Source organism: Mus musculus, chromosome 1 (genome assembly GCF_000001635.26).
Source record: "Mus musculus strain C57BL/6J chromosome 1, GRCm38.p6 C57BL/6J".
Lineage (NCBI taxonomy): Eukaryota > Metazoa > Chordata > Mammalia > Rodentia > Muridae > Mus > Mus musculus.
This window is the reverse complement of record NC_000067.6, coordinates 182,307,858-182,379,946: the sequence shown is the minus strand read 5'-3', so window position 1 is coordinate 182,379,946 and position 72,089 is coordinate 182,307,858. Positions and strand designations below refer to the sequence as shown.

The following is a 72,089-nucleotide window of genomic DNA, read 5'->3' as shown; positions in this document are numbered from 1 at the left end:
CACAATAAGAGAAGGCAAACTCCTGTGTTTTAAGAGAGGGGGTAAGATAGACAACCAATGCTAAATCCAAACTTACATTGTGTGAGTGATGTGTGTGAGTGTGAGTGTGTGTGTGTGTGTGTGTGTGTGTGTTCGTGTAAGTGCACATTTATGGTTTTGGTGTATCAAACTCAATTATTGCTCTTAAGAAGTAATGTTTTTGAGACAAAACCTCTGGCCTGAAGCTTGTTAGTTATAATAGACTGGTTGGTTATCTACTAAGCCCCAGGAATCCATCCGTCTCTAACTAGCAGCACTGGGATTGCAAGTGTGTACCATTATGCCTGACTTGCTTGTTCATTTGTTACATGGGACTCGGAGATCAAGCTTGGGTCCTGGACTTCCGCAGCAAGGACTTTAGTGACTAAGCCATCTCAACAGCCAACGCTATCCCCTCCTAACTTAAGCTTCTTTTTTCCCCAACTTAAACTTCTTAATAGATGAAACATTCGGTCTTAAATGGAGACTCCTTTACTGGTGAAAAACCAATTTAACAGCATGCGGAAAATTGAGCAAGATACTAAAGTTCTAAACCTGAGAGCAGTACTGAAGTGATTCTCATCTGGGAATTGTTCTAAGGTCTCCTGTAGAGCATTTAGTCTCAAGCAAAGGTCCCAGAGCATCTGTGAGCGTCACTTAGAAGAAACGTTTGCGTCTGCTGCCAAAATGACCTTGAAAACTGACCATTTCTTCCAAATCTGAACATCTACCTGCCCGACAATGGAGCGACCCACATGGTATGTACACAATAGCAATGCAAATATACATTCACAAAAGCCATATGCAGGAACATTTCCAGCTATACTATTTATAGTCAAAAACTGGAAAGAACCCAAACTCCCAGCAATGACACGATGAAAGGGAAAAGCTAGAACATAGGAATGAGCAAGGCCTCCTGCTGCACACCTTACATAACGTTGAGAGTAAAGTCAAAAGGGGCAGACCTAATCCAAGCCACGGAGGTGGGGTCATGGTCATTCCTGTTGGGCAGGAAGAGTCAGAAGTATCCAAAGTGAAGGGGCTTCAGAGACCCGTGACTCTTTTATTCTGTATATGCACGTGCATTTATGTGAAGTGTGTGTGTGTGTGTGTGTGTGTGTGTGTGTGTATGTATGCAGATGTATGTGCTCTTGTGAGGGTGAGGGGCAGCAGCCAACACTGAGTGTCATCCTCACTCAGCCCTCTGATCTCTCTCAATGGCCCGGCGCTCACTGGTTAGGTAGCTGGACAGGCAGGCAAGCCCAGGAGTCCCCCAATATGGGGAGACTCCCTGATCTCGTGAGTCCAGAGCCAGTTCCAGCAACTTACCAGTGGTTACATCACCGAAGAAACCATTTCTTTCTCACCCCCAACAACCATTTCTACTTCCTCTTCCCAGAATCTTGTCAGGGTCCTGTTTACTGGGGATCATTCTACAGTTATTTAATCTCAGCGCTGTGGCCGAGTCTCAGCCTCTGCACATACCTCTGTCCGCTACAGAAAGCCTGTCCGCAGCTCTGACTATGAGCTCAAACATCAACACTTGCAGGGCAAATGGACGGGTACATCGGGTCCCTTTAGCAATATAACACCAACAGTTTCCTGCTAGGGCTGGTGACCTCCCTGAGCACAGGCCGTTGACAGGATTTAGAGTATCAGATGGGAATCCTTGCTGTGGAGTGGACTTCAAATCCAGTCAGGATGTTACCCTGTGGTTACCTTAAAGAAAGGAAACTGGGAGGCTAACGTGGGGCATTAACTTAACCTTCAGTTTTACTCTTTTATACTTCTTAAACCTCGCTACCTGCTTTGAAATAATTATTTCCGTTTTTTGTTTTGTTTTGTTTTGTTTTTGTTTTCTCGAGACTGTCCGGCAATTATTTACTTTTAAAATAGCTGCTCCAGAAGAAAAATGCAACTTAAGGTTTTAAGTAGACATTTTTAAAATTAAAAAAAATAAGGATGAAAAATATAACTTAGCATGTCATAAAAGCTGCTAAAAGCCAGGCAGTGGTGGCGCACGCCTTCAATCCCAGCACTTTGGAGGCAGAGGCAGGCAGATTTCTGAGTTCAAGACCAGCCTGGTCTACAGAGTGAGTTCCAGGACAGCCAGGGCTACACAGAGAAACCCTGTTGGGGGTCGGGGGAAGCTGCTAAAAGCTGGTGCTCTGATTGGTACCCAGTGTGAGCCAGCTTTCTGTCACTCTAAGCTGCAGTAAATACCTAGGTAGCCAAAGAAAAGAGAGAAGGGAAATCTGGCCCTCAAGCGTGGAGGCTTCCGTTACTGGTGGGCTGTGCTGCCTTTGGACTAGCAGAGACATAAGTACGTGATAGTGGGCAAACTGTGGTAGAGAAAGCAACTCTCCTCATAGCCAGAATGCAGGAGAGAGGAAGAGAAAGAGGCTGCAGGTTCACAGTCCCTTAGAAGATGTGCCGCTTCCTCCTCCATAATCGATATCCTGCCTCTGTGCAGGTTTGTACTTCTACAGAAATACATTAAAATATAATCTGAAAATACAAGCTGCCCTCCTGGGAGGAACAAGTTCACATACGGAATCATTTTACAGGAAAAAGCAAGCAGGAGGGAAGAAATAGAAGACTTCATTGCGGGGTGGAGATCAGCAAAACATAGGGCTGCAGACATAAGGAAAGGGTCAGAGTGATGCTCGATAGTCTGCATGCTAAGCAAAAGAGAATCAATTTAAAACAAAAAGAAAAAGTGTTGGCTTGAGGAACACTTTCCGGGGCAGGAGATCCCACGCCGACAGCTGCAGGGAGATCCCACACCGACGGCGTCTTTGTTACTACATTTTACTGTGGGAGCAGGGGCCATGGCTCAGGTGTGGTCAGAGGACAACTTGCAGGAGTCTGTTCTCCCTATCCATCTTGTGGCTCCTGGGAAATGAACTCAGGTCATCAGGCTTGGTGGTGATGCCTTTGCCAGCTAAGCTAGCCAGCCAGCCCCCAACAGCTCCCTCAATCGAGGTTTAGAGCTTCCAGGCAAAGGTGCTGATCAAAAAGCATTTTGATAACAGGCATGTAAGACAGGAACTATGAAATCATTCTTTGACCCTCTAATTTTCCTTTGAAATACAATGTTCTTATTGGTGCTCTTTACAGACCCAGCATAACATGAAGTACATTGAAACATTATTTTCTAAAATAAAGCTGTACTGACTGTGGTAATTCTAACATGAGGTGTAACATTCTATTTCAACCAGAACATTAAGTATTAGACGTATCGCAGCTTTATAATCTACTCAAGAGAGCTTATTGAAGGCAGAAAATGAACCTGAGCAGTAGCGCTTATATTCAGCCCTCATTAGGTTTGTGCAAACGGTTGTTTAAATTCCCAACGGGAAGTCTGTCCATCTGGCAGGCATGATAGCGTAGCGAGGAGGACCAGATGGGCTCTGAAATGGGTCGTTCCTGGCAGAGTGAAGAATACTTACGGTAGGATTGATTTTTGATGCACCACCTGAGGTGCCCAGGACAGACCATCCAAGTCCCCAATGGACTTGTCCCCCTGTGCAAAACTTAAAAGCATTAAAGGCCACCTAGTGGCTAAATGGGAAAACGACATGTCAGATGATTCTGTGGCTTCGTGTATGGACTATAAACAGGCTCTTTAATTTGGTCAGCTCCTCTTGCACACAAAAGCATCTTAAGTGGCCCTGGGTTGGCCATAAATATCTCCTACAAACTCTGTTACTTCCCCATCATCATTGCCAGGGTCCTCGGTCAGGCTGTCTTTCGCCATCAATATAATTTCTCTCTATAGCTCCCTGAAAATGTTATGTGCAGAATATGGCATTACTGTATGTGAGTAAATGATCAATATTTGTCGCTTAGAGAGAGGATAGGGGAGCGTTCTCTGGGTACAATGCTTTCTTCACAGCATGAAGACCTGAGTTCAAAACCGAAGCTGACTGTGGTGGTGTGTGCCTGAAATCCCAGCATCAGGAGACAGAGACAGGAAGAATCTTGGCGCTCTTTGTCGTCAGCCAGTCTAGCCAATCGGTGAGCTCCTGTCCACTGAAGGGCATGTCTCAGAAAATAGTATACAATGATAGAAGAGGATGCTCTTTGGCCGTGGCCTCCACAGATGCACTCATGGACATGCACACCTATACACGCTCACATGTGCATGCACACACATCTCTATTTCACACCAAACAGCTTTGGTCATTAGTGAGAATCATCCCCTCGCTCCAGTACCTTCTCAAATTCTTTTGCAAAAATACAGCAATATGCTACACTATTAAACAGTGGCAATGAGCTGTTCAGCACAAAGGCAAATGCGCAGTACGTTTCATTGGCGAGAAGTTCATTCCAGAACACCGCTCACCCGCGAGTCTTCTTGATTAGCCTTCGGAATGGTTTGGATGATTAAATAGCAGCATTTAAATTCAGATATATTTTTTCCCCACAGAATTGTAATTGGGGTCTCCCATGGAGAGACCTATCAGACCTATCAGACTTCCATGTGACAAGTCCCAGTGTGACATTAACAAGACATTCAAAAGAGTAGGGAAGTCTCTCTGAGAAAGAACTTCTGGGTGACAATGCCGCTCACCCTTGCCTGATTTTGCTTTCGATTCTGACTCCCCTTTCCGCTGACTCGGAGGACCATCCTTCAGCTATCTGTCATTAAAATAAGCAGTTTGTAGCAAGAGTTCAGAGATGTGGTTTTCTTCTTTTGCCATTCATTTAGACCAGCATGTCTGTGTAAAGTAACATCGAAAGTAACAGTTTGTCCAGATAGATTGTAGGATGCAAACTGGGGAATGGTTTCCAGGAAGGTCCAATGTTTGGGTCGATCTACAACCTTGGAAAGTCCCGGGATGGAACTCACCTTCTCCCTCTCTGTGCTCCATAGTATCTGCTAACTAAGCACTGGGCAACCCATCGGTCCTTAGTCTTTCTCCAAGCTTGCCCATCTGGACCTAACTAGGAACCACTGTAGGACCCTCTTTCCCTAGATCCACTTGCCACGGTGCTACACAGGGTCACTTTCTCTAAACTAGTTGAAACTTGTAAAGCATACATAAAAGGACAGTTAGAAAGTGGCATTCCACCCCACACCCCTCCACGCCCCCACAAAAATATCTCCAGAAAAAGAAATCCTCCTAACTGGTTCCTGACACGTTGTAATTCTTTACTTCTGTGTTTCTTCCTCTGCTTGTCAGTGATGAAGCATCAGAAAATTGTAAAATCCCCAGGAATGGGAAAAACCGACAGCGAGTCTCATCAGGAAGTATACACCAGGACTCAATGTTCCAGTAAAGAAACATGCCACTTCCGAATATGCATCAGGATCCTGATGGGGTGGTGCGCACCTGTGACCTGAGCACTCTGTGATGACCAGAGTTCCAGAGCACCCTGGCTATATAGCAAGACCTTGTCTCAAAAAAAAAAAAAAAAAAAAAAAGAAAGAAAAATTAAAATCAGATCTTCCACATCTATCTTCTATAGATTTATTTTATGTACATGAGAAAAAGACAACTGGCTCTGATGTCAGTTGTAGCTTTAAAGAAAGTCTCTGTACAGTGGGTGTGTACACACATCATGATGTGGGGAGGTCAAAAGACAACCCCTTGTCAGTCCTTGCCTTCCACTTCCCAGGAGGGCTTCTTCGTCATCATTGCCCATTCAGGCTAACTAGAACACAGGCTTAAAGGGAATTCTCTTGTCTCCACCTCCCATCTCAGCATTTGAATACTGAGATCACAGGTATACTCACTGATATGTGGCTTGTTTCAGCTCATAGTTCCAGGTTACAGTCCATCATAGCAGGGAGGACACAGAGGCAGGAACTTGAAGGAGGTGTTTATAGCACATCCATGATCAGGAACAGAGGCAGAGGAGGGGTGTATGCTGGTGCCCAGCAGCCATGGTCAGGGACAGACAGAGGAGGGAGGCATGCTGTGTGCCCAGCAGCCATGCTCAGGGACAGAGGCAGCAGAGGGATGTATGCTGTGTGCCCAGCAGCCATGGTCAGGGACAGAGGCAGAGGAGGGGTGTATGCTGGTGCCCAGCAACATGGTCAGGGACAGAGGCAGAGGAGGGTGTATGCTGGTGCCCAGCATCCATGGTCAGGGACAGAGGCAGAGGAGGGAGGCATGCTGTGTGCCCAGCAGCCATGGTCAGGGACAGACAGAGGAGGGGTGTATGCTGGTGCCCAGCATCCATGGTCAGGGACAGAGGCAGCAGAGGGATGCATGCTGTGTGCCCAGCAGCCATGGTCAGGGACAGAGGCAGCAGAGGGATGCATGCTGTGTGCCCAGCAGCCATGGTCAGGGACAGAGGCAGCAGAGGGATGCATGCTGTGTGCCCAGCAGCCATGCTCAGGGACAGAGGCAGAGGAGGGATGCATGCTGTGTGTTGAAAAGCCATGGTCAGTGTACTGGCTGGTTTTATGTGTCAACTTGACACAGGCTGGGGTTATCACAGAGAAAGGAGCTTCAGTTGGGGAAATGCCTCCATGAGATCCAGCTGTGGGGTGTTTTCTCAATTAGTGATCAAGGGGGAAAGGCCCCTTGTGGGTGGGACCATCTCTGGGCTGGGAGTCTTGGGTTTATAAGAGAGCAGGCTGAGCAAGCCAGGAGAAGCAAGCCAGTAAGGAACATACCTCCATGGCCTCTGCATCAGCTCCTGCTTCCTGACCTGCTTGAGTTCCAGTCCTGACTTCCTTGGTGATGAACAGCAGTATGGAAATGTAAGCCGAATAAACCCTTTCCTCCCCAACTTGTTTCTTGGGCATGATGTTTGTGCAGGAATAGAAACCCTGACTGAGACAGTCAGGGACAGAGGCAGAGGAGAGATGCATGCTGGCGCTTACCTCATTCTTTTTTTTTAATTCAGCTCAGGGCTCAGTCTATGAAATCATGACACCCATGTTCACGGTGTGTCTTTCTGCTTCATTTAGCCCAATTTAAAAAACCCTTCACAGGAATGCCCAAAGTCCAACACAATCTAGAAATTTCCTCCCCGAGACTCTCTTCCAGCTCAAGTCAACGATTAAAACTAATGCCAATTTTCACTTGAACTTTTTTAAATAGTTCATTTTATTTTGATTTTAGGACATTGAAGTTTTGTCTGCATGTATGTCTGTGTGCGGGTGTTGGATTCCCTGGAACTGGAGCTACAGACAGTTGAAACTGCCACGTGGGCGTTGGGAATTGAACCCAGGTTCTCTGGAAGAGCCAATGCACGGAACTACGGAGCCATCTCTCCAGCCCTCCACTTGAATTTTAACAAATATTTGCAAAACATCTATTACATAATAGGTTTGCAGAAAAGACCAAATATGAAGACGAAATTTTGTTTTAGGCAGGTTCCATATAGCACAGGTTGGCCTTGAACTCATCATATAGAGAAGGATGGATTTGAACTCGTGTTCTTCCTGTCTGCCACTCCCAAGTGCAGGCACCACAATGCTCAGGTGGAAAATGGCAAATTCACTTATAAGACGAAGTGGGAACTGGAACTGAGGAGGAGACCTCATGTGAATCAGGGATGTGAAAGAGTAGAAAGCTCAGCACACCACGCACACACGGACAACCGAGGGCAGACCAAATCAGCAAAGCCTGCTACGCTGGAAATTCTGAGCAATCATTTTAAAGAGTCACTCTGCGAAGAGTTTGTTGGGTAACTGGCGAAGCAAAGGTACGGCTGAAAGGAGGAAGAGACAAAGGGATGAATCAAGGATCCTTGCTGCATGGATAAATCTATCAGGGCTGAATCGGACCCAGGCAGGGGAGGAGCTTTTCCTGGGCACCTTCCTGTGTTATCTAAGGCCTTCCTTTTTTATCTAATCTCTGTGAACCAAGCCTCTGACTCAGGAGACAGGTCCATTGCCATTCATAGCTAATTTATGAGCTGCGAGGACTGCATTCCTTAGCTGTTACATGGCGTTATATGAAGCTTACAAACGTCGCTCAGTTATGAGAAATAGGAAATTAAATCTTTTGTTTTTGAGACAAGAATCTCATCGCAGGCCACATCACCATGCCAGCCTGTAACTCATCATGTAGCCTGGGCTGGCCTTGAACTCACAGCGATCTTCCTGCCTCATTTTCTTGAGTGCTAGCTACATCGTAGGTCTGAACGACACCTAGCCTAATGTTTGTTTAAATTTTACTCTATTTCATTTTTTATCATTGTGTGTGAGAGAGCCAGCAGAGAACTCTCAGGGCTGGGCCTACTCCTTCCTCAATGAACTCAAGGGATGGAACTTAGGTGGCCAGGCCTGTGTGGCAGGAGCTTTCACCCACTGAATTATCTTGGTGGCCCTCTTTTTTTTTTTTTTTTTAAGAAGGCAGATTTAAGCTGAAAAGGTAAGGTTTGTTTTGTGGTTTAGTTCAGGTTTTTGCAAGTATTGTAGTCATAGGATGGTGGTACTTTAACTGGGGGAGCAGGGGAGGCAGAGGACCCCAAATTTCAAACCCCAATTGTTATTAAGCACTCCCCGCTATGGAGGAACTTAGGAAAAAGGTTGAGGAAATGAGCGGTGAGTTCCAGTTTGACGTAGGTTTGGATAACGAACAGAGGAGGCTGGTATCTCTCTTGCAGCCGCCCAGCAGATGCTGAGTAGAGTCACTAAGATGACGGGGGACGGCTGCCATGCTTGGTTTATGAGAGCATGCTAGACACATCTGAGGCCAGCACCCACGGAGCCTGTCTGATGTTCTGAGTAGTAAGTTATGACGCTAACAACAAACACAGGGCGGGGCTTCTTTAGGGCCGATATAATGTGCTGGGCAGACTCGAACTCAGACAAAGAGATTAGTGAACCTTGACGCATACAGTGCAAAATGGGAGTGGCTGAAAAAGCCCACTGATGAGGACATGAGACAGAACCAGTGTGCCAGGTGTGGCGGCTCAGACCTATAATCCCAGTACCTGGGTGGCTGAGGCAGGAGCATTGCAGCATGTTTAAGTCCAGCCTGAGTTACAAAAATCAAAGCAAAGAAAGAGGAAGGAGAGAGGACACCGAGTGCCTTCTGCCAGAACTCACGGTGACAACTAATTGTGAGTGTGTTGTCGCTGTTCAGGTGGCCCCGACATGCCACACACACACATGCCACACACACACACACACACACACACACACACACCCCAGCAGGTTCCTGAGGGCTGGGTGAGAAAAGAAGCTGCATCCTGAGCAAATTGCTGAACCCCTCCCCACCCCCACGCAGGCAGCAGATAAAGGATTCCTCCACAGTCTTTCAGGACTTCCAATCCTCCCTGGCCTCTGCCAGAAGATAGTTTTTCTTCAGTCCTCAAGGAGCAGCAGCAAGTCTATACTGGAGTAGGCATGCTCAGACCTTCCTGGCTTCATGAGTTCAGTTCCTGCTCCCCTTGTTATGAACTGCACGAGGCACACAGTAATATAAGTTCAGATCAGTCTGGGACAGCACAGGAGATGCTGGCTTTGAAAATGTCCCTGGTGGCTTGGGAACCTGCTGTATTTTCATTCATGTATTCATCCATCCATCCATCCATCCATCCATCCACCCATCCGTCTGTCCATCTATCCATCCATCTATCCTCCCACACTCACCTCTATCAAATGCAGAGCTAGGCAAGTGCTCTAGCTACCACCAAGGTACATCCCAGCTTATGCAAAACTGTCTACTAGCCTTTTCCCTAGAGAAAATGTTGGGTATAATTCATACAGCTACACATGGTACAGACCCCTTCTGACATCACCATTACATCATCTTGAAGTACGAACCAAAGAGACGCAGTCAGTTTTAGAGGAGTTTTCTTGTTTGTTTGTTTTTACCTAATGTCTTTTGAATTCAGGTATGAACCTCCTGCAATTGCCTGTGTCAGGCCCTATAGCTCGCCACCAGCTTCACAGGTCAGATTCTGAGCATGTGGATTAAAGGAAAGGCTGTGGGTGCTCCGGGAACTCTTCTCTGCCCACAAAAACCACAACCTGGATACATCTTTACCGGGAGAGGAAATATCAGCTTTTTCTGAAAAGCAGCATGACCTAATAGAGAGCTCTCTGCCTCCAGCTTCCTCTGTAATTGCCAAACACAGCCTTCCACGTCTCCTAGAATTGGCTTTAGAACTGCATGACCAGCTGGCACAGAGATGCATACCTGCAAGCCCAGCTTTGGAGGCAGGAGGATTGCTTGACCCAGGGTTTGAGGCCAGCCTGAACAACAAATTGATCCCCTACTTCCCAATAGTGTACTTCTGATCTGAAGATGAGGCCAACAGAAAGTGTGACTGGTGTGTTTTCCTGCGGAATACATAAAACCACAAGGGCTCTCGGGGTCACTGCTGTTTCTCAATTCTTCCTAGAAGGAAGTAGGACGAGCATACCAGAAACCCGATTTCTAAGTGCTTGCCTATGGCACTGGCTTGGTAGGACTTCTTCTACAGGCATCTCCAAGAAAAGCAGTTCAGGGGTTAGAGGTACAGCTCAGTAGAAGAGCATTTGTCTAAGATGCAGAAAGCCCTGTGTCCAATCTCCAATAACGGAGACCGCGTGAGAGAGAGGCAGACAGACAAACAGAGAGACAGACAGACAAAGACAGAGATTTTAAAAGTCAATTTCTGAGCTAGTTCAGACTCTAAGAGAGGCTGTGACTCAGAAGAGTGAAGTTAAATACCCTTTTAAAAATTTTCCCAACCATGCTTTTAGACGGGTCCCTTACCTATTTCCTCCTTTCTCATTTCAGAGACATCCGGGAAGACTCCGGGGATACGGTTATTATACTCAAGCCCTGCCAAGAAACAATTGTAAGAAAAGGAGCTATTTTGACTGGGTCAAGAGGAATAATTATGCTGCCTAAAAATACACCGAGTCTGAGGGAAGAAAATGAGAAGCTTTATGAAGAAGGTGAGCAGCACTTCCTCTCTGGCCACCTTTCAGCGCTGTGTGGTTTACTCTAATAGCAGCCTGTCGTTTCAAGCCAGATGATTCAGTGGCCAGGCCACAGCTCACAGAGCATTTCATCTGCGGACATCCGTCCTGCCTGTGAAGAAATGGGCATTTAGTCATGCAAAGGAAAACGATACCCTCCTGACCAGTGTCCAGCCAGAAGACACTGGTCGTCTGCTTTTACTTGCAAGCAGATGAAAGGGAGCCGGTGGGGCTGGACCTGGTCATTAGAGAGCCTGGCTTCTTTCTGATGGTCCAACAGGACAGGTTGTTTCAACTTTTACACATCAAGACCTGAAACTGAAGCGTGAGAATCTACTATCGTAACTGCCCTCTTCCTATGCCTCCACTGAACTGCCTTCCCCGCAGGAGTGTAAGGGGATGGATGAACTGGTGTTTGGGGCAGGAGAATCGTGAATTATGAGGTCACCACACTGCATTTTCCTGCTTAATTGAGAGGAAGTGCAGCATTCTTTCAGACCTATTTTCTGACTAAGTCAGCAGACCCCACCTAGAATCTGACCTCTTCTCTGAACAGATAACCACAGAGTCAAATGATTTCCAGACTCATAGCCATGTGCTGCTAGATGTCTGGACCTGGCTGCTTGGATCAGAACTTTTTGCCTGTGGCTTCTCTACAATACCTGGCTCAGTCTCAAGCTCCAGCAGCAGCGCATGCCTGGACCTTTGCTGTGCACGTACACGGCTCGCCTTCTGCTCAATTATTACCTTCACTTTTAGACTCCTGGATCAGGCCAGTCCTTACAATGTGGAGACAATGGAGACATTGTCAGTTTGAAAGAGCCAGACCCAGAGTTCATGATTAAAGAGGAGAGACAGCCCAAGGTTCAGTGAGCATGCTTACCAAGGACGTAAGGCTTCCTGTAAGCCTTACATGTCCTCATTACATATGTGCGCTTCATCAATTGTAGGTGCCATTTGGACTCTAAAAGGTGATCATCTCAGGACTTACATGTAGAGCACATTCCTTAAAAAAGTGTGCTTACTCCCAAGGCAGGATTATATAGTTACCTGTTGCTGTGCCAACAGTACCACGTAAGCCACAAGGACAATAAGCTCACTGTTCCTCTAAGACCCGAGTGCTTAGAAGCTACAAGAAGGGCATAAATTCTAGGAAACACCCAGAATGCGCAATTGCATGCGTCTCCATGGTCTGTGTTCTGGTTCTAGGTGTTCAAATGTGTTAGGTGTCTGAGATAAGAAGGGCATTTTGGACAATAAAAAGTTACCAGTATGGACCAAAAGGAATGTTCCACTGGGATCAGAAGGTTTGGTTGGAGGACTTCCCTGGGCACTGATTGGATGGCTTCTGATTTCTCTCTAAAATGAGGGAAAGTGCTTCTAGATCCTACTCAGAGCCAGAAAATAGCTTAGAAGTTACTTCATTCAACCACTAACCTTCCAGGGACAGGGGGAGCTTTCTAGTTACCAACCCATACCCTTTCCAGATGGATCGTAGTAGGAGAAAGGTTTTTGAGTTTTCAGCAGACACCCTCTCCTCTCTGCACTATCCAAATTCTAGCCTTTCACATGGCATCACCCAAACTCACTCCTTCAACCCAGGTGACTTTCTGTGTTCTCCTCCTGTAGTGTGTGTCATAACCCAGGTCCGACATTCCTCATCTGATGTTTTCAGCCTCTTCTCTGCCCGTTCACTCTTTTCCATTTCTGTCATAAGCTCTCATCATTCGCGACAAAGAGCAGGGCAGAGGAGGCCACAGAGTTCACTGACAAACACCAAGAATAGGGATCATTCTTTCCAAACACATCTCCTGTCCTGAGCGTTATGCTCCTATTAATGTAGCCCACATCACATTTTTACCATTTGAAGAATGATCAGATCATATCATTGAATCATTCTGATCTTATGCTTCCCCCCCCCATATGGAGATTAAGCAATACTTCTCTAATCCTATGTCTTTTAATTGCTGGCTTTTTTTTTTCTTTCTTTCTGAATGTAGAATTTTGCACCTTGCCTCTGTTGGATTTCATCTTGTTAGTGTTGAAAGATCCCATAGGACGAGTTCAAGGCTAAGAGAATTGAACAATGACCTTCGAGGAAGAAGAAAGAGTAGTTCCAGAAAAGCAGATGGCCCTTGTTTATTTTCCATTGTTGTGAAAACAACACTGGCCAAAAGCAACTCCGGGAGGGGAGGGTCTATTTCAGCTTACAGGTTACAGTCCAGGCAGAAATTCAAGACGGGCTTGACGCAGAAGCCGTGGAGGACTCCATCACTCACAGTCAGCTACATTTCTCATACAGTCTAGGCCCCCCCTGCTAGGGATGGATTGCTCAGTGGGCTGGGCTCTCCTATATTGATCAGCAATCAATAAAACGCACAACCTATGCTCACAGGTCGCACTAAGGGCGGTAGATACTCAACAAAGGCTCCCTTTTCCAACCTATGTCAGGCTGACAACAAAGATTAGCCACCACACAGGGTTAGCTAGGAAGCCTAAATGGAGGGAATATTAAGAGGGCAGACTGAACCTTTGTGTTTAGTTTTCCTTCTTTCTATTGCCATGTGGTGTTTTGCCTTGTTTTGTTTTGCTTTGTTCTAAGGGACAGATTTACAAAACTGAGATTGGCAAAGCTGTGACTGGAAAACTGGGATCAGCAAAAATTTTAGAATTTCGAAGGCTGATAGGTGAAGAGAACCAGCTCAGCTCATCTGAGAACGTTAGTCCTTAAGCGGACAGTGGGGAACCAATACAGAGTCTCACATGCTCCCCAAAAAGAAGAATCAGTAGTATGAGGTAAGCTGAAAACAGACCCAGTACATGAAGCTGCATGTAAGATTAGTAGGAGCTGGAGGGATGGTGCAGTGGTTAAGAGTATGAACTGCCCTTGCAGAGGACCTGGGTTCGATTCCCACGTGGGATAGCTCCCATCACCAGCTCCAGGGATGAGGATCCAATGCCTCTGGTCTCTGTGGGCACCTACACTCACATGCTTATACCCATAGACGGACACATATATGCAATTAAATAATCAAATAATTTTTTAAACCAATATTAGTTGATCCCTGGAAGGGTTTAGAGATCAAGTCCAGGAAGGAACTCAGGGCAGTCGCTTGCAGCCCAAGCGGGCTCACTTGGCAGAGGGGATGCTATGCGGGCAGAGAGGAACCACTGAAGGTTAGAGGGATGGTTTGGGGAAAGAAAATGGGATTTTATCCCAGTGCCTTTCCTAACAAGCACCATCGATGATCTTCTATAGAAGTTAAGCAATTCAGGGCAAAAGATTCACACTTTAAAATGTTCCTCAAAAACAGAGGAAAGCCAGAGCTGTTAAACTGACTGCAAGGCTGTCTTCTGTAAAAATATGTGCAGATCTAAGGCGAGGCAGACAACCGATGTGGATCTCCAGCATATGAGAGGGATGGGGGGGTGGGGAGGGGAGAGACAGACAGACAGACAGACAGAGACAGAGACAGAGACAGAGGTAGACAGACATGTCACCACAACACTACAGTTAGCATCTCAGAAAGCCAAGAGCATACATTCACCTGATGAGAGAGTTTAGAGACCATTGGCAGCCGTGAAGACCTCAGTGAGAGACTTAGGAAACCAAGTGAAGAAATTACTCAGAAAGCAAAGGAAAATAACAAAGAAAGCATAAGATTGTGGAGATGAGAAAATTAAAAAAAAAAAAGATATTCAGGAACATCTAACACCTTAACAAGGAAAATGCTTTAAAAGTCAACAGAAGAAAGAAATAAAAATAAAAAAAAAAGAGAGAGAGAAATAGTCCCAGAGGATTTCTCAGAACAGATATTTTTATGTTATCAAATGGAAAGGACCCATATAATGCCCAGCCCAAATAGCTTAAAAAAAAAAAAAGAGCTTCATTCAACATCCGTCTCACCAACATGTCTACCTAAATAGGAGCTGAACAAGGACAACGCTAGACAAGCATTTCCAAAGTGCACAGGGGAAGGACCAGGTGGCCTCAACCCTGCACAAAGAGCGGCAGGCAACTCTTCCCCGGGGAAGAGCAAGCACACTGATTGGTTATTCAACACGTGGGGAAATCAAAGGTAGCATTCCCCGGCAGGAAGAAGCAGGAAGTCGATGCTTTAGGTCATATCGGACCTCACTGGACAGGGACCTATGGTATACAACGAGTCAGACGTGAATTAAAACAACTAGTACTGGTTTAAAAAAAAAAAGGCCACAGAAAAACACATATGCGTGACACTAAAAGAGATAAAGCCAAGATTGTAAAAGCTTTCAGAGTAGAGAGCAGGCCACATGTAAAGAAACAGAAGATAAAATGCTTAGAAATTGGGGTGGAGATTTCTGAAGTCTGAGAGAAGATTATTTACGGCTCAAAATTCTACCTTGAACATCAACTCAGTGCCCAGCCAGGAGGCTGGAGGCATGGTGTAGTGGTTAAGAGTGCTTACTGCAGGCCGGGCGCGGTGGTGCACACCTATAATCCCAGCACTCGGGAGGCAGAGGCAGGCGGACTTCTCAGTTCGAGGCCAGCCTGGTCTACAGAGTGAGTTCCAGAACAGCCAGGGCCACACAGAGAAACCCTGTCTTGAAAAAACAAAACAAAAGAGTGCTTATTGCTCTTCAGAGGACCCAAGTTTGATTCCTAGCACCCACACCAGCAGCTCACAACTGCCCGTAACTCAGTTCCAAGGAACTTAGCACCCTCTGTTCTCTCAGAGCCACTGTACACACATGGTGCACATAAACTCACACAGGCATGCACACATACATACAAACAAAAATGTTAAATGATTTTCAATTATAAAGAATGAGGACGTTTCCTGTTTTCAGACATGAATTGTCTGAACTCACATCCTGGGCCTAGTTTCTCAGGAAGTTGGTGTAGGACACAGCAAGACAAAGAGGGAACAGAAGAAGACGGAGAAATACATATCAACTCCAAACAGGCAGTTTCGCTGGAATCATATTGAAGATTCGTTGGGGGTAAGAGAGCCATCAGGAGCCCGGGAGAATGAGTCAGGTCAGAGCAAGTGGGAGGAAAGCACAGGAAAGGCTTCTCTAAGATGAAAATGATAGATTAAGGCTGAGTCTGAGCCAATGGGGCTAGGATTTCAACAACCCCGGAGAGCTTGTGGTTAAATTAATTATACTTCAGCAGACATTAAAGGAAGGAGAACACAGCAGTTATTGACCTCAGAGAAAATACAACGCCTTATGTGAAAGGGCAAGTGAGTGGTGAGCCACGTGGCTCGGCTGTGAGGGCTGTTTTCAGAGTTCTGAGAAAAACATGAAAATCTTGCCCCAACCAGAATGGGACGGGAGTGGTCCAGCTTCGCTGGGGTGAGAACAAGGGGAAATGCAGATGTGTAGGGCAGTGTCCTGACGGTGGTGCAGTGGTGAAACGCAATTAAATGTTTCTCTTCCAAGGTAGGAAGTCAGGAGATAATGTGCAAAAATGGAAATACTATGAAGAAGCAGGAGATAGAATTTAGAAATTGGGACACTGGGCTGGGAACAGTTCAATGGCAAAGTAAACCCTTAGTGTGATTGAGGCCTGAGAGGGAGGGAGACAAAACCATCGAAGGGGGAAAGAAAGATTTTTCAGACTGTCTCTGGCTGGAGAGCGATGTTTAGTAGCAAGCTGTGTAGATCATTTGACTCTTTACTTGCGCCGTAGCTACAATAAAAATTTTAAACTAAGTTTTGGTTTGTTTGTTCTTTGACATAAGGTCTCAATCTGTAAGCCACTCTAGACTTCAATTTAGGGCTGTCCTTCTGCCCCAGCCTCTCAAGTGCCAGCACTGTAGATATCAATCACTATGCCTAGCACAAAGAAACAAAAACAAAAACCCTAATTTGAAACAAGAATGAAAAAGTGGATGAGGAAACCAAGACAGTCATCTAATTAAAAGCAATTGATTAAGTATGCCAACATGAACAAACAGATAGCTGGTGAGGAAAAGGTCTATAATGTTGAATAGAGAGAGGAAATGAACTAGCCCGCTTCATGTCTGAGAGGGTCAGAAATGAAGCCTGGAGTAAAGACTCATGTTTAAGTACATAACTAGCCGTGATGGTTGATATATGCTCAGCCAGTGGCACTATTAGAAGGTGTGGCCCTGTTCAAGTGGGTGTGGCCTTTTTGGAGTAGGTGTGGCTCTGTGGGTGTGAGCTTCAAGATGCTCAGCTCATGGTAGCTGTCACAAAGCCAGTATTCTGCTGGCAGCCTTCAGATGAAGATGTAGAAATCTCAGCTTCTCCTGCACCGTGCCCGCTTGAATGCTGCCATGTTTCTGCTTTGATGATACTGGACCGAACTCTGAACCTGAAAGCCAACTCAATTAAATGTTGTCTTTACAAGACTTGCCTTGGTCATGCTGTCTGTTCACAGCAGTAAACTAAGACACTAGATCAGCAGTAAGGAGGAATCAGGGCCAATCACCACATACTAAGCTGCCTTCCAGATATTTCTTGATTTTATGCACTTTGTTCTAACTCCATCTTGTTCTGTCTTAGCTGAAGCCAGCAGCATCGATGTCCTACATAGCTAGAAATGTCCCCTGCTTCTAGAGTCATACTCATTCCAATGCATGCTGAGTTGAATTCCCCTTCAAAAATAGAAATCCAGGTTTGCAATCCTCCAGATCATGTATGTTAATGGCTTCTCATTACCTCCACGTGAGACAGTGATCACAGAGAGATGAAAATCCATGAATGGTTTCTCTCTTCCCTCCACTACTTCATCACGCAAAGACAAAGCCATTCCTCAGTTTGACCTTGTTCCCTCTCCGCACTTGCTCCATAACCTGCCTAGTTCCTATGCATCTTTCAGGAGGTGGGTCTATAATCCATTCTTTGACCTCTGGATCTAGAGCTCTGTAGCCCCTGTCAGAGTGTTTAGAGCTTGACTCCAGTTTCTAGGACTCATCCAATGAGCAACAGCTTTATACAAGCCCAGATGGCATCTGTCTGAGCCTCTTAGCTGTGAGTCACAATGCCTTCTCTCCACCTCAGAGAAGCTCACTATGAGAACTCATCGACTCATCCAGGAGTGTGGTCCATCTCACCATGCCAGAATGAGGGCGAGCCACCCTCTGCTTCCTACCCACTCTGTCCTACCGAGTAGGCCTTACTCTCTCCATCATTTCTTCCCCCTCCCCTTTCCTTTCTCCCTCTTGCTCCGGCCCCGCTCTTTCCAGGCTTGCTCGCTCTGGTCCATAGGTTATTTGCTTCTCATTATGACTGGTTGTGAGCCACCATGTGGTTGCTGGGATTTCAACTCAATGACCTCTGGAAGAGCATTTGGTGCTCTTAACCGTTGAGCCATCTCACCAACCCTCCCTTCATCATTTCTTATTCTTCCAGATCATTCTTATCTGTAGGATTGGAGAATTAAAAAACCACATGGCCTTCCTTTCTGACTCCCGCAGAAGACTCCTGAGAAGGACTTGTTTACTTTGCTGGAGGCTACCCCAGCACCTGAACAAAAGAGTGAGGATATAGGCCAGCCTCGGGTTACCATTGATGGGACAATCCTATTGGTCAGGTCTGGATCTATTGCCAGAAAAAGGATGATGGTGTTCTTGAGACACACTTTGCCATACTCACTATGTCCCTTGCCCAGCAAGCAAATGTTCTATGTCTAGTGAATAGACCTGCAGGTGTGCCCACCAGTGCCTGCCACTATGTCTGTTCTGTTTGCTGAGGAAAAAATAGCAAAATCAAGAGTTTTGTTTTTTTTTTCAGGTGTGGCGGCACACACACATAATATCAGCTACTGGGAAAGCTGAGGCAGGGGGATTGGATTGCAGGAGACCTAGTGGGACCAGTTCAAAAGAAAGTCCCTCTAAAAAAGAAGAAAAAGATGGGAGGTTACTCAGAGGTTAAAGCACTTGCCACACAAGCAAAGGGACTAGAGTTTGGATCCCCAGGACCTGTGTATGTGCCATGTGGATACGGCAGCTTGTCTCTACCTGTAATCCCAGCCTCAGGAGGTTCCCCAGACAAGGGATCCCCAGAGCAAGATGCTAGTGACTTAGCCGTATCTACAAGCTCTGGGCTTGACTGAGAAACCCTGCCCCACAAGAATAAGGTGGAAGAATGATCAAGGAAGATGTCGCTCATCAAACTTTGGCCATTTGTGCATTAACACCCACCCCCAGGCACTTAAGAGCATACATACACACACACACACACACACACAGAGAGAGAGAGAGAGAGAGAGAGAGAGAGAGACCTCACGTGTGCAAGCACATAAAGAGGACAAAAAAGGAAGAGGTATGAGGATGTTAGCCCAGTGGTTAGCTTGCCTAACATACACAGGATTCTGGGTTCACTCTCCTTAAATCTCTTCCTCCCGCAAAAGAAAGGAAAAATAAAAGGGAGGTGGTGTGTTGTGCTGCTACAATCAACTAGTCAAAGTAAAACCGACGGTATCCAATGTTTATGTAACTCTTGAGGCATGATGCCAAGCGCTTCTCGTACACTCCATTCATCTTCAGAATAACTCGATGCCCCAGAGTCTATCCATGTTGTTGGAATTGAAAGCGTATCCAAGTTAACGGACCTGGAGAGGCCAGTGGCAGATATGTCTGAGTAGTCCGGAGGTTGTGGAGGCGGGAGGAGCAAGTAGCTGTGAACCCCAGAGGACCGATCTAGCTTTATCCAGAAGATATTGCAAGGACTCACCAGTGGCTGGAGAGACTCTAAGGGACCACTCGCCAGGGCGTGGACACGCCATAGCAGGCTCTTTTCACAGAAACCAAGTCATCATCGCACAGAAAAGGCTTCCCTGAATTATTCTTCTGTGTGTATGTGTGCACATTTATGTGCCCACAGGTGCAGGCTCGGGGGATGTCCGTGAACACATGTCCACTCATGTAAGGAGGCCATCGGTGACGTTAATGTTGGGTGACATCCCTTAGGTGTCATCCTGACTTTTTCCATGTTTTCATTAACACAGGGTCTCTTATTGGCCTGGAATTTGTCAAGTAGGCTAGGCTGGCTACTCAGCGAGCCCCAGGGAGCAACCCCTCTCATGTTGCAAAGCAACTCTACCAACTGAGCTATCCTTCCAGTCCTGAAGGTATTTTTTTTTCTAATGTATGGTACCTCAAACTATGTATCTGAGAATGAGCTTGAATTCCTGACCTTCTGTCTCCACCTCTCAAGTGTTAGGAGTTCAGGCACTCACCATCATGCCAAGCTAAAAACGTTATCCATTATAATTATTATTATTATTATTAATTATTTTACTCCCCTCTCCTTGCCTTGGCAAACACTTTATTCTAGGTTGCAGTAAGCCACAAGCAAGGGTCCCTCGAAGCAAATTGCCCTCTCCCCTTCTAACCAAGTCACAGAAAAGATGAAGACTGACAAACAGGATGGAAGACTGTAGACAGCAACTGAAAACAGATCAGACTACACTGACGTCTCGTTATGGCCAAGGCAAATCCTTTGTGGTTATGCAGTCATTCAGTAAAGGTCTAGTCAACTCCAACCAGGCACAGACACTAGTGACACAGCGGTATCTCGCTAGCTCCCCATCTCCCTGGGTCCCCTCTGTCCGTCCACTTCATGCTATAGGTCTTCAAGATGTGGCTATTTCTTAAAAGAGAAACAGGGAGGGAGGCAGGCATAAGATAGGACGTCAGAATGAGTACTCTATTGGTTGACCTAAAACTCCACTGAACTTTCCTCCGGACGGTACTTCGCCTCACCTGACCTAGATTCAGGTATGTTGCCTCATCCACTTTAAGCGGTGCTCGGCACCTCAGCGACACGGCTTAGCACAGAACAGGAGACAAGTGAGCCAAAGAGCAGCCCAAACCGTAATCCCAAGAAATCTTAATTCTGCAACATTTGGAGAGTCCCTGGTCATGCTGAAGGAGTACAACTGTCTACGCCAAGAGCCGAAGTTCTTGTGAGTTATGGCTCCATGGCTCTTGACTTACTCAGCCACAGAAAGATGGCATGCTCCTGTGCTTGTGCGTTTCTGTGGATGAATCAGGAATGTTCACCCTGGAGCCATAATTAGTTTGCTTTCTGTTTGTCTAAGACTTGTCTTTTTCAAAAAAAAAACCCAAAACAAACAAACAAACAAACAAACAAACAAACAAACAAAAACCACTTAAGGTAGAACTCGACTATAACATCTTTACGGAGAGACTGAATTATCTGGGTGGTGTTCTCTAGCCTTCAAAAAAAGGGATTTGGGGGCTGGCGAGATGGCTCAGTGGTTAAGAGCGCCTACTGCTCTTCCGAAGGTCCAGAGTTCAAATCCCAGCAACCACATGGTGGCTCACAACCATCCATAACGAAATCTGATGCCCTCTTCTGGAGTGTCTGAAGACAGCTACAGTGTAACTATATGTAAATATATGTAAATAAATAGTTTTTTAAAGGGATTTGTACAAAGAAGAAAGGGGAGGGGGAGCAGGAGGAGGTGGTGGAAGAGGGAGGAAGGGTGAAAGAGGAAGAGAAGGAGGAGGAAGGAAGGAAGGAAGGAAGGAAGGAAGGAAGGAAGGAAGGAAGGAAGGTAGGAAGGAAGGAAGGAAGAGAAAAGGAACATACATACCTAAGTGGCATTTGCAGTTCTCTGCGTCAAAAGAATAGCATTCAAAATATGCACAGTGAGGCCAGTGTTTTGCAGAGGAAAGTATACTGTGTGCTATGTAAACACACAGTATACTTAAGAGGAAGTGGGTTTCTTTTCAAGCTATAAAGATGAAGGTGATATTGTCAGACCCAGTGCTGTGATGAGAGGGTGTGTCAAGCATTGTGAGAGGAACCATTTCCTGCAAGAGTTTAGAATGTGGCCTGAAAATAAGCTACTTACAATAAACTACTCACCAACAACTGGTTCTACATATGGCTAAAAACATCATTTTTCATTTAATGGCTTCTTAGTCTAAGCTTATCACAAATTTCCTTTACATTAAAGACATTTCTGGCATCTGTCACTTGGACTCCCTAGGGAGAACATTTCACTGGGGGAGTGTGTGTGTGTGTGTGTGTGTGTGTGTGATTGGTATACAGGAAACAAGCCCGAGAGGACAAAGCCACTTTTCCTGGGTCAGTGCAATAAGAAGCAGCTAGAAGCCCTGTTCTCGGATGACAACAGACCTTCATTGCCTCTTCAAAGTTCAAGCTTGAATGACATTTAGGTGTTGGGATTATTTAAATGTAAATGGGAAGAAAACTGGGTTTTAGCATTCCTAAAGCTTGAAACCAACTTTCTGGATTCTAATGGAAATTTCAATTTAGGTTTTCCATATTTGGATCTTGTTCAAAGATATTCCTACTAACCATGAGTGCGAATAGGCTTTGGTGGTTAATAAGCAGCCATCCACCAACTTGTCTGGTAGAAATGGACCTGCTGCTATGAATGTTTAGAGAGCAACAGCTGAGTGGTGCCACCTTCGGTGACAGCATCTCCAGGACTGATGCTCAGGAGCTGCCAGGCTAATGGGGAAATAAAATGAAATGAGTGGAGAACTGGGCACCAGTGGGCATATGTGAAGCACAACAGAATTCAAGGCTTGGCTTGACCTATGACCTATGAACTATGGCCTGAAGCACATTGCTTCACCTCCCTCTGCCTCAGTTGCTTAATGTGTAAAGAGACAAGGGGATGTTGGGGCAGTTTACTTCCTATTGTCAGGGAAAAGGAAAAAAAAATAAACTCAAAACATTCTGATGAGTACAAAAATCCAAAATAACATTTATTCCTTCTTCTCTCTCAAACAGTAAAGCTGTAAGTATTTTCTATAAACTCTTTTAACAATCTTTTGGGTTGCCACTGTGTTGGTCTCTGAACATGTCACAGTTCTTTAGAGTTATTGTGAATTTGGAGGCTTTTGTTTTGTTTTGTTTTTCCTGTGTGTTTGTTTGTTTTGTCTTTTGCTTTTTTGTTTGTTTGTTTTGACAGAGTCTCAAACTCTCTTCAGAACCAAATGTTCTTGAGCCTTGAGCTCAAGAATCTCCCACCTCCGTTTCCTAAGTGCTGGACTTTTTCTGTAGAGACAGAATGTATCTGCCTGCTGGTACAATTGCATCTGCTTTTCATAACGGAATGATTGGACGTTATGACTAACCTTGACTCCAAGCACTAACCTTGTCTATTTCCTGAAGGTCAAGTTGAAAGCTCTAAACCTGTAATCAGTCACACCGTTGGTCTTTCTAGTATAGTACCCCAGACTCTGAAACTGTATAGACCTGAAATGAGTCAGTCCCTTAGTTAACACAGATGCTGTTGAGCCTACTCACTGTGACTACAAACTTACTTCCTAACTCAGAGAATCCCAAGGAGGCAGTAGTCATCTCTTAAGAACAAGAAGACCAAATATTTTATTTCAAAACTTTATGTTACCAAACTCTGTGAGTGTTGTCTTGATAGCAGAATCCCCTTCATGCTGGTTCTGATGAACAAGGTACTAAAGGAAGCCTCAGGTAACACACGCAAGAACTCAGCAACCCCATGAGTTGAGTTAAGTTGGAAGTGGCTCTTCCACAGTTTAACCTTCAGCTGAGGCTCATTCTAATCTTGTGAGATTCCGGAACAGAAGGTCCAGCTTAGAGCCCTTCCCAGATCTCTGGCTCTCGCTAACTATGGGATTTTTGTTTTTAATTACATCTTTAAATTTTATGTGTTACAGTGTTTTGCCAGCATGTATGTCTGTGCACTGTGTGTGCAATACCCAGAGAAGCCAAAAGAGGGCACTGGGGCTCCTGGAACTGGGATTACAGACAGTTGGGTGCTGGGAGTTGAACTCAGGTCCTCTGCAAGAGCAGCCAGTGTTCTTAATTGATGCTGAGCCATGCCTCCTACTCTTTACATTATATTTTTGTCCCAAAATTTTGGAGGTAATTTCCCATGCAGTAATATGCATAACTAATACACTAGCTATATCTTGACCAAAAGCCAGTGACGTCTTAAACACAAAGAACCTACACTGGAAACACTTAGCGGTGATTCCTAACATCTAGCAATGTTTACCTTAAACTGCACCCCACACACAGTTCTATGTGCTTAATGCTTTTTATCTAATTTACACTTGATTTTAGCCAAAAGGCTGAGAAGCGATTATCTAATTTAATATGATAAAAAATTGTTACTTTTATTACCGCAGACAAGGAAACTGAGGCACAAATTAAATACCATATGAAAGATTTGATTGGTTTTGGGTTTTGTGGTTGTGGCTGTTTTAGCTTGATTTTTTTTTTTCAGATAAAGTCTTACTATGTTGCCCTGGCATTAGGAAAGATTTAAACTTGTCATTAGCCAGAATTCAGAGTGGGTGCATTAAAAACACTACAATAAACTACTCCAATAAAAAGTTGGATTATAGTAAATTACCTGTTCATTAATCAGGCCCCAGAATTCCTATTAAAATATATAGCTCTTCCTTTAAATTCGTTCTTTATTTACATGTAATTGTTTACAAAGACCGTGTAATACATCAGAGTCCTTCCACAATAACCCATAATGATAAAAATAAGTGGGTCCATCAGAATGAGGAGGATATAAAGTTTGAAGAGCACAACGAAGCCAGGAACAAAATGAAAGCTGTAACATCTTATTCACAGGGCAGCCATAAAGCTGGACTCTAAGATGAGTGTTAACAATTCCAGGACAAAGGAAAAGTATGTGATCAATTCTACAGGACCCATTGTGCTTTCAAAGATGAAAGCCATTAATGAGTTTCGGAGGGAAAAAATGTATTCCTGGTTGAAACCAAAGGAAAACTCCCTGTAAACTCTATATTATGAGACATTTTATCAACTCCCTTCTGTCAGGAGGGATCTTGTAACAAAGTCACCATTACAAAAGCGTATATAGGAGGTTTGAAACAGTGTATCGGCTTCAGGATGCTTACTCAATGCCTGTGCAGTTCGTACAGTAACCAGAGTATCTTTTCTCCTTTTCTTTTTATTTCTCAATCTGAAAAAAAAAAATAATCGCCCTTCTCTTGCCATCTGCTGCTTGTTAGTTTGTGCATGGAGTGAGGAGCTGTGAGTCTAAAGCTGAAAGAGAAGAGGAAGTTTGAAACCACCATTGGAACAGGCTCTTACACAGAACAAAGATGAGGGGCCAAGAAGGCGAGTAAAGCAGCTGCTGTGCACGCTGAGGGAGGACATGTGTGTGAGGATCAAGGGCATTGAGCATCTGTAACCCCGGCGCCAGGGAGGCGGAGGCAGGTGCATCGCTGATGCTCACCGGCCAGCTAAGTAGGGCCCCAGACTCAGGAAGGACCTAGTGGAAAGTAATTGAAGAAGAGACCTGACATTGACCTCTGACCTCCTGCACACATACACATGAACACATACATACTACACAGGAGAGGGAGAAGGAAAAGAGGATGTTGTTCCCTGAAGAAATAAACTTCTTCATTTAGATTAAGCTTCCCCTCTGTTTGTGTGCATGTAGCTGTATGCCGTATGTGTATGTATTATGTGTGTATGTGTCTGTGCACATTGTGTGTGTGTGTGTGTGTGTGTGTGTGTGTGTGTGTATGCGCACATGTGCATGCACGGTGATCTCACTAGTCAAATTGTAAATGTCTCTATTAAGGCACACTAGATTCCAACACTTCTCTTTCTGTGTCTGCAACATGATTATTTTTAAATCTCTGCTGTGAAATTTAAATTTTCCATTGCCAACTTCAACAGCCCGGCTGGGAACCGTCCTGCCCCACACAGCTATTTGAAGTCACTGGCTAGCCTATATAAATGGTCATTATTTCCTGGAACCCAGTGACCTTTTAGAAAAGAAGCTGTTATATGGTTATGGAGGAGCTATTAAAAATAATATCGGGAAGCCAAGGGATGTAAAACAAAGACATGAGCAATTGCTTTGGTTTGGGGTTGTTAAATACTTGGTACCCATCAAAGATGAGCACTTAAGGAGGGGTGGGGCGAGGGAACGCTACTCCACATCTTTTCAGAACATCCTTTAAGTAGGTCAGTGTCTTTGGTTAGCATGAGATCATTAGAATGGCCCAGTGATTCTCAAAGGTGGCAGTGGCGTGAACTCATGTTATAATGGTACAATGCCATTCATATTGGAAGAAGGGAAATGCAGAAAGATTGACTCTGAAGGTCATAAGAGAGTACCGACCAATGGGGTCATGCACAGTCTCTCAGGACAAGACCTGAGATTCCTATCCATATCCAAAAAGGACAAAGACTTCAAAGCTAAAACCTGTGAGCAAGGAGACATAGGGGCACCGGCCTGTAAGACCAGTGTTCACTAGATAGAGACCGGAGAACCTCAAGAGAAAGGTCAGCCTGGGCTACACAGTGAGAACCTGCCTCAGAAAACAAAAACAAAACAAAAGACACGTTCTAGGGATGAGGGTAGTGATAGAATACTTGCCTCAGATACAAAAGACCTTGGGCTCTATCTAGTCCCAGGACTGAAAAAAAAAAAAAAAAAAAAAAGGTGAAGACTGTATGGTATTTAATTCGTCTGTTTTCCAAGTGTTTATAATTCTAATTATGCAAAATTCTAGGACAGCCAGGCATAATGTCTCACACCTGTATTCCCAGCACTTGGGCCGCTAAGGTAGGATTGACATATGTCTGAGACCAGCCTAGGCTATCTAACAAGTACCAAGCCAGTCCCAGCTATAGAGTGAGTCCCTGTCTCAAACAAACAAACAAACAAAGCTTTAGAACAATTACAGAATGAATAGGACCATCACTGGTTGCTTGTGACAAGAGGAGAAGAAATGGAAATGAACTCCAAGGGGCACAAAGCTTTGGGTGTGATATAATTCTCAGTTGTGAGTTGTTATGTATATGCACACACATACCCATAGCTGTTAAGATGAGTGTCTTTACACAGTCTTTGGTTCTGCTCTGAAGAACTCTAACTTTCACTTGGCCCCTTCTTTGTTAGTCAGCTCACAGCCTAACCTTACTTTCCTCATTACCGACCATGTCTCTGGTATTCCACATATCATGGGCTCTGCCATTGCTACCTAAGATTGCCTTGCCTCTGCATCTATAGGGTCACCCACTGTTTCTTTTGCTCCACTCTGAGCTCCATAGGACTTTTTCTTTTTTGTGCCTCATAGCATCTTGATTGGAACTGCATGACACCACAGAGTTGCCACACAAGTACAAGAAACGCATTTTAAATATAAAGGTTGGAGGTGATGAATTGCTGAAGGTTTATGAGCATTTTAAGAACGAGACTAGTTACCCAATTTCTATCAGCGATGAAGTATAGCATGCTCCAATATTAATCATCCTACATTTAGGATATTAAGACTCCTTGACTTATTAATATTGTTCCTGAAAGATTATTCAAAAATGATTCCCCAATGCTGCAAAAAGCTCTATGTAGAGGTTATAGATATAAGCTATTACATCATTTACAATGCCAACAAAACCTTAAATGATAGCAAAAGTATTCAACACTCCATAAACGGACAGAGTAGTTATAGATATATAGTGTTGTAATGATTGATTGCTAGTGTCTGAATATTTGTGTTCTCCTAAAATGCATACATCAAAAATCTAATCACCAACATGATCATACTGAAAGGTGGGGAAAGACTTGGAAATGACTCCATCAGCAAACTGCTTCCTGTGTGAGCAAAAGGCTCTCCAGCATCCACGAAAGAAACCGAGTGTGGTGGAGCACACCAGTAACTCCTGTGCTGGGAAGCTGGAGACAAGATAATCCCTAGGGCCTGCTGGCAAGTCAGTCTAACTGAATCAGCCAGCTCCAGGTTTAGTGAGAGACCCTGTCTCAAGCAATAAGGTTGGTAGCGCAAAGGTTAAAGGGATTTGCTGCCAAGCCTGTGAACCAACTCTTTGTTGTTTGTTTGTTATTTGGTTTTTGGAGACAGGGTTTCTCTGTGTAGCCCTGGCTGCCCTGAAACTCACTCTATAGACCAGATTGGCTTTGAGCTCAGAGATCTACCTGGTTGTACCTCCTGATTGCTGGAATTAAAGTCATGCGCTACCACCAGCTGGCTGAGAACCGACTCTTTGAATGCCGTGTCCATGCCATGGTAACAAATGTGTGTGCATGTGTGCACAAGTGAGTGCATACACACTCATACATGCACACGCAGAATAAAAATAAATGTAATTTTAGAAATTAAAAAAAATAAGGGATAGGCATAGTAGTGCACCCCTTTAATCCCAATTTTCAGGACACAGAGGCAGGAGGATTTCTGCGAGTTCGAGACCAGTCCGCTCTACACAATGAGTTCCAGTGCAGCCAAGGATACATAGAGAGACTCTGTATCAAAAACAAAGCAAACGTTAACAACAACAACAACAATATATAAGAAGAAAAGTTGACAGACATTGAGAAAGACAATTAACATCAAACTTCTGAACTTCACATACACACGTATGCATGAGTATACACACGTGAACATGTACACACACACACACAAATGAGTGTAGAGTCCTCATGAACAGGATTAGTGCTTTATCAAGGGGGCCCAAGAAAGCCAAAACTGGTGGTATATTTCTTTAATCCCACTACTTGGAAGGCAGAAGGAAGCAGATCTGTTAGACACCAGATGTCTGTTAGGCACCAGCCTGGCTTACATAGCAAGTTCCAGACTAGCCAACGCTAGACAGGGAGCCCTTGTCTCAGACGATAAGTGAAACACAAAACAACAACAACCAAAAGATGCCCAAGGAAGTTTGTTTTCCCTTTCTACGGAGGTCACATGAGAGGGCATCATTCATGAACTGGAGTGGGCTGTCCGCAGACACTGAGTCTGCTGCCCCCTGGGCTTCTACTCCTCAGCCACCAGGACTGTAAGAAACACACTTCTCCTGCCAGTGAATGACCCAGTTTATAATACTTTTATTACAGCAATCTGAGTAAGCCACCAACTTTATGTGACATCAAAGGAAAGGTCTCCCTGATGTTTAATGTAAAGGACACAGAGGCTAGGGATGTAGCTTGGTTGGTTGAGTGCTTGCTCATCAATTCACAGAGGCTCGGTTTCTGTCCCCAGCATCCCACCTTGGCATGGTGGGGTGCACTTCAGAAACACAGGGTCAGCCTCTGCTATACAGCAAGCTCAAGGCTATACAGCAAGTTTAAGGCCAGACTCTTTTCCTAAAAAAAAAAAAAAAAAAAAAGAGAAAAGAAAAGATCACCACCAGAATCTTTATTTGTATCGTTTTGTCTTTATAGATACATGTGAATACAGTTATAAGGAATTATGGAAAAGTGAAACTAATACTGTAGAGTGGTAGAACATAAGTAGACTACACTTAAAATGTTTCCTTTAGTGTTTGAGTCGATACATTTTCATAAGAAATGAAAAAAAAGCCAAATAAAAGTGCGTACTCAGCTCCCGAGGATACCACTGCTCAGCAATGTGTTCCTAAAGACAGAATCTCCCAAACTTGCTGAGACCCAAATCTTCCTTCTAGCTCAATACAGGTTCCCAGGACCCAGATCAGCCAGATCCACTGAACCTTAATCTCCAAGGGAGAAAACCAGGACGCTAATAAGCACTGACGACTTGGTAACCACTAATTTAGGGCCCCAAATGACGTCACTGTGACTGGAAAGAGTCAATATAATCTTCAGTCCACCAGTTGATTTTCCCCACTAAGTACACGTTTCTCATTCTCCTGCGTTCCCTCTTATTAAAGAACCACAACCTGGCTCTTCCAGGAGCTCAAGAGGTAGAGATGTTCTCCAGTAATACGCAGTAACAGGAGAGGAACCTGAGCTTGCCTTGGGTTACTTGGTTGAATTACAGATGCAGACCAAAATAGTGTTTAAGGCATCTGAAGGCAGAGAGAGAAGGGGAAAAAAACCTACTTGTTTCCTTAAATGGGGTTAGAAAGATGGCGTTGGTGGAAGGAGACGAGGGCCTGATGAAATACGAACGCAGAATTTAACTTCCGGTGAAGAGGAGAGTCCGTCTGCCTTACCTCCTCCACATCCTCAACCCAAGACCAGCTTGCGTGGCCAACTGACCGAAGCCTGCGCAGCAACTCCCTTCCTCAAATGTTACTAAGCTGAATTCGATTGCCTGTCAAGTGAACTATGAGAGGCTGTAAATGTAGATCAGTGCGCACACGGCTCTGGGCCTGGTCTCCCGCATGGAAACGGGGAGGAGCTGTGTAATATACAAGAGTCCAGAGAAAGAGCAGAGTACAGAACAGGTCAGGAGTTCAGTGGTTAGGACCTTGAAGGCAGCATTCCCTCCCTTCTCAGAGAATGAACATACGGATGATAAGGGTGACAAATTGCTTGGTGTCTTTTGCAGTCGTGCACCAGACCTTGCTGTTTCTTTTATCTCGCTGGTCCAGCTGGTGAAATTAGAGCCCTTCCTGCCCTGGTTGCTGCTTGCTGCACACCCACATTCAGCGCTTTTCTCATCAGCCCCTCACCTCCTGCTCTGTGCAGTGATTGATTGATTGATTGATTGATTGATTATTATGTTTTATTTGAGAATTCCATACTTGCATAAAATGTACTTTCATATTCACCTCTCCTCCTGCCTCGAACTCCTTTCATATCTATCCCTAACCCCTTCCTAACTCTACCTCCTCTATTACTTTTCTACCCCGCTGAGTCCAACCTGTATTACCCATATACCCATGGATTAGCACCATCCACTGGAGCATGATGATGTAGTAGAGGCCACACCCTTAAAGAAAAGTGATCCTCCCTCCTCCAAAAGCTACGGGACTGTTAATAGTTCCTCAGATTGGGATGGGGCCCGTGAGACTCTCTCCAGTCCATTTTGGAATGTTGACTGGCTTGTTCTTGTGCGGGTCTTGTGCAGGCAGTCACAGCAGCTATGAGTTCATGAGTGCTGTGGTCCTGTCACGTCCTCCCACACTGGATGGCTCCGTTCCTCCCGGACTTCTGACGATTACCACTCCTGCTTTGATGATCTTTGCACTTTTCTTTTGGGTAGGGAGAGTGATAATGTTCTATTTGTGGTTGAGCATTCTTGGTGGCGACTTCTTAAACTATCAATCGGACAAACCACTGGGTAAAATGTCCTGTGAGAACAGTAACAAGGCTAAGCTTGTGAATCAACATTACCATATAGGATTGCCCGACACTCCATCCTAATGGCTTTTCCACAGGGTTACAGCTAGTGCCCTTCTCCCTGCCTTTAGCATGCCTTTAGTCAGCATAAAAGATGACTGATATGCTAACGCCACTTGATGCCACTCAGCATGTGAGCCCCGTCCATGCACCTAGCACTTTGTAGCAGTGTCATACATAAAAATACCTTTTGAAGGGTAATGATTGATTACTCTTTCAGAACAAACAATGCTTTAAGCATCTTAGAATCTGGTCAGGAAAGGAGGCATCTAGCTCTTTAAAAGACTCTCATGGCCTCTGTTTCTAAGATACATTCACACCCAAACCATAACTATTACTTCAGACCTCATCAGCCAAATCAAGAAATATTTCAGGGCCTGCAAAATGGCTCAGTGAGTAAAGGGGCTTGCCACCAGTGCTGGCATCCTGAGTTCAAATCCTAGGATCCACCCGTTAGGAGGAGAGAACTGACTCTTGCAAGATGCCTCTGACTTCTTTACATACGCATAGTGTGTGCCTGCCTATATGTGCATGAATACATACACACACTAAGTGAAGGTGATTTATTTAATTTTAAAAAATGAAATAGTTCAGACACCTCTAACTCTGGTTTTTCCTATCACTTCTCTTATTCCGTGCCACCCACTCTGCACCCCACCTTTCTCAGCTCTTGGCTATTTCTCTCCTGATGCTTGGTGGACTCACTTGGCTTGATCTGCTCTCTCATGTATTCATGTTGCACATTTTTTTTAACTTTATTAACTTTCATATCATGTTCATTAGTGTTTTGCCTGCTTATATGTCTGTACAATAGTGTCAGATGCTCTGGGACTGGAGAGCTGGAGTTACAGACAGTTGGGAGCTGCCATGGTGGTACTAGGAATTGAACTCGGGTCCTCTGGAAGAGCAGTCAGTGCTCTTAATTGCTGAGCTATCTCTCCAGCCCCTATTGCCCCTACTTTTGATACTGAAGTAAAAAATAAGTCCCCATCAGTGGTACAAGACAGTGAACAGAAGACATTAGAGACACTGCTGTAGGGATTATTTTCCATTTAAAACTGTAGAGTCATCTCAGTTGCTAAACCATTATTTGTGGCTTAGCATCCCAAACAATGATGTCACATTTGGGAAAAAAATGAAAGCAGTTAATGATACATGTCACCTCGGGGACCATAATTTTTGTCAAAGTTTCAGTAGACAGCAGTTTTTAGTTCATCTTAAATCAGAAGCACTGTGACCCTGAACCTGTGTTGCTCATGATTTGGATTGGAGAATAATGTCCTCTGGCTATCAATCATTTGTGGTTCTTACTGCCGACTGCCACTTTACCATTGCTCAAGCCTTGAAAATGGTAGACCACTGTGCTGAGCCTTCCACTGTTAGACAGCAGGCACTCCGTCTCCTCTCTAGACCAATGGCTAATATCATTTAATCAACAAATCCAAAGATATTGAAAAGGTGTGCATGTGTGTGCATGCATGTGAATGTGTGTCTGTTTATGTGTGTGCTTATGTGCACCTGTGTATGTGTCTATGTGTTTGTAGATTTATATTTCTGTGTGCATGTGTGTGTACACGTGTGTCTGTGTGCCAGTGTGTGTGCATGTGTGTCTGTGTGTGTGTGTGTGTGTGTGTGTGTGTCTGTGTGTGTGTGTCTGTGTATATGTTGTGTATATTTTCATACTAGAGTGTGCAAGTAGGGATCAACTTTTCAGGGGCTGGTTCTCATCTTGTTCTGAGGCAGGCTCTCTCTTGTTTCTGATACTATGTTGTAGGAAGGAACTGCCTCTAAGCTGGGAGTGCTGAGATTTACCCACACATCACTCCATCCCACTTTGGTTTTCCTCACATGGGTTTGGGGCTCAAAGTCAGGTCATCAGGATTATACAGCAAGTGCTTTTACAAACTGAGTCATCTGCCCATGCGATACTTGCAAGCACCTGCTATGCCAGCACTTCATGCCACATACCTGAGCATTCAGAGGCAAATGAGACACAGTTCTGAGAAGAATTACAAATCCATACAGGGGAACAGTAAACACTTAAACAACAACAACAACAACAAAAGTCAGATTTCTTCCTTCCCTGGAGCTTTATGAAGGCTAAAGTAGGTGCCACTGCCTGAGAACAGAAAGGAAATGGCAAAAAAGAAGAAATATTCTTAGCTAACTGCTCAGCAAATTGGAGCTCTGTAGGACTGTGAACTTGACTGGGCAATTATACAACCTAAAAATAGCAGCTCTCACTGATGGTGGGAGGCAAACACACAAACAGAAAGTTGGACTCGGTAATCTGCTGCTGAAACAGGCGTGGGCTTGTGTGGGAGGAAGGCACTCGGGGGAATATCAAAGGCCTCAGTTTCTGGCGCTGTAGATCTTGAGCAAGGCCTGGGGACCTGCATTTAAAGTGAATGCTTCAGATGCTTCTGGTGCTCATTTCTGGCCACAGTTTTGAGTACTACTCATCCTTAACAAGAGGACACGGGGACAAATTGTGACTAGTTGGTCTGGAGTTAAATTGAGATACTGAGATTCAAATATCAATTTATAATTCCTTACTTTTGCCCGTGAAAATGCTCATAGAACTAAGAAATGACTTTCTATTCTTTGTAATTTACCCTGATTTTATTTATGTACCACCACAAGCCTAAATCCACAGGACCAACTAAGCATGCAGAGACCTCAGAGACCGTGAGTCAAAACAAACTGTCCCTCTTCCCAAGCTGATTGTTTCAGGAATTTTGTTACAGTGACAAAAAAGATGGTGCCTCCATCCCTTGAGGCCCAGGGAATTTATAACCTCCTTGTGAAGTTTTCTCTGATCTCTCAGATCAGAAATAGCCTCTTCTATTTGCATGTTCTCTGTGATTTGTGTTTGCACACCTTTCTAAAGGCAGGGAAACGCTGTTAGCTGAATCACTTTCTGAATATATAACTTCAGAAAGGGTTCTCTTAGAGGAGATGTCAGTCCAGCTAGCCAAGTCGGCAAGATTAACTCATCTGTTCCATATGGAGATGATATTGCAGCCAGACTCCTAGCATCCCTCATTGCAAGACACATTATTTCTACCTTAGCATCTTCCTAGTGCTTCATCCTTCTAGCAACCAGGAACATTTCCTGAATTGAAAGTTTTATGGATTCCTTTCTCTGGAGTCAAAACTTTAATTTTTAAAAAAATGTATCCAATAATACAATTTTGGATATTAGCAAAGATAGGAAATGTCAAATCTACTCAAAAGATTGGGGGAGCGTGTTGTGTGTGCACACCCACACATGTGCATGCACAAATGTAAATGTATGTAGTGAGTGACCAGGGTGTCACTGTTGGTTGTCTTTCTCAATTGCTTTCTATCTTTTTTTGTTTTTCTTTTTGATCCAATACCTCTCACTGGTCCTGTAAGCCAGCAAGCCCCAGGAGTTCTGCCTCCCCCTTGCTAGGACGCTGCAGTACCTGGCTTACTATGTAGGCCCTGGGGGGTCAAAACTCAAGCTCTTGTGCTTGCTTGGCAAAACTCAGTTTACAAACTGAGCTGTCTCCTCACTCCCAAAAAGATGAATCTTTAAAAATATAGGTGGGGCTGGAGAGATGACTCAGCAGTTAAGAGCACTGGCTGCTCTTCCAGAAATCCCAAATACAACTCCTAGTGCCTGCATGGCAGACATTGGATGAACATGGTACACAATTATATATTGTCAAAACACTCACACATAAAATAAAATAAATAAATCTGTTTTTTAAATGTAGGTGATAAAGAAATCCCAAAAACTTAAAGCCTCTTATTATTCAGGATAAGAGGCCACTTATTCCTTCTAAATACGAGTCTGTTAACATGTAGCAGGAAAAAAGTATATAGTTACAGCTTTCTCTTTTATACAAAAACACAACTCCTTCTGGAAGTATTGTTGAACACGTCAAATCTCCTCTCCCCATATCAGCTAGACCTGGCCTTAGCACATCTCCTAACACACACCGTGACCAGAAAGACAGAAAGATGGGTAAGTGGTGGGGAGAATAACACACAGCATCAGCAACACAGTGAACTGACTTTAATGCTTTGGATCAGAAGAATACAAGACCTCGTCCATAGCTGTGCATGGTGATGCGAGTCAGGGTCCTAGCACACCAGAGGGATGCAAGCTTCAGGCCAGCAAATCCCTATCTCACAAAGCAAAGCAAATAAACAAATAAACAGACAAACAAACAAATATGGCTGGTGTCTTAGTCAGGGTTTCTATTCCTGGACAAAACATCATGACCAAGAAGCAAGTTGGGGAGGAAAGGGTTTATTCAGCTTACACTTCCATACTGCTGTTCATCACCAAAGGAAGTCAGGACTGGAACTCAAGCAGGTCAGGAAGCAGGAGCTGATGCAGAGGCCATGGAGGGATGTTCCTTACTGGCTTGCTTCCCCTGGCTTGCTCAGAACCAAGACTACCAGCCCAGAGATGGCACCACCCACAAGGGGCCTTTCTCCCTTGATCACTAATTGAGAAAATGCCTTACAGTTGGATCTCATGGAGGCGTTTCCTCAACTGAAGCTCCTTTCTCTGTGATAGCTCCAGCTGTGTCAAGTTGACACAAAACTAGCCAGGACAGCCGGAAAGGTAGCTTAGTGGTGGCATGCGAGCCTATCATATGGAAGTCCCTGGATCCCGAGTCCCTGTCTCCAAACAAGTGACTACGCACATAAGTAAACTGAAGGTGCCACTCACTTCCTGCCTCAGTTTATCCTAATATCAGCTCTAAAGGAAGATCTCATTCTCTTTCACATCTCCCAAGCACGAAACTAGACACAGGTGAATCTTGAGAAGTGTGTGTCCATCCCCTACTGGAAACTGCTGTCTTGTAAAGCACTCCTGATATCTGGCTGGCATGAAACTACATTTGGAATTCAGAATTTCTCCTCAGAGTGCACCTGTTCGTTTTGGTCGGTAACTCTATCCAAAATAAAGGCCGACTTTAAAAATTAAAACCAGACTACCATTTGCTTTGAAATTCTCTTTGTGAACACTTTTAGGGGCTGTGGCTATAACTGGATGGTGGAGTATGTGACTAGCACACACAGGGCCATGAGTTCAATTCCAAGTGCTTCCAATAACAATATTATCCTCAAACAAGCATGGGGAATGTAACGGTTGGAATCTCATGTATATAAAGAGAGAAAAATTGGAATGAGCTGAGTGGCAGGAACTGCTTAAAATTAGTCCCAAACTTGTATTCTGTGGTTCAGACCAAAAGATCTGAGCATTAATCGGTGGTCCTTATACGGAGAGTTATGGGGAAAGGATTGCAGTTTGTAGGATCCATTCACACAGCAGCTGTGTGTAAGGAGTGGATTGACAAACCACAAGAGCTGACTGAGGGGATGATGGTCCACTTTTACAGGATGCTCTGTAAGCTCTTTTTCATGTGAGAGTTTCTATAATGTACTTAACTCGTCTCCTCTTATAGAAATTCTATTTCAACTTAACCCATCAAGAAAGCTTCTAACTTTAATAAGTCTAGGTAGAAAATCATTTCCATTTAGACTAAATTGAAATTGGTTCTCTGAAGAGGTAGCAACGCCCTAAGCACAAAAGTAAAATTACAGTCTATTAGTAGGGAGAAAATCAACGCATTATGAATATGCAAACGTCTGGAAAACAGTTAGACATAAAATACATATTGAATACTAACCAGCCCTCTGTGATGTGCGTGTGGTTTGAATGTGCTCGAGACGGCTCATGCACCGGAACTTTGGTTATCCTGGATGAAACCTAAGAACTGGAATCATGGGAGTCAAAGACAGAATCAGTACAGGTTCAAGTCTGTACGTTAGTCACTTTTCTGTCACCGTGATAAAATACCAGGACGAAGGCAAGTTACAGAAGAAAGAGTCCATCATGGCGAGGAGACACAGCATGAAGTGGCAAGCATGGCGGGAGGAGCTGGAAGCTGAGAGACCACATCTTCACCCTCCAGCACAAACCACCAGAGAGCAAACTGGAAGTTGAGTGGGACTATAAGCAATCACTGTCTACTAGTGACACGCCTCCTTCAGCTAGGCCCCACCTCCCAAAGAAACCCCAAAGCGCAAGGCCAACTCAGAACTGAGTGTTCAAATATCTGAACTTGTAGGAAACAATCTTACCCAAACCACCACCAAGTCCAACCTGACTTTGTTTACTTCAGATGCAGAGTGTGTATTTTTATGCATGAAATAATACTACATTATGCTGGGTCACCTATGGGGCGTCCTAGTAAGAGGCACGTGATGATCTTTCCTCCCACAACTTGTGGTGGTACTCCTAATCATGTGATTATAAGCCTGTTCCCTGAATTTCTGTATCATACCTTTCTTATTTTGTGATTAATGCATTACATGAGAAGTGGGTTATTTTGAGACTACGTGCTACACCTTACCACAGGCTTGTCTTCTGGTTTTAGCATCTTTTCATTGGTTCTCACCTAAATTGATTCACAGAGAATAAAAGTCTTTTTTTTTTTTTTTTTTTTAAGCACACAATTCAGGTACTGGAGAGATGGCTTAGAGGTTAAGAGCACTGGCTATTCCTCCAGTGAGAAACAATGCACCCATTAACTGTCTGTTGTCTTCCACACTTCCCTTATTCCCAACTTCCACCAACCACGAATCCACTCTGTTTCAGTTAAGCAGTTGTAAACCAGCCAGTTGTTGGTGCTGGAAACCAAAGGCCAGTGTTGGTGCTGGAAACCAAAGGCCAGTGTTAGTGCTGGAAACCAAACTCGGGTCTTCTGGAAGTGCACCAAGTGTTGTAAGCTCGCTTGTGCTCTCTCTCTCTCTCTCTCTCTCTCGCCCCTGACTCTATGGACCTGCCTACATAGGGCATTTCACATAAAAGTAGTCGTATGGTGTGTGACTCTGTGTTTTTATTTCATTAATGTGCTTTCAGGGTTTACCTGTTGTCTTGTAGTTTTAAACTAGCGGTGTTTTATTCCTTTTTATATGCTGCAATTATCACTGTGACTCTTGGGAGATGCTGATCTAAATACAAATTTCCGTCTAAACTTATGAAGGTGATATGGTTTTTATCATCCTTTGGCGAGTTGCTTTTAAAGAAAACTGCTCCATTGTCGTTCCTTTTATCAGATGAAAGGGACTATGACGACCGCCTTTCTTAGGGTTTGCGGAATCCTTGCTCGTTTCCACTCTAACAAGGCAGTCTCCGATTTTAAAGAGCTACAACGACCACCTCTCTTGAAGTGTGCACTATCTTCCCTCCTTTCCGATGGACGCACCGAAAGCTCGCCTCTCTTTCCAGCTGTCATCCCACGAGCTCCTCCCTCTCCTTAAGCTCCCCCCCCCCCAGGAGGAGGAAGTGACGCACAGGAAGTGTCCCGATCCCCTTACATTGGAGGAAGGAATCAAACTCCCAAGATGGCGGCGGCGTCTGAGGAGCGGATGGCTGAGGAAGGAGGCGGCGGCCACGGCGACGGCGGCTCCTGTTCGGCTGCCGGCTCCGCTCAGCGACAGCCCCCGGCGCCCCCGTCGCAGGCCCCGCCGCCCGGGTCCCAGGCACCCGCCGCGCCCGCGCTGGCACCGGACCACCTGCCCCAAAACAACACACTGGTGGCGCTGCCCATCGTAGCCATCGAGAACATCCTCAGCTTTATGTCCTACGACGAAATTAGCCAGCTCCGCCTGGTGAGGGCCGAGGCCTGGGGAGGACCGGCGAGGGCGGCGCGTTCCTGGGGAGGGAGCCCCGCCGGCTCGGGACACGGAGCGCGCGCGTCCCCGGCAGCCGGGAAGTGGCGCTGGCGACGGCCGGCGGGGTGCTTGCTGCTGCCGCGCTGGCATCGCGACCGCCGGGCGGGCGAGGCTCCGCTCTGCGCCTCGCCCCGCCCCGAGGGTCTCCTCGCCCCTAGCCCGGGACGCGCCCGCCTGCGAGAAGTAACGGAGCGGGGCTTGGTGCCCTCCGCCCGGCTGGACCGGCGACAGGGACTCCCGAAGGGGCAGGCGCCTGCCTCGACTGCCCGCTCGGGCTCTGGAGTTCACTCCCAAGTGGGCAGAGGATCCCAGCCAGGCTTGGGTTGTGTTGCAAGAATAGTGTGTATTGTCCCTCCAACCCAGGCTTTCTGCTTGAAAAGGATGAAGGGGGTTTGGCTGTCCCCCCCCCACCCCCCCCCGCTCCCCCTTGAGCCCCAGTTGCGGTTCTAAGATTGCAGTTGTGTTGTGCGTTTAAAACCCCAGAGCCTTAGTTGCTCACTAAAGTAGAGCCCTGGGAGATGATGACCTGACTGGCTTTGCCTCCCTGACACTCCTTACTATAGCGAAGCAACTTGTCCCCTTGTCAAGCTATTACCCCCTCCCGCTTGTTTGCTTTTTTTTTTCAAATGTGCTTCAAGCCCACCCTCCTGCAGTCGGAGTGGTTTACTTATTATACCCTAAAAATAACACATTGTCCTAGCCAAAATTTAAAAAGAAAAAAAATTGCCATTGGAATTTTACTACATCCCTGAGGTTTGACCGAAGATTTGATGAATTACTTGGTTCAGGAAGATATCTCACTTCCTACCGGGGTATTTCCCCTTAGGTGGTTAGGAAATTGGAGGAGGTGGACATTTTGAAGTGGTTGTGAGCTGGTTTGATGTAGTCACTTAAATGTGCTCGGGATTGTTGATAAAAGGACAAAGACATCTTTCTGAATGTGCTGTGTGTGGCGGTTACTTATTCATCGCTATGCCATATTTTAGCCCTATTCTTCCATCTCTAAATTGACCAGTATTGTGTTTCAAAGGAAATCATCTTTAAAAACAGCTTGCAGTCATTCATTCAAACTCCGGGGCAGGTTTTGTGTGTGTTTCCCCACACTCTGTGGAATGGAAAATTTCTTCTGTTTAGAGTAGGTATTTCAGAATACAGTTGTCCTAGATTTTCAAAGCATCATCCTAGGATTTCGTGTAGAGTGGTAAATATTTCCTTTATATTTTATAAAGCTTGGTACTTGACCAAAATGTATGCTGTATATACAATTGCGTTTGGCAATTGGGCATAACATTTGATTGAATTCAGCCAGCCAGCCAGACAATGGCTTTGAAAAGCTTGGAATGTTCACAGGTTTTTTGTTGTTGTTGTTAAGTGTTGAGAAAAACGGGGTTTTATTGGTTTGTTGGTCGTTTTTCCTTCTTTTCATTCATTGTTGTTTTGTTTTGTGTGTTACTGTTTGGCCACCAATCTGGAGTTCAGCCTTGATTCTACTAGATAAATGCTCTGTCAGCTTTAACTCTCATTTTTCCTTTTCTTTAAACAAACAAACAAACAAAAGTGTGAAGAGGAGAAAATAGACTGCTTGGAGACCTGAGGTGAAATGGGCCTCACAATTATTAATAATCATCATCTCTTTCATGTGAAATGTATAGCTGCATATTGTATCCTAAGCCTTTTCCTGGCTTGATTTGTAATTGAAAGCATTTTTCTTAAGGAGTCCCTATGGCACCCCTCCCTCCCCGCTCCCAGCCAGGTTTATACAAACCAGCGTGGTTTTAGAAACAGAAGGCGAGGTCCTTTCTTAATCTGATGTCACTGGGTTTTTATGGAAATTAAGGTTTTAGATTCATTGGTTTCAGAAAATACAATTCAGGTGACATACAGATGTACTTTCTTGTCACTAGGTGTCAGCATTAATTTAATTACGCTCTTTTTTGTGAAATAATAGAAAAGAGACATTGCCTCATTAGGCTCTTTGTACAGATCTTTTTAATTGAAGTGGTTATTTTTACCTAAATCATTTGCCAAAAATTCAAGAGACTTAAGTGTGTGTTGGCATCTGCTGTATGTATTACCTAAGTTCTTTTTAATTGTGTTTTCTTGAGTAAGCCCTAAGACTGGCCAAGTGCGGGAGGGAGCAGTGCTGAGAGCGAGCACAACTGGCTTCCATTCAGCTGCATGCTGACCCGTGGGCTAGTTGACAGACACACTGTTGAGATGGCATTTTGCTTGTTCTCTTCCTTCCAGTTTTCTTTCTTGCCTCATCCTGAGAGACCTCATGTTTCCCTATTCCTAACACCTAACTTACAGGGCAGGTATATAACCCAAGTACTTAATATTAATAGTCTATACTTTTGGACGAGATCTCTAGCCTGAAGTTGCCTCAGCTGAATTTCATTTATTTGTTCAGGTTAGTTGGTGATAGTACTTGCCTCCTGTAACAAATAATTGAGATTTGATTTTCCAGTCTACTGATTTCTCAGGGTCTGTCTTGAATGCCTTATTGAATTGGCTATTTTTCTACCACTAAATTTTGTTCCCCAAACATATGCAGCCTAGAAATCCTGGTCCCACAGAAATAGCTTTAAATAATTAATTCCTACAATGTATTAAAATGTATTTGGCTGAATACAACTTTTCAGATGAGGAGGTGTGTACTTTGAGTTGGTTGCTTTCCTGGTGCTTTGGCGTGTTAAGCAGACAGATCCCTAATAAGTACCTGAGATGCTTAGAAACAAGTAGTCAAAGGTAAGAATGGAGATTCCACCCTTAGAGAACAGAACAAACTTACCTTTGAACATGTTCTTTTGGCTCATGAACCGAGTGTTCTGTTGGGAGAATTTTCAAGATAGTAAAGATGCTGTCATTGGTTCCCCTGTAACTCAAGTGGTGTTCATGCAAATAGAGTGAAATTAGTATTTCAGAACATAAATGTGACTGTATCAAGAATTCTTGCTTGTTATCTGGAATAGAAATTTCCAGTTAGCAACCAAGTATATAAAAACCATGATGCTCCATCCCAAGATATTTGTCTGGATCACTCTAGAGAATTGAATCTGCTATTTATAGCGCCTTTCATGGGGTTTCTTCAAGCTTTAGAAAGCTGAAAGTTGTAGACTGGGTTGGTGGTAGGAAATATGAAGGACGATGAAGAGGCCTTTCCTTTTGCTTAGAATTGGGCATGTCTCTGACTTGTTCCTTACTGTATCCTAGAAGTTCCCGATCTTTTCTGTTTCAGTATACCTTTATATTCTTTAAAAGTCATGATCCTAAGAGGTTACCTTAGAAACTTTTACAAAGCACAAGAACACAAAGCACACATCCATTAGCTGTCAGTGTAACAATGCATCATAGTATTGCTGTATTGCTCCAGAAACCTCAACTGGATACCTGGGAGGGAGAGAGTGGGTCTCCGCTTCCTCGTTATGAGAGGAGTTGACCATGCACAAATAGAGCACTACCCGCAGAGGAACCTGCAGAGTCTGAAGACACGAAGAGGCTTGAGGAGAGGGATTGAGACGCGCTCAAACCTGGAAGAATAGTCTTGACTGCTATTGCTGCTAGGTGGCTTCCACCTGTGCCCTATTCCACAGAGTGAGAAGCATGCTCTCCAGAACTGACGGCCTTCGGCGAGGAGAAATGTCTATGAATATTGGCAGGACGGGGGTGGAGAAGGGGCTCAGCAGTTAGAACTTTTGCTTAGCAGTCAGAAGAATGAGAGTTCAGCTTCCAAAACCGACACATATAAGCAGGTGGAAGTGGCAGACTACTTGGAATTCTAGCCGCTAAAAGTAGAGGGCCCAGAAACAAGCTAGCTGTCCATCCTAGCTGGTACTGGCAAGCTCTGGGTTTAAGAGACAGTACTTTAAGAGTAAAGTGACCTAGCACACGCCTTTAATCCCAGCACTTGGGAGGCAGAGGCAGAGGCAGAAGCAGAGGCAGGCAGTTCGATGAGTTGCAAACCTGCCTGGTCTACAGAGTGAGTTCCAAGACAGCCAAGAGTACACAGAGAAACCCTGTCTCAAAAGATCAATAACCAAAAAGAAAGAAAGAAAGAAAGAGATTATAGAAAATCACCTTATTTCTTAGCATGCACATGTGCCTACAGAGGTTAATGTGTACACATAAAACATGAAAAGAAGAATCAAACATTTTTAATCACTTCATAGAAGCCAGCTGTGTTTGTTTCCCCTGTACTGTCAGTTGGATCTCTGATGTGTCCCAAAGATCCATGCGCTCTGGCTGGCACTGACAGGAGCTGCCCAGACCTCTAACAAGTAGTGTCTACTATCAGTGGAGCTGTAGCCTGAACCCTCATCCCAGCAAATCCTCTGCCAAGTCTGGGCTTCTTTTTTCCTACCCACTGAGTTTGATTGGGGTTGTTTGTGTAAGCATGGACGTTTAAAGTGGATGCTGGTAACCCTGTGCACTAGGCTATCGCCCCAGCTCTCCAAGATCATTTTTAAAAATGAGGGATTCAAGCAAAGTTGTTTTGCTTTTTTTTGTTTTGTTTTGTTTTGTTTTTTGTTTTGTTTTGTCATTGTTGTTCTAAGTAGGGTCTCACATAGCTCAGGCTAGCTTCAGACTTGCTGTGTAGCCAAGGGTGACCTTGAACCTTGGGTCCTCTGACCCCTCCTGCAGGCTCTTCTGAAAGGATTCTAGTACAGTGAGTACAGTAATGATGCAAAGGGAGTTAGAGTCACAGAAGGCTTTAGTGAGGTGCCATCACCTCGCATTTCCAAGACACGTTTTCTACAAGGGGAAAACAGGAGCCTATGTGCTCTGTCAGGCTTGAGATGGTCTGGTCAGATGGTTTACCCAGTCTTAAGTGCAAAATGCTAGAACCAGGAGCTTGGAAGAAACCTCTATTAAATGTTGTCTTTTGCTTCTAAAATGATTGAGTCTGTATGCACAGGCTGTATGTAATCCTAATATAGTACTGTGTTCACTGTGTGAAAATCCATATCATTCAGTTTATTGGGGTGTTATTCAAGTTTCTGTCAATGGAAGAAGCCAGGATGAAATTGACTAATGGGGAGAATGGCTTGTGCAGAGAGTCTTGGAGTTCTTGTTCTATACTGGGCAGAAACCTACTACCTTGAGGCAGCAGTGGTGTTTACTCTGTGGTGGGTCAGCCCCCTTATAGCATCAGCCCCAGTGACCCACAGTTCACTAACAGGCCCTCCTTAAAGTTTTGGGCAACTCTCTTAATAGTGCCAAGCTGGAGACCAGGTCTTTAATGCCTTCCAGATCCAAATGACAGTCCAGGGTGTGCAAGTACATCTGATTTCTTCTATGAAACAATATTTTGCATGTTTTGTGTGCATGAGTGTTTACCTGTGTAGGTGCACGCACCTGCAGAGAAATAGTCTATGTTTAATCCACCTTATTCACCTCATATCATTTGGGCCTTCCAGAGTCTGTGATAGTGGAAACTTTCAGTGTATTGAACAAAATAGTTCTTAAAACATTTCACTGCTGTGAGTCAACAGTAGAGAGTCACACCATTGTGAAGTAATGGGGTTTTCTGCGTAATTTATACTAGCTATTGAAAAAGTGATGCTTGGGGCTGGTGAGATGGCTCAGTGGGTAAGAGCACCCGACTGCTCTTCCAAAGGTCCAAAGTTCAAATCCCAGCAACCACATGGTGGCTCACAACCACCCGTAATGAGATCTGATGCCCTCTTCTGGAGTGTCTGAAGACAGCTACAGTGTACTTACATATAATAAATAAATAAATCTTTAAAAAAAAAAAAAAAGAAAAAAGAAAAAGTGATGCTTATAATTTGCCTGAAACAGATTCGCCCCAGCATGGAGTTAATGTTTTACAAGACTTTAACATTCTTCTTATGTGTATGTCTGAAGGTCCTGTGCATCGATGTGTCTGTGTGGATGCATTCACAGGACTATGGAATGTGACTTGTGAGTGTGGAAGTCAGTGGTTGACAGGTCTGGTGGCGTTCATGTTGATTACAAACTAGCAAAGGCTGACCTTGAACTCAGGGTCCTCCTGCTATGTACCACCACTCTTAACTCAAGGAAAAAATACTTTAAGATTTATTTTACTTTTATTTATATGTGTGTGTTTATATCAGCCACATCTATGTAGGAGCTGTGGCGGCCAGAAGGTAATGAATTCCTTGCAGCTAGAGTTACAGGCAGTTCTGAGCCCCCTTGTGTGGCGTGGGGACCAAAGTCAGGTCCTCCAGAAGAACAGCAAGCACTTGAACTTCTTAGTCAGCATCTTAGCTCAGGACAAATTCTGAGAATAAGTTAGCATAGTATAAACAAGATAGCCATTTTTAGTGTTTCATCAGAGCACCCTCATCTTAATTGATGCCCACTTCCTTTACTGAGAACAGTGCAGATAACAGAAAACCATCAAAAAGTCTTCCTTTTTGAATTTTGGGTGCTAATAGGAGCTTGGGGCAGACTCTTTCTAATTGTTTTTCTCAGGCTAATGTAAAATGAGTTTATATTTTCTTTCAAGTGAATATCTAGGGGACAAATCACCCAAAATAGAATATTTCTTATAATTCTACCTGCTGATGATTGAGGATCGTGGTATATCTATTATACCAGGGACTGGAGAGACAGTTTAGTGGTTAAGAGCACTGACTGTTCTTCCAGAGTCCCTGGGTTTGATTCCCAGCACGCATAAGGCTGGTGTCTTAGTCAGGGTTTCTATTCCTGGACAAAACATCATGACCAAGAAGCAAGTTGGGGACGAAAGGATTTATTCAGCTTACACTTCCATACTGCTGTTCATCACCAAAGGAAGTCAGGACTGGAACTCAGGCAGGTCAGGAAGCAGGAGCTGGTGCAGAGGCCATGGAGGGATGTTCTTTACTGGCTTGCTTCCTCTGGCTTGCTCAGCTTGCTCTCTTATAGAACCAAGACTACCAGCCCAGAGATGGCACAACCCACAAGAGGACTAATAGCACCAAGAACGTCATAAACCGAGCTGACGCACACAGTCTCCTCAATTCCAAGCCAGTGCTTGACAACTTAGCGTTTATGAAAAATCAGAGGCTACCTTGATGTGCTGTACATGTTATTGCAACATCGGAGTTACATCCGAAAGTCTTTACAGGATCCTAAACAAAACTGAAGACTTCTAGGGTAGCATTTCTCAAGACAGCTAAGGCATCAGAGGGGAAAATGCTGTAAATTAAAAGGCATCATAGATTATAAGTGGCCAAGTGTTAAATGTGCACCTTAGAATTAACTAAAGCCTTCAGAGATATTAAACGAAAATTTCAAGTTTCACAAATTTATTGTGCAACTGCCTTGCATGGTTGAGAAAGACCATGATGACAAATCTAAAAAGATTTCTTAACAAATATATGTGAAAAAAGTTTATTACCACTAAAGTTAAACATAACTTTTGAAAAGGATAAATATGGCATATTAAGTCCTGAAGGAACTAATATATTAGAGAAACCTGTATTCATTTCTAATACTAAAACAGCAAGGATCAAAGAACCCACAGTGTCATTTCTGTAAAATGGTGAGTCTCATTAATTCCCTTGGAGTTTTGTTTTGTTTTGTTTGGCGGCAGGGGTGGGGGGGGGTGTTTCCAAAAATGTTTATATAGTATTTATTTTTCCTTCTCAATAAAGCTAGAAAAACTGGGACTGGAGAGACAGCAGTTAAGATCTCTTGCTGCTCTTCCAGGAGGCCTGGGTTCTGTTCCCAGCTCTCAGGTGGCAGCTCCCAGTAAGTCATTCCTAACTACAATTCCAGGGATCATCTGGCCTCTATAGGCAGCAGCCTGAACATAGTACATAGACATATATGCATGCAAAAGCCTGTACATATAAAGTAGTTTTTAAGCTAGAGAAGCTGCTAATTAACAGATGTATACATCTGTTATGTATACTTAATTTTACACCAGACATGTTTGAATTGACTGTGACTTTTAAAAACCAGAAGCGCTGCCAAAAACTGTCTCCTACATCATTCTGATTGTGTTTCCAGCCTTAATTCTTTAAGTTGATGCATAAATCTTGTACATATTTGAAAAACGATCAGTTTGTTTATTGAGGTAAAGTCTCACTTGACAATCCAAGCTGGCCTGGACTTGACATGTAGCTCAGGCTGGCCATGAATTCTACACTGGCTCTTCCTTCCAAATGCTGAGATTACAGGCATGTACCATCATGCTTGGAACTGGTTTGGGCAAACATGTTGTGTAATGTCCAAATTAGGATAAACATGGATGTCAAGACTTTGTAGTTTCTTTTATAATGGAAAAATTTTAAATCTTTTCATGGCATTTTATACTTGCACTGTACATGATTTGTGTTGTGGTTATCTTGCACTCCAGGACATGTGTGCCTCAAAATGGAGCCCAGTGACCAGTGATGAGCGAGCCTTTACCCTCCATTCCAGCCCTCTCAGCCTCTCCTCTCCACCGTTCTAGCCGCTGTCTATGCGTCCTGATAGTTTCTAACATAGGCATCATCTTTGTTTATTATGCACTGTATTTTTAATTTGTGTCTTAGGGAAACTACCAATTTGCTAGGATTAACATTATGATGTTAATAACCAGAGAAACAACATTTTCCCCCTGAGCCTTGGAAAATTATTAGTATACCCCTAAATTTAGAACTACACTTCAGATGAGGCAGTTTGGGAATTGTTTGTGCTGTGCTGTGCTGTGCTGTGCTGTGCTTTGTGTGCTATTTATTCGGTGCTCTGTGCTGTGCTCTCTGTACTGTTCTGTGCTCTGTGTACTATGCTGTGTTCTGTGTGCTGTGTGCTGTGCTGTGTGCTGTGCTGTGTTCTATGTGCTGTGTGCTGTGTTCTGTGCTCTGTGTACTATGCTGTGTTCTGTGTGCTGTGCTGTGTGCTGTGCTTTGTGTGCTATTTATTCTGTGCTCTGTGCTGTGCTCTCTGTACTGTTCTGTGCTCTGTGTACTATGCTGTGTTCTGTGTGCTGTGTTCTGTGTGCTGTGTTCTGTGTGCTGTGCTGTGTGCTGTGCTGTGTTCTATGTGCTGTGTGCTGTGTTCTGTGCTGTGCTATACTGAACCCAGAGCCTCTTGTACCCTAAGTGAGGTAGTTTAGAGTTGCAAGTTAACATACATTGGCAGCAGTGATCATTGAATGGTTTGCCATGGGGAAATGCAGTATCATCCAGTCTTTTTAAAGATGACTTTGCCCCCTTTTGAATCCTAAACAAAGGGTACATGTGTCCTTTTTGTCTGTGCTGTCAGGGTTTATTGGGCATTCATGAAAGGAGAAGGACTAATAGACACTGCGTGTCAGACGCCGTTGACTAATGCTTCGTGTGTTTGCATGTTGGCTTCTGTGGCACTGTTCTAATTTGTCTTTGTGACGTGGGCTGGGTTTTTTTTTTTTTTGTTTTGCTTTTTTCCTCTTCTGTTTTTGTCCTTTCTCTGAGCTTTTCTTGTAGCTTCCATCTGCAGACGTCAGTGGAGGCGTCATTTATAAGCATTGGTTTTTCTACCTTTCTGTTTCCTCTGAGATTCATCCATATTGATTTTAGCTGTCTCCAGTGAGTTCCCAGAAGAACATTTTAGCCCTAATATTGCAGCAGCTACAGAAATAACCAGCCAACAACTGTCTCCGCATCTTTTAAAATATTGGGGATCATCTTTTCAGAATGATTTCTCATTTTCTGATTTCCAACCTTAAGACTTGGGAAATTTCTTCTCACCTTTCCCTACACACTTGATTTGTCTTCAGAAGTATTTGCTTGGTACTTTACTCATTCCATAGTTTGTCCCTTTGCAGGCACCATAGCCTGTAGTTCTGTGTGCAGTCTTGCCTTTTGTTCCTTCAGAGCCTCATTCAGATCTTCAGTCGTGTGCCTTGTCTCTTGGGTGACTTTGGGTTTACTTGGTTCTCGTTAGTGACTCTGACCTGCTCAGATCAGTAAAGCACTCTTTACTGAATGTCTGCATGAGGAAGGAGAGGCCGTGGATCCTTTAGAATGAGCTAGATCCAGTGGAACAAGACTTGGAACAAATAATTTCAACAGTACCTTCAGATTGTTTCAGTAATAACCAACTGACCTTGGGAGTGTGAATATGTGGTTGTTTAAAAAAATTATTCCATCTCAGAACTTAGCAATGTTGCAGAGTCTACAGAGACAAGAAATATCCTAAACTTTATAGTAGAGGGTTTTTAATAGTTATCTTTTCTTCTGCTAAACTCATTTCCTGTTCCAGACGCAGCCCTCTGAAATCTTTGACTACTCCACTTCACTTTCTCTTGACTATCTGCCATCAAAGATGAGAACTGAGTCCTGTTTCTATTTCACACTTTTTCTTCCTCACCTTTCACAAAAATACGCAGTGTTCATGTTGCAGTAATATGTTTATTGCAAATTCGGGTGCTGAATGTCTAAAGTATTCTGGAGAGCCACAGAGATTCCCAAAATGGGCTCTGTAAGACTGCAGGTAACACAGTCCTGTGGTTTTGGGTTTGGTTTTGTGTGTATGGGTGTTTGGTCTGCATGTATATGTGTGTATATCTCAGGGATTTCATTTTAACAAATACAGAGCAAGTATTTGTGCGTGGATGCTATAATGGACTAGCACAGATACAAAGAAGCACAAGCTAGGCAGCCTCTGCTAATTGCATGGCCGTGGTAGGCATTGTCTTTAATAGTGAACACTGCGTATTTTTGTGAAATGTGAGGAAGAAAAAGTATATTTTTGTGTGAAATAGAAGCAAAAAGGACTCAGTTCTCATCTTTGATGGCAGAGAGTCAAGAGAGAGTGAAGTGGAGTAGTCAAAGATTTCAGAGGGCTGCGTCTGGAACAGGAAATTAGTTTAGCAGAAGAAAAGATAACCATTAAAAACCCTCTACTATAAAGTTTAGGATAGTCTTTAATGAAAGCCTTGGACATCATGAGCCAAATCACTGGAAGAAATGAAAATTTTCATTCTGCTTAGATTTTTGAAATAAAAGTTTGAATTGTCCTGAGGTTGGTTGGTTGGCTTTTGATAAAAAGGAATGTTTTAAACTTAAAACTTTCAGGTGCATCATTTTACTGCTCTTCCATCCTCAGACAGGGTATTCACTATACACTTAAGTCGGTGGTACTGCTTGGCCCAAACATTAGTCAGTTCTTAGTGAGACTCCACAGTAATTGTATGCCACTGATGGCACTGGCAGGGACTCAGCTTAGACAGTGTTCTGGGAACAGGTACCAGCTCAGAAACCTTCCCACCCAAGTTCATCACTGATGATTCGGTTATTGGTTTTCTTTATCTTTCAATTCTGTCTCCCCTCTGCTTACAGGTTTGTAAGAGAATGGACCTGGTCTGTCAGAGAATGTTGAATCAGGGGTTTCTGAAAGTGGAGAGGTTCCATAACCTGTGTCAGAAGCAAGTTAAAGCACAGCTACCGAGGTATGTTCCAGGTGGCATCAGCCTTGAGTCACACTTGGGAGGGGGGGTGCAGCTTGTTTGGTGCTTTGGGTTTTGTTCTGTTGTTTTTTTCCCCACAGATTTTTCATATATACGTTTCAACTCTTTATAGCAAAGAACATCCCGTCACAATAAATGCTATCTCTTGTCATCTGTTCTTATTGCCATTTTGTTCAACATTTTATTGGTTGTTGTAGCCAGGGCAAGAAGCAAAAACTGAGAGGACCTAAGTGTCCCTCAGTGCCAGCATGATGTGTTCTTGGATACAGGTACACTGATAATATATTGTTAGAGGTTATAATGCACAAAGGTCAGCTAGAAGTACACTAGAAATGAATAATCTTCCCCGGGCAGTGGTGACCCACATAATGGGGAGGCTGAGCCAGACGAATTCTTGAGTTTGAGGCCAGCCTGGTCTACAGAGCAAGTTCCAGGACAGCCAAGGCTACACAGAGAAACCCTGTCTCAAGTTTTTAAAAAAGAGGGCTGGAGAGATGGCTCAGCAGTTAAGGACACTTGTTCTTAACTTGTCCAGCCTCAGCTGGATTTCTAACATTCAAAAGCAACTCCTCATTGTCTCTAAGGAATTCCACGCAGACGCACATGCAAGCAGAACATCCATAGACATAAATCCTTACAAGAGAAACAAGAGTCATAGGCCGGGGGTCGGGGTGTATGCACACCTTTAATCCCAGCACTTGGGAGGTAGAGGCAGTTGAATCTCTGAGTTAGAGGCCAGCCTGGTCTACATAGTGAGTTCCAGGATAGTCAGGATTCTGTACATAGACACTGTCTTGGGGAAAAAAAAGAAAAAGAAAAAGGTACACATCTATAACCTTTGCACTTGGTCTTATCATTTGGTGGAAGCAAAAGGCTCAGGAATTCAAGGCCAGCCTTAAGTAAGCAAATTTGAGGCCAGTCTGGGCTGCAAGAAACCCTGTCTCTAAAATAGAAAGAAAGGAGGTGTGGTGCGGGGGACTAGAGAGATGGCTTAGCAATTAAGAACATTGACTGCTCTTCCAAAGGATCTAGGCTCAATTTCTAACACAGTCATGGCAGCCCACAACTGTCTCAATTCTAGTTCTGGGGGATCTGATGCCCTCACAGACATATGCAGGCAGCATACCAATGCACATAAAATAAACATAAATAAATTATTTTAAAAAAAGAAAAGAAAGGGTTTCAAACAAAAATGAAAGAAAATAGGTGTGTATGTTTGTGGACTGGAAGATTTTATATTGTTAATGTAACAGTGTTCCTCAGGTCTGTCTGTAATACTATACAGTACTGAGCAAGTCTCACCTCTGTATATACATATATTTTAGAATTTGGACAGCTAATCTTAAAGGTATTGTGGAAATATAAGAGACCCAAAATAACTAACACAATTTTGAGTAGTAGTGTTGGAAGACAAATACTTCTGGATTTTAAAACATAGTACTAAGTTGTGGTGGTCAAAGCAGTAGGGTACGAGATCTAATGATAGGTCAGTGGGGTAAAATAGAGAGTCTGGAAATAAACCCTTGTATACTTATTTGGTTTTCAGTAAGGGTGACAAGACAGTTCAGTTGGGGATACAATGATGGTTTTTAAAGATTGGCCAGGCATGGTGATACTCAGCATTTTGGAGACAGAAGCAGGAGAAGCTCTCATGAGTTCAGAGCCAACCTGCCACGTGGTAAACTCTAGGACAGCCAAGATACACAAAGAGACCCTGTCTAAAAATAATAGTAATAGTAGTAGTAGTAGTAATAATAATAATGATAATTGCTTATAGATAAGGGCACTGATGACCTGAATTCTCTCCCTAAGAATCACATGATACAAAGAGAACTAACTGATTCCCACAGGTTGTCCTATGATCTTCATATGTATACACACACAGAGTAAATTTAAAAAAATAAAAATGGAGCTTGAGCAAAACTGTGTGCATATAAAGCTGGCCAGTACCAAACTGTAGAGAAAAGGGACTGTAGCTGACTGTACATGTTCTGAACCCTTAGAGAACATAATGTCACAAGCGTGGCTTGGGCGGCTCGGTACCATGGTACACACCTCTAATTTCAATACTCAAGAAACTGAGACAGGAGAATCAAGCTTGAAGCCTGGCTCCGCTACAAAGCAAGTTTGAAGCTAGCTTGAGCTGTGTGCTGAGACATGTCTCAGAAAGAAGAATGGAACCTGGAAAGGTGACTCAGCAGCTTAGAGCACTTGTTGCCCTGCTAGAACCTAGCAGCCACATGTAGCTCACAACCTTCTGTAACTCTAGTTCCAGGGGATCCAGCACTTCTTCTGACCTCTGTGGGTATCAGGCACCCGCATGGTGCACATAAATACGTGCATATAAAACATTCATACCCATAAAATTAAATGCTTTTGTAAAAGACAAGATGAACAAATAAAGATAGCCAAATTAAAAGTTAAACAGACATTACGTTAAAGCAATTTGCCCTAAGTATGTTTTCAAGAGAAATTAAAATGTGTATGCATACAAACACTTGAAAGCAAGAACTATTTATCCCTCAGTGGAACACTTGACTAGCATGTCCACCTGACATGGTCTCCAGCAGAGCCAAAACACACACTGCACAGATGTTCTTGGATCTTTATTCATAATCAAATGTAGGAAGGACCCAGATGTGTAAAGGGATGACGCCTGTGTATAAGGGGATGCTATTCAGCAGTGACAGGTCAATGCTAGAGCAGAGTGAACTGTGAGCTGTAGCAAGTATGAAAGCCAGGCACAAAGGGCTGCCCGGCACGGTCCTGTTTACTCCAGTGTTCAAAGTAAAGGCACTATAGAATACACAGAAGGACACAGGAGTTGCCAGATGGGCACCTGATGAGTCCAGGCTTCCTTTTCATGGTGATGAAGGTGTGCTGAGTTTAGAGAATGGTGATGGTTGTGCCCCTCTAAATACAGTCTGCTCTGCGTAACTGCATACTAAATAGGGTGTGACGTTGCTACAGTGTATGCACAGCGGCCTCCTAAATAAACATACTGACTTACTGGACCTAGCATAGCCAACAAAAGAAATCTAATGTTCCTGTGTGTGTGTGTCTGTGTGTGTGTGTGTCTGTGTGTGTGTGTGTCTGTGTGTGTGTGTCTGTGTGTGTGTGTGTCTGTGTGTGTGTGTGTCTGTGTGTGTGTGTCTGTGTGTGTGTGTCTGTGTGTGTGTGTGTGGGGGGGTTCAAACCTAGGGCCTCACAGACCCTGGGCAAGTGATCTACCACTGAGCTACACTGCCAGCTTTATCTGTGTCTTCAAAGTGATTTTCTTTTCTACAGATGTCTTGTTGGCAATGGTTCTTGTTAAAGAAACCTGAGCATTACAATTCTGACCTAGTTCCAAATGTCTCAATTAGCATGTTGAAGTTCATCTGTTTATGCTGCTCAGATTAGCTAACAGTTTACCCTTTACTACTGCTTTCATGGTTGCCAGTGACTTTTATTGTTATTTTAGGAGAGAGTCAGAAAGAAGAAACCATTCTTTAGCTCGTCATGCAGACATCCTTGCCGCTGTGGAAACGAGGTTGTCACTGTTGAATATGACCTTCATGAAGTATGTGGATTCCAACCTCTGTTGCTTCATCCCAGGAAAGGTAACCATTGCTGCAGACCCAGCAAGCTGGGCTGCCCAGGAGAGACCAAGTCTCACAAACATTTAAGCGGTGTTTGTGATGTCAGAATTACTTAACCTAAAGGACTTTTTATTGGTGGCTATGTTTAGCTTTTCTGTGCAGTTATTAATATGTATCATTCATGTGATCCCAACATTTAAAATTCTAATTATAGAATGCCAGAAGGAAGTGAAAGTCTTGGTAAGGGTTCATAGTTAAGAAAACATTTTGACCTTTACAGTCAAAATACCAGAATTAGTGCCCTGAGCAAGACATGCTGTGTTGCCTTCAAGATTGTTGCAGTCTGGGGGAAGGTAGGGTGGAGGGTATGCTGGGTTTGATTTTTGTTTGAGAAGTGTTTTGTAATGGTGAGCTTAGAAGTTTTCAAATTTGACCATGTATACTTGTTTTGTGGCGATACACCAGAGCTAAGGAGTCGTCCCCTTTACCGCACTAAGTGTGACACTTAGTAAGTAAGCAGATCCCTCTCCCCCGCCATACTACAACGACCTGAAACTGCTGGAAGCGTCCGTCCTCATTGTTGAATTAAGTGTAGATTCAAGTGACATAGAGAAGCAGTAGAAATGGATTTAAAGATCATTTTGCTTCTCGATAGACACTGGCAAAAGTGCTTTCAGTGCTTGGAACTTATTAATGCCTAATGAGGTTATTTCCATAAACACTTACAGAGGCAATACTGTGTGCATTCTCAATTTGCAATAACATCTTTCTTGGTGGCTTATAATTTTATTTCAAATCTTCCTTGTTATCTCTTTACTTCTTTTTATGACCTACAAATGCCTCTGTAAGCTACTGTAAGATAGCCTCAGGTTCAGATGAATACACCAGATCTTATCTTGTGTGCAGCCCTTAACTCTTTGCGTGCAGCCCAAGGTCCTTTGAGCCTGTGTGCTTGTCCTCCCCAGTAGACAGCCACTCAGGTCTCAGTTTTAGTAATAGAAGCATCTGAGACCCAGCTTCCAGTTTCCTCCCATCAGAGATCGTGCAGCCAGCTGTAACAGAGGGCTCTGTGGCTGCATTGGGTGCCTGCAAAGATGAGGCTTGTGTATGTGGTCTTTGCAATTGTTGCCAGCGTTGGTGTGGGTTCACATGGCTGAAGCAGATGTGTGCGGCCTGAGTGAGCAACTGCAGTGAAGTCCACTTGAGTTCCGCTCCTTTTGGAAACGACTTGTTGGCTCCTCAGTACCAAACCAGTAGGCACTAGTGAACACATCTTCAGGTCTGCAGATGCTCTGAGTCCTCAGCACTGCTAGGCAGCCCTCCTTGACTGGGCCTTCGTTTGTCCGCAGTAGAGCTCACCAGAGAGCGCCTTTCTGTGACCTTCACCTCAGAACATGGACTTCTTCTGTCCCCTCTCTTGCCATTGCTGGACTGTGCTGCGTTTAGGAAGCACACGCTCATTGTCAGAGCACCTTCATATGTGTTTCCTTCCTTGCTTCCCACAGCCACGAATGCTCATGGGCCATTCCTGTTCTGACTCATGGGCAAGAAACCAGAGGCCTAACCTGACTCCACCCGCTGCTTACTTCCAGCCTTCCTCACTACAGGCCCATTGCTGCACAAGGGGTTTTGCTTCCAGCAAATAAGTGCTTGACTGGAAAGAACCAAGAATTTTTATTTTTATTCAGACATATGTTTTATCATACATGGGTTTTTATTTGTTCTTAAAATGACCTTCTATAAAAGCTTATGTTTTATCTAAAACAACAGCATGTACACTCAATAATTGTTTTTTTTAATGTGTTACTGTTACTTTTTATATTTCTTACTAAAATAGCTCATTTAAGCCAGGCATGGTGATATACACCTTTAATCCATCAGTGGTGATGCAGAGGCAGGCAGATCTTTTGAGTTCAAGGACTCAGAAAAGCCCTGCCTTGAAAAACCAAAACAAACAAAAAGCAGTCAAAGAAAAGTAACTTAACAAGCTTAGTAGTATTTAGGTTGTTTCATAGCCATTGTCTTTTTAAGAATTTCTTACTCTCAAGTATAGCCACATATATAGCTCTTCAAAACAACAGAAGAGTGCATTTGATTTCCAGATGCTGCACTCAGCATTACTGTACCAGCCCCTGAGATGAGAAACTTAAAGAGAAAGGGTTCATCCTAACCCATAAATTACAGTTTTCTGCCTGTGCTGCTTGGCTCTGCTGTGTAGTTCAACACTGGGAACATGGGCTGTGGAGACCGTTGTGTGCAGGAAGTGAAGACCATCTTCAGAGAGGGTGAGAGTAGCCACTTCTGGGATGGGTACACATCTAATGAGTGACTTGAGTCACTCCACTGGGCTTCACCTCTTTAAAGGTTTTAGTATTTGTAACACCTAACTGAGGACCAAGCCTTTCGCGGGAGGGCCTCTGGAAGTCACTCTTGATGGAAGCATCAATAAACATTGTAACAAAGCCTCTTCTTAACATGTAATCTTGGCTTAGTATAGGATTTCTTTCCCCCAAGATTACATCCCTTTACATTATTAGAATTATCCATTTCAATGAAAGTAGCTGTCCAGTCAGCACTTTGTTAAGTTGCTGAAGGAAGAGAAGAAGAACTGTTATTTAAATTAGGTTGCCAGGCAGCACAATCTTGGGACTTCAGCACTGAGGAGCTCATGCAAGGCTTAGAAAACATACAGCACTAAGGAGATAAGGGAAGTTATTCATCAAACACATGCTTTACAGGGGAGATGCAGAGCCATTTTCACTATGGAAGATATTTTCTTAAAATTAAAAGAGTTGGAAGGGTGAAGTTGATTTAAAGGACTCCCAAGTGAAAGACAGAGGTGGATAGCATGAAGTTGGGAGTAAGAAGGGTTCTAATGATGACTCACCTGTAGAGTTTAACAGATAAGTGCTCGCCCACAGATGTCTAGAGGCACAAGCGGTCAGTTTCACTACCTTACAGTTTGAACATGTGATAGTGATTCACACTGGGAGTACGCCACACTCTTTAAGCACAGGAGTATTTCAGACAACCTAGTTTATTGCTCAAGGCCTAGGGAGGATTTGGTATGTGGTGTGTTACTGTTAAAAAACCTGCTGGAGGTCTGTTTTCTGCTACATCTCAAAGGAAATATTTGCTTTGTTTTGTTTTTTGTTTTTGTTATTGTTTATTGGGTTTTTGTTGTTGGGTTTTTTTTGGGGGGGTGGGGAGGGGGCTTTCGAGACAGGGTTTCTCTGTGTAGCCCTGGCTGTCCTGGAGCTCACTCTGTAGACCAGGCTGGCCTCGAACTCAGAGATCTGCCTGACTCTACCTCCCGAGTGCTGGGATTAAAGGTGTGAGCCACCACTGCTCAGCGGTTTTTTGGTTTTTGTTTTTGTTTTGTTTTGTTTTGTTTTGTTTTGGATGTAGGCTCTCCAGGTTGACTCTTCATGGTTCCCGTGCTTTGTTGGGGTGCTAGGGTCACAAGTGTGCCCCACCAGACTCCAGACCAGTTTATGAGAGATGATCAGATTGCTCTGAAAATGAACTAAGTTTTTAAAGGGTTTTTGTTTTGTTTTATTTTTGTTTTTGTTTTTGTCTGTTTAATTTAAGACCAAACATGGGACTCATCCCTTTAAATCACAGCTCTTAGGAGGCAAAGGCAAGCAGATTGCTATGAGTTAAAGGTCAACCTAGCCTACATATCAAGTTTCAGGGCAGCCATGGCTATGTAGTGAGACCCTCTCTCAAAACAAATAAATGAATAAATAAAAATTTTTTTAAGATTTTAATTTGTAGGGCTGGAGAAACGGATCAGCTGTGTAACGAGACCCTCTCTCCAACTATGAAGCATATACGCATTCAGTTCCCAGCACCACATGGCAAGTCACAGCTGTCTATAGCTCTGCTTGCAGGGGGTCCAACTCGCTCACACAGGCATGCATGCAGGCAAAACACCAATGCACGTACAATATTTTTAAAATAAATTTTAATTTGTAGAAGTGTTTTGGCTGCATGTATGTGTATACCACATGCATACAGTACTCATATGGAACTGAAGGGGGCATCAGAACCCAAGAATGGGAGCTACAGTCAGGTGGCAGCCACCCTATGGCTGCTGGGAACCAAACCTTGGTCTTCTGCAGGAGCAGAAGTGCTGTTAACTGCTCAGCCGTCTCTCCACCCTGAACGACATTTTGCATGTGGTGAGTGCTGTGCGCTCTGCATGTGCCTCTGCTGCTGCCTGGCTCAGTGGACAAAGCATGCAGCTCTGCCGCATGCTGTCACAGTTTTGGTTTTGCTTGGCTTTCATCATACCCTCTATTTTTTCCTTTTAGACAGAGGAAAAAAAATCATTTGAGATTTTACTGAAAACCTGGATTATCCCATAGCACTAAAATCTCTGTGTAATAAGGTTTAAAAATATGACCTTTCCTAATGGAAACTTATATGCAAAGAGATACTTCGCTGTGTATAGAGGACTGAATAGAATAAAAATGTTTCATAGTTTAGTTTACAAATGTAATTTAATATGATAGCAGTTTTCTTTGGTATGTTATGAAAAACATTAACAATATACATTTGTTTTGGTTGTTGGTTTTTGTTTTTATATTGACAACAGGGTCTCACTGTGTAGCTCTGGCTAGCGTCAAACTCACAAAGATCTGCCTGCCTCTGCATCTGGACTACTGGGATTAAAGCTAGGCCACCATGCCCAGCTTATGTTTGTTTATAAGAGCATACCATAGAATACATGACTAGACTATAGTATCACACTGTTAATTGCCCGTCTTGTTGCCTCTCCATTTATGCCATCTGCCTGTCTGAGCTCCATTTCTTCACTCTTCCTTGTTTTGTTGTATTCATTTATTCATTCATTCATTTGTGCTTTTTCAAACAGGATCTCACTATGTAACTTAGACTGGCCTTAAACTTGTGGTCTTTCTGCTTTAGACCCCTGAACACTGGGCTTTCAGGCTTGGCTACAACGCTGAGCACATTGTTTCTTCAGTCGGGTGTTTTCTCTTGCCTGCTTTCACCTGTTTGCTGGAAGTTTACCTGTTGCTGTTTTCATGCCCTCAGTAGACGGTCCAGTTCTAAGCAGGTCAGACCTCTGCCTTCTGTGTCTCACACAGTACATGGAACCCACTGTGATCTGTCTGATGTATGCTTGCTATTTATGAGTCACTCACAGAATTACTGTTGGGTAGGATCTGTCTTTCCATACCTGCATAAAAGAAACACTGTCAGTTTAGACCAAACATGCTACAAATATTAGTCTACCAATAAGTGCATATGCATAATATCTAGAGATTTAGTCATAAAACTGAGGACACCTGGTTAAACGTAGAAGAAGCACATGTAATAATTGTGTATTTTGAGAAATTACTCTCAGTAGTCATCTTGTTAACTCTTGAATTTGTGTTCAAAGCAACCAGCCCTCTAAAACCCATGACCTTAATTTGAATATAACCCTGTTGCTTGCCCCAAAACAGTTTCACTTGGCTAGGTCAATATTAAACAATACAAATATTTGATTCTTGTTTTCCCTTATTTATTTAATACTTAGAAGTAGCTGGTGTGTGCCAGTTGTGGTGGAACTCTGTATCCAGGAGTGAACTGGCCATGATCTCTTCTGTTAGCTTTTATGTTATGAGGAAGACAGATTAACAAAAAGGTGTTTACAGTGTATAGTGTTCTGAAGAGAAAATAAAAACTTTGATGAAGCCAGGAGGTAGTGGTGCACGCCTTTAATCCCATCACTCGGGAGGCAAAGGCAGATAGATCTCTGTGAGTTGAGGGCCAGCCTGGTCTACAGAGTTCTAAGACAGCCAGGGCTACATGGAGAAGCCCTGTCTCAAAACAGAAAAACAAAAAAGTTTGATAAGTATATTAATGTGATTTAAACTGGAAAAATGTTCACAGATGAATGTTATGGGAAAAATATACAAGGAAGACATTCTAGAAAAAGGATCAAAAGATCAGAATACACAAAAACCTGGAGGCATTAAGACAGGGCATGATTTAGTTTCACAGAGTTTCATATAGTGTGTTAACCCTGGAGACGGCATAAAAACAAACAGAAAACCCAAAAATCAATCAACCGTTGCGATGTTTTCCTTATTTATAACCCACATGTGCTGTTTGGACACAAGATAAAGTGACTCGTTTACCCTAGCCCAAGCATGTGATGGACGCATTAGTCAGCACGAGCAGCCTTTTACAAAGCTGGCTCTGCCTCGGATTCCTTACAGTTTTCTATATAGACTATGTGAATGTCTTGAACGGATGCAGGTTCCATATGTGCAACTAGCACTGGTAACTGTTGCAGAAGGCTGTTGGAGCCTAGTTGCATCCTAACATTTTCTGTATCTATCCTACGAAGTCTTCCATTTGTAGGCTTTGAACACCTTAGGTGAGCCATGCCAACTGACCTTAATCCTTCCCTCTCAGACTTCAGTGATCCAGTCCTGTCTCCTCATTCTTTCTCAAAGATGTCAAAGAAAGCTTCCTGCCCTTCTCTAATGTTTCCCTGTGGCACTTCCTCTGCTTTCCCCTCCTTTTCCTTTGTGGTATTACTTAGCCTTGGGGAGGAGGGAGGTGGTTGTTGTTTTTCTCCCAAACCTCATAAGAGTAAGAGCCTTGTTACCGAGACAGAATCTCAGTGTGTAGCCCTCACCAACCTGGAGCTTGATGTAGAGGCGCCTCGGAGATTGGCCTGCTGGTGCCTCCTGAGGGTGAGGTTACTGATGTGCACCCCACGCCTGGCTAACAATAAGAATCTTGTCATCCCCGCTCACTGGGTTTTTACACGAATGCTTTGAACCGTTGTAGAAATACTTGTGTTTATTTTAAACTATGCTTGCATAATTAGTCCAAGAAGAGGAATTCCATTTTGCTATGTATTGGCTTTCTAGCAAGATACTTGAATAACCTCCTGAAAAAGTTAATTTTCTTCTAACATGAGCCCTGAATGGCATGGTAATGGTAGAGGAACACAGCACTAGCCATCGAGTTCTTGGTTGCACCCTTGACTCCCAGGACCTTATGCTCTCCCTTTGTGAGCCCAGACCCTTTTGTGCTGTTCCCTGCTGGAACCCACCCATATCTGCAATTTGTCTCTTGTACTCTTGACCTGGCTCTAGCTACTGATTGAGTTCAACACAGTATGTCTCACTTCCCATTAGGTCAGCTCGATACTCTACCTCATTCATTCCTTTTCAGTCCTTGCCTACAACACTGGCCACGCTGGTGAAGTCATCTTTATACAAAGGACCATCACCTCAAACCTAGTCTAGAAAACACTAAGAGCTAGGGTTTGTCCAGGTACTATTATGCTAGATTTTGTGTTCCTTCTAACTAGTATTCTATATTTATTCTTGTCAAGAAGAGAAGGTAGATTACAAGACCGACCCAGAGTTGAGATAAATGCATCAAGAGGACCATGTATGATTCAAGGAGGGTTGAGACTGATGGCAGAATGGTTTACATTATAGCCCCAGGTCGCATGATATAAAGTTCCATTGCAATAGACATTACCTGGACTGTGGTCTTCAAAGATGGGAATCACTGTTTCCAGGTCTGTGCTGAAGCCACTGAAGTGTGAACAGTACCTCTTTGGGAGGAAAGCTGAGAGCACGCTTGGCTAAGGCCGTTCGGGTACTGTTCAAGTAGGCGAGGAGGGAGCTAGGAACCCACGGAGTAAGCTCGTGTGTCTTCTCCCCGCTAGGCCTTTTGCTGCCCTCTGGTCACGGTGAGAAAGTGTGCGCTGAAAACGAATTCTAAGCTTTGTCAGCTCTTAGAGAAACAGAGTTTTATGGGATGGACATGCGGTGGCAGTGCACAAGAGAAAGGAATCAGACTGAGTTCTCGGGGCTTGGGGACAGAATTGCATTTGGAGTGCAGGCTTGGGTAGTCCCTGCCCCTGCTCCAGGCAGAATTGGGTACCTATTTAATTCTCTAGTTTCCTTAGCAATCCATGTAGCTCTTGTATTGTGTGTATTCATGTGTCTTCCCAGATGCCCTGACTCCCTTTGGAGCAGGAGCTGTATCTTTGTTCTGACTGTAGCTTTAGCACAGTACCCTGGAACAGTAAGGATGCTTACTAAGTCTAAGCGTCAAGTATAGTAGGAAGTGCAAAAGCCTATGCTGCGGACTCTCCATGACAAGTTTATGAGTTCAGAGCGCTATACGTCCTCACAGCAACTCTAAGATGGTAGCCTTACTATTCGTTTAGCTAATCTCTTTTTTTTTTAACTTCAAAAAGTACTAATGAGAATTCATATTGTAGGTGATTGATGAGATTTACCGTGTACTGAGATATGTCAATTCTACCAGAGCCCCTCAGCGAGCTCACGAGGTGCTGCAGGAGTTACGGGATATCTCCTCCATGGCGATGGAGTACTTTGATGAGAAGATTGTTCCAATTTTGAAGAGGAAATTGCCAGGATCAGATGTGTCAGGAAGACTCATGGGCTCTCCTCCAGGTATGGCTGTTTGTTTGTTTGTTTGGCTTTGTTTTTGCTTTTTCAGACAGGGTCTCTGTGTGTATTTGTACCCAAGCTGGCCTCAGCCTCCCTGTGTAGCCTGTGTTGGCCTCAGACTCACGGTGATCATCATGCCTTTGCCTCTCGGGTGCTGAGAACGGGGCTGTGCACTGCCACCCACAGCAGCTCTTCTCTGCATGCATCCTGATTACATCTTCAGTTTCTGATAACCACCGGGTCTAACTCCCTAGCGCCTTTATCTTTTCATTTAACTACATTTTGTTGGGTTGCTGTTGAGGATGCTTTGCACATGTCTTGCTGTAAGGCTACTTGCCCCGCTCCCTGCTTCTGGGGTTTTGGATATATTACGCCCTCTAGATCCATTTCATGCTAACTCTTTGCATGTGACCACAACTGCCGACTTAAAGTGAATTTTCTGTTATAAACCCAAGAACCTAAAGTAAGCTGAACTGTTCCCAGTAGGAGACAGGAATGATTAGCCCTTTTGAATGCTGTCTCCACAGTTCCCGGGCCATCCGCAGCCCTGACAACAATGCAGCTCTTCTCCAAGCAAAACCCGTCCAGACAAGAGGTTACCAAACTGCAGCAGCAGGTCAGAACCAACGGCGCTGGCGTGACTGTCCTCAGGCGTGAGATTTCTGAGCTTCGCACCAAAGTGCAAGAGCAGCAGAAACAGCTTCAAGACCAAGACCAGAAACTGCTCGAGCAGACCCAGATCATAGGCGAACAGAACGCACGGCTGGCAGAGCTGGAACGCAAGCTCCGGGAAGTCATGGAAAGTGCAGTAGGGACCTCCTCAGGGTCTGGGCAGAGTGAGGAGTCCCCTCGGAAACGACGGAAGGCAACGGAAGCCATAGACTCTCTTAGGAAATCCAAACGACTTCGGAATAGGAAGTAGATTGGAATATGGCTCTAGCTCCAGAGGACGACGTCCGTGGCTGAGAGTTTAAGCAGTTACTCCTGTCAGGATATCGGAGCAACATGGTGTCCTTAGGCTTCCAGGCGATCAGACACAACTTATACTTGGCTCTTGTGGTTGGCATCCTTTGCGCTTCTCTGGTGGAGCTGATGCACAGACCCGTCTTACCTTGCAATAGATTTGTACTAACCATGCCCATTCTATCGTGTTTGGGGGCTAACCTTGCTCCTGTGCAGGCGATGTGTTAAGGTTATTTGTTTCTGCATATATGCACATTACATACGGATTTTAAACAAACCCATTCTTGACAGACTAAAAGTTAAGTTTAATACATAAAATGTCCTGTTCACTTGAAAGAAAAAAAAAATCTACTTTTTAAATGGACACTATCTTGTTTTTTGTTTTTTGTTTTTTTTAAAAAGTTGACTTTTTGTTTGTTATAAGTGACCTTTGTCTGGAATGTCTGAGACACGGTTAGTACTTTGGTATTGAAGTGATGGGTGACAGAAGGACTGAGAGTATTGGCTGTAGAGGGGGCTCTACAGTAGCAACTATTTTTATAAACTACTGGCAAGGGGTGTCTCCAGGCGTTAGGTACATGCTTTCAGTTTTCTTTGGGGCCGTGTCCTCCATTTGCATGGATGGATGCATGCATTGCCTAGGCAGCGCACTTCATACCACTCCTGCACTGGTGTTGATCTTGAACCTCTAGACTTCTCCACTGTTAGAGCTGCGCCGACATTGATTTAAGCACTCAGCAGCTTACCTGTCGGGAGAGAGTTGTCAGTCCATTTGTCCTCCAGTTTTACAGGCACAAGAGACTGTTAGAGTCCATTGATGTATCTCTTCTCTGTAGGGTTCAGGTGTACTGGCTAAGACAGAACCTCAAATCCAAGGCTCTTTCTTTCTATAGACATCAGACCTCTGATCTGACTCAGCTCTGTGCTCCTGGGTCAACCATGACTTAGTAGGGACCCAACTGAGGGAAAGTTTGTTGAAGAAAATTATATCATGAAAAAAACATTTCATTTCTGGGGCATGACCTGAGGGAAGCTTTTTCATACCACTTTCAAGCTCTCACATAAATAACTCTGAACAGAGCTTTAGTCTTGTTTGCACTCCTGTTTTGAGCTTGTAACTGGAAAAGCCTGTCTTGCGCTGTCAGCCTCCTGAATGGTCACTTTAACAACCTCCAAATTGTATAAAATGGTTCTTTCTCCCGGTTGTATATTTTTGAAACATTCAACTATCACTGTCGTATTTTTATTTTAATTATGTACTAAATTATGTAGTTTTGTTCTTTTAAACATCTGTTGCTTTGGACTTTGTTTATTTATAGTAAATGTAGGTGTAAGATGGTAAAAACTATCCCTTTCAGGTGAAAGTTGACCCCTGTGTTACCTGAGGGTTTGGTAACCCCACAGTGGGAGAAAAGCACAAGGTTGTCATCCGTCCAGCGTGACACATTATGCATCCTTTAGGTTACTTTTACCAAGTGACACTCTCCTACGCACTCTTAAGTGTTGTCCCTTCGTGATCCTGCCCTTGGGTTCTGTTCAAATCTCTGACTTTGAAAGTCCATCTACAATGTAGTATGTCTTCAGTGAGAAACCTTAGCATGGTATCCAAGTGTTTCATGATTTGTTGGGAAGGTAATTTTAAAATAAACAGTTTCCTTAAAAGATTTGTCAGCAAGGTCATCCATAAAGGTCCCTGTCTGGATCTTCTTTTCTCAGCAGGTCTCTTGCAATCCTAGAATGTAGCCATATCACCGTAGCCTTGGAGGAGGGCCACTGAGCGCTTAAGACTCCGAAGCAGCAGCATACAGGATTTCAAAGGAGAATCCTTATGCATCAAAGAAAATAAGCCTCAAATTATTTCTTCAATAATTATTAAAAATTTCTCAAACTATATCCAGCTAGCCTAAATGTAGCCTCTAGTCTTCCATGAGCTAGTCTGATAAAGTGGCTTTTCTGAGCACTTACACAGTAAGCAGGAAGGGGTCTACAGTGCGAGCCTGTGATCTCCAGCCCATCAGACAGAGCTGTACTGTTTCATGACTATAACCTTGAGAATAAAGCTATGACTCGCTTGCCTTAAGCTTCCCTCAGAGTAGCTGACATGCTAGGAGGTTGTCTTCGCCATTTATTAAGACAGCTATTGGGGGTCTGTAATGTTCACTTTGGGAGACCATAGTGGTATATGGAGTCTCCAAATCATGCACTATTTTAATAGCTAAAACTGGCTTGCCCTAGGAAAACTTAACCAGCCACCTGGGAGAGAACGCTTGCATTTCCTGGCAGGATCTTCCTTTGTTTGCATCAAACCATTCCCATGCCTAAGTTTGCCCACAGTCCACACCACACACAGGCGGCATACACACATGAAAAGAATGGACAGGAGGGGAGGAGAACAGGCCCTGTCAGGCCGAGCCCTGCTTCGCTCCCCAGACACTTTGCTCACATGGTTCCCAGCCATCATGGGTTACAGAGGCTCCAAACTCCCCTTGTGATGTAGAGAGAGCCTGGAGGCAAGGGGGCCATTAACTCCTGTTGTGAAGACTATTTGGGTGCCCCATGTCGAAAGCCACTGGTCCAAGTTGACATTTTTTTTGGTAAAACATGATTTTTGGAGTACTGAACTCACAGGGGCTTGCCTTAATTCAGTAGTTTCAAGATGTATGCGCTATATTCTATGTGTTAAAATGGTAAAATATTCTATGTAGCCCCAAGAGTGGGTAAAACAGAGTTTAATGCCTAAATAAATAAGCTAAAAAGGTGTCACAACAGCTGGATTTTTTAGAGAAAATGGACATATAAAAAATAGGCTATGCGTCATGAACAGAAACTATGGCACCTTGGGATCGCACTACTGCATGCACTGTTTTGTATGCCATTTCATAGCCTGCACTTTAACCTCCAAAGAAATGCTGCGTGGTGCCTGTCCCCTGTCAGTGAGCTTATCCCGGAGTCGGCGCTTCTATTTCACTCTGCTGAGTTAGTCTCCTAGCTGGCATTCTTATTTGGGTTCTCTGCTTCCTTAGCCATAATACTTTCTAGGATCTGAGAACTCCTGTCTCGTCTATTTCCAACAGTGTCAAATCCTAATTTAATGTAGATTCATCCTTGCCGATCCACACAGTCATAGATCCTCTTCTAGTGTGAATACTTGTTCGTTGCCTGTACCAAACCCTCAGAAAGCAGACACTGTAAGATCTGAAGGTGGGAATAAAAGGCCTGAAAGGGGAACACACAAAGCGATGCCCCTGCTGGAGAATGGTGGAGTCTAACAGGAGGCTGAGCTTCCTGCTGAATGCTTGAGATCTGCATGAGGTCCTTCGGGGCAGAAGAGGTTCCATTATAACTAACTTAAATGTAGAGCCCGTCCTCGGGAAATTATCAACAAAACACTAAGTCCACAAAAGCCAGTGGCTGCTACTGGTGGAAGGTGGCCACTTCCTGCTCTCACTTTGAGCAGCCGTCCTTCACTCAAATCGAAACTAAGGCACGCTTGAGTGAGGTTGGCCTTTCCCAATTTCCCAAGAATCCTTGTTAAATTTTTAAAGCTCAAGCATTAAATTCACCTTCTTCCCATTGTGTCAGAAGATAGCCACGAGCTTTAGAAGCCTGGGAATCAGGTCAGGCTATTGCCAAAGTCTAGTGGTTCGTGCTGCCAAAAGGTTAGACATGTTTTAAAAACTCCTTTATGTGGTACCATTGTCTGTTTACTTAATGCTCATGAGCAACAATAAACCACTAGTTTACCGTCTGGAGTTTTCATTCTTTCGACCTAATCAGTTATTGGAAGGTGAAAAAAAAAGCACCTCCCAGTCACACAACAGGGCACAGAAATAAACGTGTTGTCACCAGGCCTACTCGTTTCTTTATTTCATGCCTCAGGGTTCGGAGCTGCCTCAGACAGCCATGTCTGTGGCTACTCTCCCAAGCCACTGCACTGTTTACCCAGCACTCCTCAGAGCCACCATGAAAGGCAGGGTTGACCTGAATGGGGGGAATGGAACCCAGGTAAGCCGCATGCCCACGGTGTTAGACCAGGAAGACACCTTGGTGGGATTTGAACTGGACCTACTTCTGCCTGAAGCTTTGTACTTCCTGCGGTAACATACTCCGTTTCTAAAAAGGCAAGAAGCATGGAGATGCCACGTGGGCTGGTTGCTCTCAATAATCAAAAGCAAGCCATGGAAACCCACCAGTGGTAGAATAGACTGGGCAAAGGCTGGGAGCCCTGGGGAACAACCTGCAGTAGAAGAGGCTTCCTTAGCATCTATTTACAAGGATCTGGGTCCAATCCCCAGGGCTGGCCTTGAAGACAGCTTGTAAGGACTGTTTCCCAAGGTGTACAAGTGAAAGACTTACTGACTTGTAGGTTCAAGGCCACTAACAGGTCACAATTTTTTTTTAATTTATTTATTATATGTAAGTACACTGTAGCTGTCTTTAGACAAACCAGAAGAGGGCATCAGATCTCATTATGGATGGTTGTGAGCCATGTGGTTGCTGAGATTTGAACTCACGACCTTCAGAAGAGCAGTCAGTGCTCTTAATCACTGAGCCATCTCTCCAGCCCCAACAGGTTGCAATTTTATATGTTGCTGTGACCATCAATTACTTCTTAGGCGCTACCTGGCAGGAACAGCAGTTCTCTTCAAAAACCTTCCTGCTTCCAACACAAGTAGAATTTTTGATCAACTATAACTGTACAGATACTTTTAGTATAAATTATACAGAGGGTTCATATTGATATTTCCATACATATAATACCCATTGATGTATTCACCCCTATATTAATCTTATCCTCCTCCACCTTCACCTCTTCCCTTCCATGTGTTTAACACGCCCACACACACACTTTTATTTTAATTCGCTCTCCTTTGTTTCTTTGATTTCCACACAGAAGAGAAAACGTGGTTGTGACGTTGGCCTATTTCATGTAACGCGATTCCAGTTCTGTGCATTGTCCTGCAAAGAACATGATTGCACCCTTTATTGTTGCGTACATATTGTGTTTTAAGTACATTATTTTTTATTCACCCATGGACAGACACCAGGCTCATTCCATTTATTATTGGCTGTTGTGGAAGTGAGATAAATGTGGGTGTCTCTATAGCAACCTGACTCAGGTATGTACCTAAGTGTGGTATTGCTAGGTTGTTTGGTACTTGTATTTTTCGATTAAAATTTTTCGAGATTTGTTTTTATTTATGTGTACGGGTAATTTGCCTGCATGTATGTCTGTGCACCATCAGTGCCCATGGCAGCCAGAAGAGGGCAGCAGTTCCTCTGAAATGAGAGACAGGAAGTCGTGCACCACTGAGTGCTGGGAATCCAACCCAGGTCCTTTTCAACAGCAGTCAGTGCTCTTAATCATGGAATCATCTCTCTAGACCCTCCCTGCTGGCTTCCACAGGACCTTGACTAATTACATCCCCACCAACAGGTATGCTATTACGTTCCTTTCTCCCTACATTCTTGCCAACATTTGTTATTTTCTCTTTTCTTGATACCATTCTTAAGGGTAAGATGGACTCTCAATTAAGTTTTTGTTTTATTTTGGCCACATTTTTTTTTTTTATTTTGAGCGTCTCTGTAGCCCACATTACCTTGAAACGTACTAGTAGCCCAGGCTAACCTTGGCCTCACAGCAATCTGCCTGCTCCCATCTGCTGCTGGAAGAAGCCTCTCTGACGATGACTGGACAAGGCACTGATCTATATATATAGCAGAATATCATCAGAGGTCATTTCATTGTCTTGTTTTGTTTTTTGTTTGTTTTTGTTTTGTTTTTGCCAGATTTGTTTAGCTCTATCCTAGGTCTCTAAACTACCCAGTCTCCAGTTTCTGGCCATCCAGGTAGTGTCAGACCTGTGAAGTGGGCCTCAAGTTGGGTCAGACACTAGTTGATCACTCCTACAACACCACCATTGCTCCAGCCCTTCTTGTAGGCCGGGCAAATTGATTTTAAGTGGAGTTTTATGGCTGAGTTGGTGTCCAGGTTTCTCTTTCCATAGCCTGAAGAGTACCTTCCTGCACCAAAGAGACTAGTATGCAGGGGTGAAGGCTCCATCCAGGCACTAGCTGGACCTCTCTATGATTCAATAACCTGTGGAGATTGCCTTCAGTAGTGGAGTCCTGCTGTCAGTTTATAGAGAGCAGCAAACCCTCTGTCCTGGCATTAGCCTGAGATATTTAAGGATCTCCACAGGAGACCCCGGTCTTGACCAACAACCTTTCCACTGGACCCCCCACCCCCTTGACCAACCTCAACAATTGCAACCCCAACCTGTCACTGAAAGCTTTGCCAGGCTCTAAGAGATGGCCAGTTCAGACTCAGTATCCTCCATTATTAGCAGTCCTCACTAGGGTCACCCTCATAGATTCCAGGAAGTTTTTCATTGCACTAGGTTCCCACACTCCTAAAGCCCCCAATTCCAGCTGCCTCTCCCTACACTCTCTATCTCTCTCTCCCTCCATCCCCTCCCCTCCCCCTCCTGCACATGTCCCACCTGTGCCCAGTGCACGCATAAAATCTATTTCTCCTTCCTGGGGAGATCTATGCTTCCCCTCCCGAGCCCTCTTTACCCAACCTCTCTGGGTCTGCGGATTGTAGCTTGATTAGCATTTACTTAACAGCTAATACCCACTTATAAGCGAACCATATTTATCTCTCTGGGTTAACTCAGAGTAATTAATTTTTTCTAGTTGCATCATTTGCCTGCAAATTTCATGATGTCATTTTTTTAACAGCTGAGTGATATTCTGTTGTATTAAATATACCACATCTTCTCTATTCATTTTTTGGTTGAGGGCCATCTAGGTTGTTTCCAGTTTCTGGCTATTATGAGTAAAGCCACAGTGAACATAGTGGAACAAGTGTTCTTATTGTCAGATGGAGCATCCCTAAGGTGTATCCTCAAGAGTAGCTGGATCTTGCAGTACATTGATGCCCACTTTTAGATGAACTGCCATGTTGGTTTCCACTCCCACCAGCAATGAAAGAGTGGATTCCTTGCTCCATATATTTGCCAGCATGAGCTGTCACTTGGGTTATTAGCTTTAGCCATTCTGACAGATGTACGATAGAATCTCAAAGTAGTTTTGATTTGCATTTCTCCTTGGCTAAGGATGTGGAACATATCTTTAGTGTATCTCAGCCATTTGAGATTGTCTAGTGAGAATTCTCTGTTTAGGTCTGTACCCTATTTTCTAATTGGATGATTTGGCTTTCTGACATCTAGTTTCATTTCCTTATGTGTTTTTGATGTTAGTCCTCTATCAGACGTAGAGCTGAGGAAAAACTTTTCCCATTCTGTAAGGTGCCACGTTGTCAGATTGATGGCATCCTTTAGCCTCATAGGAGCTTTTCAGTTACACGAGGCTTCATGTATTAATTTTTTTTCTTAGTGTCTGAACTATCTAGCGTCCTGTTCAGAAAGTTGTCTCCTGTGCCAATGCATTCAAGGTTATTCCCCTACTTCCTCTTCTGTCAGGTTCAGTTTATCTGATTTTATGTTGAGGTCTTTGATTTGTTTGGACTTGAGTCTTGTGCAGGGTGATAGATATGGATCTATTTGTGTTCTTCTACATACCAACATCCAATTTCACCAACACCATTCATTGAAGATTTTTTTTTAATTTTTCCATTGTATACTTCTGGCTTCTTTATCAAAATACAGGTGTCCATAGCTGTGTAGACTTAGATATAGGGTCTTTGTTTTGATTCCATTGATCAGTGTGTCTGCTTTTATGCCAATACTACATGGTTTTTATTGCTATATCTCTATAGTACAACTGGAAACCAGGAACGGTGATATCTCCAGCAGTTCTCTTACTGTTCAGGACTGTCTTAGCTACCCTGTTTGTTTGTTTGCTTGTTTGTTTGTTTTTCCATATGACAGTTGTTGAGAGCTGTCCTTTCAAGGTCTGGAAAGAATTGTGTCGGAATTTTGATGGAGATTGCATTGAATCTGTAGACTGCTTTTGGTAAGATGGCCCTTTTCACTGTATGAAACCTAGTGATCCATGAGCATGGGGGATTTTTACATCTTCTGAGATCTTCAATTTCTTTCAAAGACTTGAAGTTCTTAATCATACAAATTTTTCACTTGCTTGGTTAAAGTTATCCCCAAGATATTTTATATTATTTAAGGCTATTGTGAAGGGTACTTTTTTCCCCTGATTTCTTTCTCAGACTGTCATTTATATACATGAGGACTACTGATTTTTTTTTTAATCTAGCTACCTTGATGAAAGTGCTTATCAACTATAGGAGTTCCTTGGTAGAATTCTATCATATCATCTGCAAATAATGATAATTTGACTTTTTCCTTTCCTATATGTATCCCCTTGATCTCCTTCAGTTGACTTATTTCTTTAGCTAAAACTTCAAGTACTGTATTGATATATCAATATTTTTATTGAGAGCACGGACAGCCTTGTCTTATTCCTGATTTTAGTAGAATTGTGTTGAGTTTCTCTCCATTTAACTTGATGTTAAATAAAGGCTTGCTATAAATTATCTTTACTGTGGTTAGGTATGTCTTTTATATCACTAATCTCCCCAAGACTTTTATCATGAAGGGCTGTTGGATTTTGTCAAAGGCTTTTTCCAAACTTAATGAGATGATCATGTGCCTTTTTCTTTCAGTTTATTTATATGTGGATGTCTTAGTTTGAGTTTTATTGCTGTGAAGAGACATCATGACCAAGGCAACGTTTATAAAGGACATGTAAATGGGCCTGGATTACAAGTTCAGAGGTTCAGTCCATTATGATCATGTCGGGAAGTATGGCAGCATCCAGGCAGGCATGGCACTGGAGGACCTGAGAGTTCTACATAGCATCAGGAGACTACTTCTAGGTTGCTAGGAGGAGGGTCTCAAAGTTCATCCCCATAGTGACATACTTTCTCCAACATGGCCACACCTAGTCCAACAACCACACCTCCTAATGGTGACACTCCCTGGGCCAAGCAAAATCAAACCACCACAGTGGA

The 72,089-nt window shown here is 43.8% G+C and overlaps 1 protein-coding gene across 1 annotated transcript; it reads left to right on the top strand.

Annotated features, from left to right (window-relative positions):
• The first annotated feature begins 38,340 nt into the window (after positions 1 to 38,340).
• On the top strand, positions 38,341 to 66,845 carry Fbxo28 (F-box protein 28). Its single transcript, NM_175127.2, has 5 exons — positions 38,341 to 38,624; positions 49,964 to 50,073; positions 53,555 to 53,693; positions 61,942 to 62,137; positions 62,662 to 66,845. The coding sequence occupies exons 1-5, from the start codon at positions 38,358 to 38,360 to the stop codon at positions 63,054 to 63,056; spliced, it is 1,107 nt and encodes a 368-aa protein (NP_780336.1). The 5' UTR covers positions 38,341 to 38,357; the 3' UTR covers positions 63,057 to 66,845.
• Positions 66,846 to 72,089: the final 5,244 nt, after the last annotated feature.

Coding starts and splice junctions, on each gene's coding strand:
- Fbxo28 (NM_175127.2), top strand. CDS start 38,358: ATGGCGGCGGCGTCTGAGGAGCGGATGGCTGAGGAAGGAGGCGGCGGC. Junction 38,625..49,963: donor AAATTAGCCAGCTCCGCCTG/GTGAGGGCCGAG, acceptor CTCTGCTTACAG/GTTTGTAAGAGAATGGACCT. Junction 53,694..61,941: donor GTTGCTTCATCCCAGGAAAG/GTAACCATTGCT, acceptor TTCATATTGTAG/GTGATTGATGAGATTTACCG.